General features: G+C 37.5%; 3 protein-coding genes and 1 pseudogene across 3 annotated transcripts in view; all 4 read left to right on the top strand.

Annotated features, from left to right (window-relative positions):
* Positions 1 to 1,803: 1,803 nt before the first annotated feature.
* Positions 1,804 to 14,374, top strand: slc25a11 (solute carrier family 25 member 11). Its single transcript, XM_051692247.1, has 8 exons — positions 1,804 to 1,979; positions 5,582 to 5,734; positions 8,560 to 8,766; positions 10,482 to 10,572; positions 11,082 to 11,172; positions 11,646 to 11,745; positions 12,085 to 12,136; positions 13,734 to 14,374. The coding sequence occupies exons 1-8, from the start codon at positions 1,903 to 1,905 to the stop codon at positions 13,887 to 13,889; spliced, it is 927 nt and encodes a 308-aa protein (XP_051548207.1). The 5' UTR covers positions 1,804 to 1,902; the 3' UTR covers positions 13,890 to 14,374.
* Positions 14,375 to 17,702: 3,328 nt separating this feature from the next.
* Positions 17,703 to 26,499, top strand: LOC127436729 (sperm-associated antigen 7 homolog; annotated as a pseudogene).
* A 1,637-nt stretch (positions 26,500 to 28,136) lies between these two features.
* On the top strand, positions 28,137 to 52,362 carry LOC127437283 (E3 ubiquitin-protein ligase RNF167-like). Its single transcript, XM_051692124.1, has 10 exons — positions 28,137 to 28,389; positions 38,878 to 39,006; positions 39,764 to 39,844; positions 39,935 to 40,075; positions 43,505 to 43,592; positions 44,090 to 44,180; positions 44,567 to 44,672; positions 45,484 to 45,577; positions 45,937 to 46,017; positions 49,150 to 52,362. Exons 2-10 carry the CDS (start codon positions 38,917 to 38,919, stop codon positions 49,611 to 49,613), a joined length of 1,236 nt encoding a protein of 411 aa, XP_051548084.1. The 5' UTR covers positions 28,137 to 28,389; positions 38,878 to 38,916; the 3' UTR covers positions 49,614 to 52,362.
* Positions 52,363 to 56,883: 4,521 nt separating this feature from the next.
* LOC127437257 (actin-binding protein WASF3-like) overlaps positions 56,884 to 60,948 on the top strand; it is a 25,812-nt gene continuing 21,747 nt past the window's right edge. Inside the window, exons 1-2 of the mRNA XM_051692082.1 lie at positions 56,884 to 56,942; positions 60,524 to 60,696. Of these exons, the coding sequence (XP_051548042.1) occupies positions 60,564 to 60,696 (133 nt within the window). The 5' untranslated portion in view covers positions 56,884 to 56,942; positions 60,524 to 60,563. The remainder of the gene's footprint in view (positions 56,943 to 60,523; positions 60,697 to 60,948) is intronic.

Here is a 60,948-nt window from a genome sequence, read left to right as displayed (position 1 = left end):
TAACACTTTCATTTGATATTTTTCTGCTAATAAAAAAACATGAATTAGAATTAAATTGAAATTAATTAACATTTAAATAATAAAAAATTTTGAATGTATTTTTTCTAAAACATTTCTGTTATACACCAATCAACCACAGAATTAAAACCACCTGCCTAATAGTGTGTAGGTCCCCCTTGTGCCGCCAAAACAGTGCCAACCCACATCTCAGAATAGCATTCTGAGATGATATTCTTCTCACAACAATTGTAAAGAGCAATTATCGGAGTTACTGTAGACTTTGTCAGTTCGAACCAGTCTGACCATTCTCTGTTGACCTCTGTTGACAAGGTATTTCCGTCCACAGAACTGCCACTCACTGGATGTTTTTTGTTTTTGGCACTATTCTGAGTAAATTCTAGAGCAGGGGTTGGCAACCTTTTTGACATGGAATACCATTTTTTATTTTTCTGGTCAATGGCTGTACCGACGACCCTTTTCGGTGAATTGGTGAATCGCACCAGCAAAATCCTAAAACTTTATTTCCAGGTTTAATTTATATTTTAAATAGTCTCAGATTTTTTAACCCAACGATATGGGTTTATGTTTTCTCTTTTAATCGTTTAACGTAATTTTGAGTGTGACCATGGTTTTGGGAGTGTGTACCTGTATGCTGGGTTGGGAACCTCATTTTCCTTTTTACACAACGTGTTGTTTTGAAAGTAAAAAGAAACAAATGAAACACGGAATGTAGGCTGTCATCCGCGCAGCCTGACCAAAGCAAAGCGGGCGTGTGTACTCGCGCGATTAACCGAAAGCGAAGCGCTATCGGCTTGTGATGCGCGAATGGCTTGCACGCGCTGCATGAGTCTGTTGGGTATACTGTAGTCTCATCATATTTTAACTTTTTGTTTAGCCTACCGTTCAGCTCATGAAAACACTGTGCGTGATCATGAGGAAGGATTACATCAAGATGTAGATTGGAATGCAGGTGCGGAATGTATATAAATAAAATAGTCTACTCCTCTCTCACTGTTGCTGGCGTGCCAGTGATTACCCCTCCGTGTGCCAATGCTGGCATGCGTGCCATAGGTTGCCGACCCCTGTTCTAGAGACTTGTGCATGAAAATCCCAGGAGATCAGCAGTTACAGAAATACTCAAACCAGCCCAACTGGCATCAACAGTCATGCCACTGTCCAAATCACTGAGATCACATTTTTTCCCCATTCTGATGGTTGATGTGATCATTAACTGAAGCTCCTGACCCATATCTGCTTGATTTTATGCACTGCACTGCTGCCACACGATTGGCTGATTAGATAATCACATGGATGATTGTTGGTGCCACACAGGCTGGTTTGAGTATTTCTGTAACTGCTGATTTGACCTGTCTGGGGATTTTCACACACAACAGTCTCTAGAATTTACTCTGAATGGTGACAAAAAAACATCCAGTGAGCGACAGTTCTGCGGACGGAAACGCCTTGTTAATGAGAGAGGTCAACAGAAAATGGCCAGACTGGTTCGAATGGACAAAGTCCACAGTAACTCAGATAACCACTCTGTACAACTGTGGTGAGAAGAATATCATCTCAGAATGCTGTTCTGAGATGAGGGTTGGTGCTGTTTTGGCAGCACGAGGGGCACCTACACAATATTAGGCAGGTGGTTTTAATGTTGTGGCTGATCGGTGTATTTCGATATCTATTACAGTAAAGGAGAAAAGCCTGCCTCTGTCAAATTAGGCTTCGCTTACGTGCTCGTCACCGCGACTAAACGCTACATGTCATTGATCCAAGCATGTTGTTCCGCTTTGCGTGCGCGTGCTCTGCGTGTTACCTTGCTAAACGCAGCGAGAGTGGTATCTCGGCGGAGTTGAGTGGCAGAAGCGAAGGTGTTCTACAGAAACAACCCCCGCAGCCATGGCAGCCACAGCGGACACGGCCAAGCCCAAGACCTCGCCCAAATCCATTAAATTCCTCTTCGGCGGATTGTCTGGGTACATGCATGCATACATACAAACATACATGCGTGCAGCCGCTCAGTCTGCTGCATGCGCTTGAATTTAATCGGTGAAAGGTTATAGATAACGGGACATTGATTTTCCGCTATACGAGTAATTGATTAGATGATATGTATATGGTGTGTATGCGGTATGTCATGATTTTTTTACGTTTTGTTGCAATTGAAGCTGCAGGCCTGGGGAAGCCTCGTAACCCTGTGTCAATATAAACTTCAGATTTAATGTCACGGACACGCTGGCAAGTGTTTGATATGCTGTCATACATAGTGTTCCTACAGGAATCTTGTTTAATCTTTTATCACAGTGTGAAATCAGTACTAAAGGATCCTAATGGTAATGTTCTTCAAGGTTTCCAACATAACACATAAGTTTAACCTTTTACAACACATGATTTATTATGATGCTCATTATGATTATCAATTGGATTCTACAAAATGCTAATGATCTGATACACCTTACACAAAGTCCAGTTGGAAGGCGTTTTTTGCACTTATATGTTCCAGTGATTGAAACCAGGGATTGTTTTTAATTAAAACTGACCGATTTCAAACTTTTCTTTTTCTCATATGAAGGTCGCATTAAATCTTGCAAACATTTTACCATGTATATATATATATATCCTTTTCATGTCCGTTGGGTGCTATGAGTTCTAAAAGATCTGATTTTCAGATCTGTCATAGTTGTGTTATGTTGGAGTCCTTTAAGAAAACTCCCTGATCTGTTCTAGATTATGATAGAAAATTCAATAGGATTCCTTTAGGGGTTTTGACTAGGCTAACACACACTGTAAAAGAAATCCTGTTTTTACGGTAAAAAACTGGCAGCCGTTGTTGCCAGAAATTCACCATAAACAATACGGTAACCACGTTTCAGGCTTTAAGGGATGTAATATTGATGCCTGTATATTTTACGGTGCATTACCGTCGTTTATACTATTAAATAATAAACTTCATATATTAACCTTTTGAAACTGTAAAAATCTGCTTTTCACTTCATAATGTATTGTTAATCACCGTAGTAATTACAGATGGGCACATGATGACATGAAGTTCATCAATGGTGGCCCTTCCTGGAGCAATGACAAATAAACATGTAGAGACAGTGCTCCGTGTCACTCACACAAACACCATCAGGGTAACACATGTGAAATTTAAATAATTCAAAAAACATTAACTAAACTACATCAAATATACAGTTGTGCTCAAAAGTTTGCATACCCTGGCAGAAATTGTGACATTTTGGCATTGATTTTGAAAATATGACTGATCATGCAAAAAAACCTGTCTTTTATTTAAGGATAGTGATCATATGAAGCCATTTATCATCACATAGTTGTTTGGCTCCTTTTTAAATCATAATGATAACAGAAATCACCCAAATGGCCCTGATCAAAAGTTTACATACCCTTGAATGTTTGGCCTTGTTACAGACACACAAGGTGACACACACAGGTTTAAATGGCAATTAAAGGTTAATTTCCCACATCTGTGGTTTTTTAAATTGCAATTAGTGTCTGTGTATAAATAGTCAGTGAGTTTGTTAGCTCTCACATGGATGCACTGAGCAGGCTAGATACTGAGCCATGGGGAGCAGAAAAGAACTGTCAAAAGACCTGCGTAACAAGGTAATGGAACTGTCTAAAGATGGAAAAGGATATAAACAGATATCCAAAGCCTTGAAAATGCCAGTCAGTACTGTTCAATCACTTATTAAGAAGTGGAAAATTTGGGGATCTCTTGATACCAATCCAAGATCAGGTAGACCAAGAAAGATTTCAGCCACAAATGCCAGAAGAATTGTTCAGTATTCAAGGAAAAACCCACAGGTAACCTCAGGAGAAATACAGGCTGCTCTGGAAAAAGACGGTGTGGTTGTTTCAAGGTCAAAATCAAAAGTAACAGTCAGTATCTGGTGTGGCCACCAGCTGCATTAAGTACTGCAGTGCATCTCCTCCTCATGGACTGCACCAGATTTGCCAGTTCTTGCTCTGAGATGTTACCCCACTCTTCCACCAAGGCACTTGCAATTTCTCGGACATTTCTGGGGGGAATGGCCCTAGCCCTCACCCTCCGATCCAACAGGTCCCAGACGTGCTCAATGGGATTGAGATCCAGGCTCTTCGTTGGCCATGGCAGAACACTGACATTCCTGTCTTGCAGGAAATCACGCACAGAACGAGCAGTATGGCTGGTGGCATTGTCATGCTGGAGGGTCATGTCAGGATGAGCCTGCAGGAAGGGTACCACATTAGGGAGGAGGATGTCTTCCTTGTAATGCACAGCGTTGAGATTGCCTGCAATGACAACAAGCTCAGTCCTATGATGCTGTGACACACCGCCCCAGACCATGACTGACCCTTTACCTCCAAATTGATCCCGCTCCAGAGTGCAGGTCTCGGTGTAACGCTCATTCCTTCGACGATAAACGCGAGTCTGACCATCACCCCTGGTGAGACAAAACCGTGACTCATCAGTGAAGAGCACTTTTTGCCAGTCCTGTCTGGTCCAGCGAAGGTGGGTTTGTGCCCATAGACAGCGTTGTTGCCGGTGATGTCTGGTAAGGACCTGCCTTACAACAGGCCTACAAGCCCTCAGTCTAGCCTCTCTCAGCCTACTGCGGACAGTGTGAGCACTGATGGAGGGATTGTGCGTACCTGGTGTAACTCAGGCAGTTGCTGTTGCCATCCTGTACCTGTCCCGCAGGTGTAATATTCGGATGTACAGATCCTGTGTAGGTGTTGTTACACGTGGTCTGCCACTGCGAGGATGATCAGTTGTTCTTGCTGTCTCCCTGTAACGCTGTCTTAGGCATCTCACAGTACGGACATTGCAATTTATTGCCCTGGCCACATCTGCAGTCCTCATGCCTCCATGCAGCATGCCTAAGGCACGTTCACACAGATGAGCAGGGACCCTGGGCATCTTAGAGTCAGTAGAAAGGTCTCTTTAGTGTCCTGATTTTTATAACTGTGATCTTAATTGCCTTCTGTCTGTATGCTGTTAGTGTCTTAACGACTGTTCCACTGGTGCATGTTCATTATTTGTTTATGGTTCATTGAACAAGCATGGAAAACATTGTTTAAACCCTTTACAATAAATATCTTTAAAGTTATTTGTATTTTTACAAAATTATCTTTAAAATACTGTGTCCTGAAAAAGGGACATTTCTTTTTTTGCTGAGTTTATGATGAAATGTGATGGGTAATGCAGGGAATTCTGGGAATGCTCGATAATTGTGTTTTACCATCATTTTAACAATAATTTACTGTAAAAAGTACATGTACTCTCTTGTTAAACATAATATAATTTTTTACCGTTAATTATATGGGAAAATCATAATTTTTCATGTAAAAAATTACATTTTTACAACATTTTATCGTAAAACTACATGTATTGTCTTTTTAAATATATACATTAAAAAACTGCCTGTATATTTTAAGGTATTTATCCCTTAAACAATTAAGGTTTTTTTACTGTAGCATTTTTACAGTGTTTTACCATTAAATTACAAAAATGTTTTACAGTGGCAGGATTTCGAAGAAACTATATGAGCTAATACACATTCTTTTTGACTTTCAGGATGGGGGCTACAGTGTTTGTGCAGCCGTTGGATCTGGTGAAGAATCGGATGCAGTTGAGCGGTCAGGGCTCCAAGGCTCGCGAGTACAAGACAAGCTTTCATGCCGTGGCCAGCATCCTTCGCAATGAGGGTATCCGCGGTATCTACACTGGGTAAGAAAGGCTTTGTTCTCACTGCACACAAATCCCATTTGGAATTCAAATCCGATGGCCGTCTAGTGCTGAAATCGGATCAGTTTGTTCAGTCAGTGTAGTCGATATCCTGTTTATCTGCATTGGTTTCCATAGTAATGACTTAAGCATTAACACAATGCTGAGAGAGTAGCTGTCAGTCACTATGTTTCCATCCATTTCACAATTTATGTGAAAAATCAGAATAACGCAATAACAATTAGCAAATAAGGCAGCGTTTCCATCCCATGTGTTCAAGTTAACAAAATAATCACTTCCAGGGAGATTGGCACAAAATATAAATGGAAATGTAGTTGTATCCACTAGGGATGCCACTGGGGTTCTTTTGGTCAATGTAATACATTACTTGTGGTTTGAAGCACGCATATAAAATGCTATTGTGAACCTATTGTTTCTTAGGGTTGCCAGCTTTTCACTACACGAATACATGATGCTTGAGCATTTTGATTGCTTTAGTACTGAACAGGGGTCCCCCTCAAGCGTTTTGCTGTCCCAACAGTGGGGCTATAAAATTATATTGACGATATTCTCTGAGCTAATTATGCAGATTATGTATTCACGAAGTCACATGATTTTTTTGATATGCATATATTTCTATAAATTCTGTGGGAATATATTCGGTAAATGAGTTTCCATCGTTGTTTATGCTCGTGTCTTCTTATTAAATAAAAAATGTGTTCACCTCAATCTTGGTGTTTCCGATGTCTGTCTGAATATACAGGTGCATCTCAATAAATTAGAATGTCGTGGAAAAGTTCATTTATTTCAGTAATTCAACTCAAATTGTGAAACTTGTGTATTAAATAAATTCAATGCACACAGACTGAAATAGTTTAAGTCTTTGGTTCTTTTAATTGTGATGATTTTGGCTCACATTTAACAAAAACCCACCAATTCACTATCTCAAAAAATTAGAATATGGTGACATGCCAATCAGCTAATCAGCTCAAAACACCTGCATCAAGGAAAAAGTGTGGAAGAAAAAGATGCACAACCAACCGAGAGAACCGCAGCCTTATGATTGTCAAGCAAAATCGATTCAAGAATTTGGGTGAACTTCACAAGGAATGGACTGAGGCTGGGGTCAAGGCATCAAGAGCCACCACACACAGACATGTCAAGGAATTTGGCTACAGTTGTCGTATTCCTCTTGTTAAACCACTCCTGAACCACAGACAACGTCAGAGGCGTCTTACCTGGGCTAAGGAGAAGAAGAACTGGACTGTTGCCCAGTGTTCCAAAGTCCTCTTTTCAGATGAGAGCAAGTTTTGTATTTCATTTCGAAACCAAAGTCCTAGAGTCTGGAGGAAGGGTGGAGAAGCTCATAGCCCAAGTTGCTTGAAGTTCAGTGTTAAGTTTCCACAGTCTGTGATGATTTGGGGTGCAATGTCATCTGCTGGTGTTGGTCCATTGTGTTTTTTGAAAACCAATGTCACTGCACCCGTTTACCAAGAAATTTTGGAGCACTTCATGCTTCCTTCTGCTGACCAGCTTTTTAAAGATGCTGATTTCATTTTCCAGCAGGATTTGGCACCTGCCCACACTGCCAAAAGCACCAAAAGTTGGTTAAATGACCATGGTGTTGGTGTGCTTGACTGGCCAGCAAACTCACCAGACCTGAACCCCATAGAGAATCTATGGGGTATTGTCAAGAGGAAAATGAGAAACAAGAGACCAAAAAATGCAGATGAGCTGAAGGCCACTGTCAAAGAAACCTGGGCTTCCATACCACCTCAGCAGTGCCACAAACTGATCACCTCCATGCCACGCCGAATTGAGGCAGTAATTAAAGCAAAAGGAGCCCCTACCAAGTATTGAGTACATATACAGTAAATGAACATACTTTCCTGAAGGCCAACAATTCACTAAAAATGTTTTTTTTATTGGTCTTATGATGTATTCTAATTTTTTGAGATAGTGAATTGGTGGGTTTTTGTTAAATGTGAGCCAAAATCATCACAATTAAAAGAATCAAAGACTTAAACTACTTCAGTCTGTGTGCACTGAATTTATTTAATACATGAGTTTTAAAATTTGAGTTGAATTACTGAAATAAATGAACTTTTCCACGACATTCTAATTTATTGAGATGCACCTGTATATGACTGTAGTGGCGTTGCTTTAAAAGGAATTAATTTAAAGACACAATATTGGGGCCTGGGTAGCTCAGCAAGTAAAGACGCAAGTTCGAATCCAGGGCATGCTGAGTGACTCCAGTCAGGCTTCCTAAGCAACCAATTGGGCCGGTTGCTAGGGTGGGTAGAGTCATGTTGGGTTAACCTCCTCATGGTCGCTATAATGTGGTTCTCGCTCTTGGTGGGGCAGTATTGATGCTAAAAAGAAATCAAAATATTGCCTATATAAACTAGCATGCCTCACTAATTTACTAGTGAGTTGCTGGATTTTTGGACTATTTGGTCATTAATTTTGCTGCCTGTCTGAACAAAGCCTTTTAGAGACATGCCAAACTAGCATAAGAGGAGCATTGTAGATAGGGAGATGCACTTCTTCAGAAGGCAAGATGAATGAATTTAAATGTATTTTTGAATGATATACATTTTTTGTGTTTTTAAGATTAATTTTACCAGAGACTGGATGTGAGAATCTAGACAGCACTAGCTGGACATCCATACTGAGTGACTGTAGAAGGAGACCATAGCTTTACACAAGCTGTAAATATCTGATTAGGTTTAATTTATATCTGAATTATATATAACATTCCTTTCTAACTACACATTTATAGTGTTCATGTCTCCATCATTTCGATTCCTCCTTTTCTTTTGTAGACTGTCTGCGGGTCTGTTGAGGCAGGCCACCTACACTACCACCCGTCTGGGCATCTACACAGTGCTGTTCGAGCGCATGTCCAAAGCAGATGGCACACCGCCCAACTTCTTCATGAAGGCTTTGATTGGAATGACTGCTGGGGCCACGGGAGCATTTGTCGGGACTCCGGCTGAGGTGGCGCTTATTCGAATGACGGCTGATGGGCGGTAAGAATGGAACTGCATTCCACAGTATTTCATTTGACAATCTTTGATGTGACATTTTAAAAAAGAAATAGCGATATAATCAGTTTGTAGAGCCACACTCTTGGGACAACAGCCAGCAAATGTGTTCATTTTGTTTCTTTGTTTAGACAGACTTTGTAAGTATTTTTCACATTCATTTTCTCCATTGGGATTTCAAAAACATCTTCATTAAAGAGACTTGAACCAAACCAACCAGCTCTGAGTTGAATCACAACATTATAAAATTTGAAAACAACAACAACAAAAGAAGTATATGAAAATTAAAAAAAAAAGACGAGTGTACAAGACTGTGTTCTTAAATTCATCAATGGGTGAATAAATTATTTATCCCTTGAAGCATTGTGAATTATGTAACTGAATTAGGGATGTTAATGATGAATCGTTGATCGATTAATCAGTGTTTATAATTTAATTGATTATGCTTATCGTTTGCCGATTTAATACATTTCAGCACAAATGCGTTCAGTAATCAACCTGTCTATACAGCCACCCACCACTAGAGCGCGCTCTGCTGCTTGTGCGCTGCGGGTTTTGTCACCTATGCAACAGAGAAGCACATCCTTCACTTACTCACTTGTCAAGATGAAGTGGGCTCAATGTAATCATGGAGCTTTTCTCCATTAATGAACATTACAGTTATTGCAAACACCGTTATAGTGTGTTAAAATACAACATGACAACAAGCACTGTTGATCCACCAATCGACCTGTATTAACCCATCTGACAATCACGTCATTACTCACCAGGAGAGCATGCAGATAAATCTCACCATCACCAGAGTGGTATGTTATGTATATATACTGTATTCATAGTGTCTGTTATTATTTGACTTAATTTTAAATTAAATATAAAGATCCGTAATATCCCACAATCCACAACCATGACGTTTTAATGAACTCAAATCAATGTTCTATATCTCTATGTTCTTAAGTTACTATAAGCAGTAATAAATTAACAGTAAGTTAAACAATTCATAATTTCATACTAAACATAGCCAACATGTACTGAACTGAAAATAATTTGAGGAAAATACGAATTCTCACATTTTCTCAATGTACTTAAAATTATATTTAAACGGTATGCTACATTATTATTATTTGGTGTCCTCCACATGCATTTTGTGGTATTAATGTTAACGATTAATCGATTGATCATTCGTTTTCATAATAGATTATGAAAATTTCTAATAATTGGCATCCCTAAACTTAATTTAAAAGTTATGATACAATATAAACTATAGAATTATAGTCATTGATCAGGTCTTTAATTAAAAATAAAATAGTATAAACTATTTTATGTTCATTGCAGAATATTCAGAGTTTAGGTTAAGTCATTCATGGTCCTTCATGGAAGGGGCCGGTCACTGCGGAGTTCTTTTGTTGCAATTTTAGTTTACGTGATTAGAGCAACTTCTCTGATTGGTGGATTGCTCACCAGGATTGTGGGTAGTGTAGTTGTTCACTGGGAATTTTTTATTATTATTATTATTGCACTGATTTGTGACTTCTCAGAGTTCATGGTGGGTCTGTCTTGAAAGGTTTTTCATTATTGGTAAAAATCTTTGTCTCTATGGTGAAATTAATTGGATTTTAACTTCCAGAACCCTACTGTTGAGCTGTATGTTAGAACTGAAAGTGTATTAAATTGTATCACTCCCTACTGGATCTCTTGCACAGGTTGCCTCCAGACCAAAGGAGGGGTTACACAAATGTCTTCAATGCCCTCATCAGGATCACTAGAGAAGAAGGAATCACCACACTCTGGAGGGTGTGTGTGTGTGTGTGTGTGTGTGTCCATATTCTGAATGGAGGATTAGTGTGCTGTGTACTACGTATTATACACTATTTTTGTAAAATTTTTGGTACAAAATTGCTTGCATATTTTGTAGAAGTTTGCTACATTTTTTGTCACATCACCTCATTATATTGCATGTTTCATTCAGCGAGTGGTGTCAATCATCCACCATTAACATCTGTATACTGTTATTTTTATAATGATGTTAAAATTCACTGTTTTTCACTAATTATCCAGTTTTCCATGCATACAGAATTTTGCACGCTGCTTTTCAAAGTTTACATAATGCATACTGCAATAATAAAATAGTAAAGTAATATTCCTTGTTACATGTTAGTTATACATGTGCTAGCTTATGTTGTGGTGCAATTTATGTGATGACACGTATTTATAGGCATCTGTGACTTATGATGATGCTCCCTGTTACATGTGTGTACTACAGATGGATGCCACTTCCTGTGTGTTTTTTGTTTGTGATGCAGGGCTGTATACCCACGATGGCCAGAGCAGTTGTAGTGAATGCAGCCCAGCTTGCTTCATATTCCCAGTCCAAGCAAGCTCTGCTGGACTCTGGTATGAACCGCCTTTATTTTATGAACTTGCGCTGTCAGTCCTACTAGAAAATCCAGCTCAAACCAGATTCTGATGGTAGCTGGTTTTACATGGCCATATGCAATTTACATACATTTGCCATATGCAATTTCAGCTGGTCCAAGCTGGTCTAGTTTGTTGATACCATCTTTAAGCTGGTATGAGCTGGGAGAAAGAGACATGATTCTATGATGCCCTATAGAGCCAGTTTTGTTGTAAAACGTTTTATATATATATATGTATATATATGTATATATAAGGATATTGTAACTTTTATCATAATGCAATTTTACGTTTTTCGTTGTGCAGCATCATTATTCATTATGAATAAAGATTATGATTTTTATACAGTTTTATACAGTTCAGTATGCTAACCAAGAAATTGTGTACATGCATTCTGAAACTTGTTAAATTGAAATGTACTGAACGGGTTCCCTGTTTTTGTTTTTGCTCAGGATATTTCCGAGATGATATTCTGTGTCATTTCTGTGCCAGTATGATCAGTGGACTGGTCACAACGGCTGCTTCCATGCCCGTAGACATTGTTAAGACCAGGTACCCTCAACCTCACTTCCTGTGATTTCAAGCTAGATAACTGGCTCCTTCCATATATTTTGACAAATATAACATGAACAAAACTTGGGACACACTTAGGGATTCATAGAAATTTGAGCTTATATTTTTGTTATGGCTGATTTGCCATATGCAATTTGAGCAGCATCTTTTTTTCTGTTTCTAATTCTCTGTATTAATGTGCTACTGCATAGAACTGTTAATGTCATCTTATTTTATTATATCTTATTATATATTATGTCTTCTCACTAAAACATACTTGATAATAAAATATGAAACTGTAATTTTTATTGCTTACATATGTCTCTCTCCTTTCAAAAGAATCCAGAACATGAGAATGATTGACGGCAAGCCAGAGTACAAGAATGGATTGGTATGTCCTTTAATCAATCAATCAAGTTTATTTCTATAGCACAATTAAAATCAACACCAAAGTGCTTTACACAAGAAAGGTAAAAATAGAGCCACATGCAAAAACCTGCACAATAAAAATGAATGAATGTAATATCATTACAGTCAGTTTTGGGTGTAATGCGATAAAAGTAACACGCGTTACATAATCAGATTACTTTTTCCAAATAACGAGTAAAGTAACGCAATATTTTTTATTTTAGACCATAATATCTGAGTTACTTTTTAAATAAAGTAACGCGTTGCTTTTGTATACCTCTACTGTAAAAGTGTGCAAACTTCGGGGAGGAGACATAGTGCATAATTCGCATTGTATTTCTATAGAGTGTGAGGCTAGTGACCATTTAGCAGAGAGAGACGAGTCAGTTCTATTTAAATGAACGGGAGAAACTGGAACACCCAATCAAGAAGCTCTAGCACCCAATAGTCAATGGATGTAAAAAGGAAGTCCCACCTTGTAGGTAAAAGAGCCAATCACCTTGCTAGATACAGACATCGCCTATCAATCAACTCGCGAACACGCATGCTCATTTCGTGTTTTTAGTCTGAAATGAGGTCAACGACATTCGGTTGAGTGAAATGCAGTTGATTCTTGTGTTAATACACACTGCATAAAAAATCAGTAAATGCATTTAGGCAGAGGGATTATAAGACTAGCCTCCCACTAGCCATGACATGATACTACTCGATCAATTCACGGACTTATGCAGCCGAACTGCTCCGTTTTACAGCTCCCCATAACTGGGATAATGGGATGTAAAAGACTCTGGATCAGTGACTCCAAGCAACATTGTCTACGCAGAGAAAATGTCTTGGTTTCTAAAAATATTCCACCTCATTGACTATTTATACACAGACACTAATTGCAATTTAAAAAGCCACAGGTGTGGGAAATTAATCTTTAATTGCCATTTAAACCTGTGTGTGTCACCTTGTGTGTCTGTAACAAGGCCAAACATTCAAGGGTATGTAAACTTTTGATCAGGGCCATTTGGGTGATTTCTGTTACCATTATGATTTAAAAATGAGCCAAACAACTATGTGATGATAAATGGCTTCAAATTATCATTATCCTTAAATATAAGACAGGTTTTTTTGCATGATCAGTCATATTTTCAAAATCAATGCCAAAATTTCACAATTTCTGTCAGGGTATGCAAACTTTTGAGCACAACTGTATTTGCAATCATTGAAAATATTTTGCCTTATAACTATTGTCCCTGTATTTACACAATATCACTAAAACCCCCCTGGGGGCTTTTTGTTCTAAGTGTGGGGGCCTTTTGGGGTAAAAGGCTCCCTTTTTTTTTTTTCGATTAAAAAAAAAAAATGCCAATAATCTCAAAATGGCCAAATATCAGATGTCTCTGGCCAAAATGTCGGTCTATCACAAGATTAAAAATCCTTTATTATAATTTCTGTTATAGTTTAAATGATGATCTCCAAGTCAGTGTGTCATCATTACAACTCAATCTCTGTTTTTTTTTTCATGTCTGGTACATCCGTCCTCTCTCTCTCTCTCTCTCTCTCTCTTTCTCTTTCTCTTTCTCTTTCTGTAGGAGGTGTTGGTAAAGGTCATCAGAAACGAGGGATTCTTCAGTCTGTGGAAGGGTTTTACTCCTTATTATGCTCGTCTGGGACCTCACACAGTCCTGACCTTCATCTTCCTGGAGCAGATGAACAAGTTCTACAAGATCTATTTCCTCGACTCATAGATATACCCTTACAACCACCAGGGGACAGCACAGGCCCAATCCATTTCTGATGGGCCAGTGTGTATACTCATCTGCGAATGCTGGTTTTATGCAGATTATGTTTCTCTCTCACATATAGAGTATACTATCTGTATTTGAAGGCTGATAATATGCACTGGCTCAAGGACACTGGATTGTGACCCTTTGCTATGGTGGTATGTGATGGACACATATTACACAAACCATAGTTGACTGACTGACTGTAATACCTAAACTGGCCCTATCTGTTTTTATGTGCGAGCGTGGATCATTCACACCAGATATACCCCCCCTCCCATTTTAAATTATATTTGAGTAATTCCACATCCCTCACCACCACCTTTCTCTTTAAAGCTTTACTTTTCTCCATTTGTATTGATGTGCTAAAAGACTTACCGTAGTTGTGATGAATCAGTGTCAGTACAGACACTGAACCAGAGTTGCAAGTGATAAAAGCTTTTTCTCTTTCTTGCCTCCATAATTCATTTGATTTTAACCAATGTGAACAAAGCCACTTCCTTTGAAGCAGATGTACAGTATTATGTTTTATTTACTGCCAGATGAATGTTTGGGTAAATATTTGAAGGATTTGGATAAAGCAAAATTGGTGAGCCACAAGACTTTTATTACAGTGACAACCTGTGAACAAGTATTGAGCCTTGTAGTCTATTAGCCTCGAATCACCAAGTCCAGTATATGTCCTACCATAAAGGACTGCTTTCCAATGCACATGTGGTAATGTTTTCTAATGTTGAGCACAATTAACGGCCAATTGCGGTTTAATAAAAATAACGAGGTGTGTAAAGCCCAAGACCACACCAGATACAGCTGCTTCTTGTTATGCTGTATTGAAGTTTGAGGTATTTGAGCAGAATTTAGTTTTTGGTCTTGGACAATACACTTTATTAATGGGACAGTGGCATTATTGCCTCATATTTATACATTTCTGTTTATTTCAACGTGATTAAAGACAAATTGATAAGTTTCATACACTCAGTAGCCCAGGTTTTTTTTTTTTTTTAGCTCTCAAAACTAAAGTAACTTTAAGGTTTGGCCATTGTGTAGTTTCTTATTTGCTTGCTAATCGTATACCTGGAAAACAAATGCTTGAATTGTTATTGTATTCACACTTTTTAAATAAACCAACTATTATATATGTGTGTGTGTGTGTGTGTGTGTGTATACACACACACACACACACACACACACACACACACACAGTGGAGTCAGAAGTTTACATACACCTTAGCCAAATACATTTAAACTCAGTTTTTCACAATTCCTGACATTTAATCATAGAAAACATTCCCAGTCTTAGGTCAGTTAGGCTCACTACTTTATTTTAAGAATGTGAAATATCAGGATAATAGAGAGAAAGATGTATTTCAGCTTTTATTCCTTTCATCACATTGCCAGTGGGTGAGAAGTTTACATACACTTTGTTAGTATTTGGTAGCATTGCCTTTAAATTGTTTATCTTGGGTCAAATGTTTTGGTTAGCCTTCCACAAGCTTCTCACAATAAGTTGCCGGGATTTTGGCCCATTCCTCCAGACAGAACTGGTGTAACTGAGTCAGGTTTGTAGGCCTCCTTGCTCACACATGCTTTTTCAGTTCTGCCCTCAAATTTTTGTTCATATTGAGGTCAGGGCTTTGTGATGGCCACTCCAATACCTTGACATTGTTGTCCTAAAGCCATTTTGCCACAACTTTGGAGGTATGCTTGGGGTCATTGTCCATTTGGAAGACCCATTTGCGACCAAGCTTTAACTTCCTGGCTGATGTCTTGAGATGTTGCTTCAATGTATCCACATCATTTTCCTTCCTCATGATGCCATCTATTTTGTGAAGTGCACCAGTCCCTCCTGCAGCAAAGTACCCCCACAACATGATGCTGCCACCCCCATGATTCACAGTTGGGATGGTGTTCTTCGACTTGCAAGCCTCACCCTTTTTCCTCCAAACATAACGATGGTCATTATGGCCAAACAGTTAAATTTTTGTTTCATCAGACCAGAGGACATTTCTCCAAAAAGTAAGATCTTTGTCCCTAAAACGACCAACACCTCCTACAGAAAGAGAGAGAGAGAGAGAGAGGGAGGATGTATGGATCTACCAGACATGGAAAAAGAACAGAGAGAATGAGTTGTAATGATAACACACTGACTTGGAATCCTTTCAAGTTATGCCGATATACGTCTTGTTTTACTGTGGATATAGATACTTGTCTACCTGTTTACTCCAGCATCTTCACAGGGTCCTTTGCTGTTGTTCTGGGATTGATTTGCACTTTTCGCACCCAACTATGTTCATCTCTAGGAGACAGAATACATCTTCCTGAGCTGCTTGGTCCTATGGTGTTTATACTTGTGTACTGTTGTTTGTACAGATTAACGTGGTACCTTCAGTCGTTTGGAAATTGCTCCCAAGGATGAACCAGACTTGTGGAGGTCCACAATTTGTTTTTCTGAGGCTTGGCTGATTTCTTTTGATTTTCCCATGATGTCAAGCAAAGAGGCACTGAGTTTGAAGGTAGGCCTTAAAATATATTCACAGGTACAACATTTTATACTCCATCCGATTGTCTGACAATGGAATGCATCAACAAGTGTGAAGCCCAACCTGTTCTGATATGTCACAGATATAGTGAAAACTCTAGTCCAGTGTTCTCAACCAGGGGGCTGGGACCCACTAGGGGGCCTCAAGATGACTTAAAATAAATGTAAAATAAGAAAATTTTAAATAATCCAACTTAATGAAAATGCAAAAAAAAAAAAAATGCTGACTCCAGCCAGGTCTCCCAAGCAACCAAATTGGCCCGGTTGCTAGAGAGGGTAGAGTCACATGGGGTAACCTCCTCGTGGTCGCTATAATGTGGTTCTCGGTGGGGCGCGTGGTAAGTTGTGCGTGGATGCCGCGGAGAATAGCGTGAAGCCTCCACACGATCTGTCTCCACAGTAACACGCTCATCAAGCCACGTGATAAAATGCGCAGATTGACAGTCTCAGACGCAGCTCAACTGAGATGCGTCCTCCGCCACACGGATTGAGGCGAGTCGCTATGCCACCACGAGGACTTAGAGCGCATTGGGCATTCCAAATTGGGGAGAAAAGGGGATAAAATAAAAAAAATAAAAAATAAAAATTGCTAAAGTATGCCTAGAAATTTTTAAAAATACTCTTTCTGAAACTTCTAGAATCAAAAATTATCCATGATTAATTATTTTAATCAGACAAGTCTAGTTTCGGGCGAGGGGGCCTTCAAATATTGTCTTGGACAGTGGGGGTATTTGGAGTCAAAAAGGTTGCAAACCACTGGTCTAGTCTACACACACTAGACCAGTGTGTGTGTGTGTGTGTGTGTGTGTTTCAAAATTACAAATAATTTCTTTAGGAGTAAAACTTTTTTTATGGGGAAAAATTACTGAGTGCACCTTTAATGTTTATTTTACTTTAGAGCAAACATAATCAGTCCCAATTTTTTTTTTTTTTTTTTTTTTTTTTGGCTAAAATGACGTAGGCCTATTTTGAGAATTACACATGTCCATTACAATAAAAGTGAATGGTCAATTTTTCAGATTTACTTATGCACCACTTTCGTTCTCATGATGAAATAAGCCCAAAGTCGCTAATAATAATCGGACATGGCAACACTCTCTCATATGTTTTTTTTTTTTTTTTTCTCATATGGTGAAAATGTCCCAGCCCCTCCCAGTAACTTCGACGTCATTTTGTAGTCTGACGACATTGCCCATAATGCAAGTACGAGTGTCCGGTCAGAATTACACAGTCCAAAGATGGCGGACCTCCTGAGCTCGATTTTGAGCTCGATGGAAAAACCTCCAACCGTCCACGACAAAGAAAGCCGGCGGAAAGCTAGAAGTAGAAACTCTCAGTTCTACTATCCAACAGATATACTGCATTATCGCGAACAATATAAAACTGAGCATGCTTGTAGATTTCCAAGTGAAACTTGACTGTGGGCGCCCTCTGCTGCGCGCTTAAAAAAAATCCAACCAATCACCGCCCTAGGAATAATATATGCAGGCGCATACGTCATTGCTGAAAATCCCCCTTACGTCACAGTTAGTTTGTGTGTGTGTGTGTGTGTGTGTGTGTATATATATCTCTCTGTGTGTGTGTGTGTGTGTGTGTGTGTTTAATAATTTCAGATATATATTTGTTTATATAACTGAAAAGTATTAAAATGCTCTGTAAAGATACCTTACATTACCCCAATTTTACCATGATTAAACGGGATTTTTAGGCTTTTACCACTTACAGAAACTGTTATATGGCAAAAAATATAAAACACTTATGAAAAAGATGTTCATAGATGTACTAGTGGAATTTGAATATGCACATATATCCTCATATATAACTTTAATTATATATGTCAGATTTCTATATGGGACATTTCTTCATATAGAAAAAGATTTTACGCAAAATGACTTGCAAATGAGAAAAAATAAAATCCAACATAAAAAAGGAGCCAATATTATTAGCAGTTCCACAATTTAAAAAGCTTTTATATCATTTTTATATATTTATATCACGTGTTGGCCATCTTTGGAACACTCCTGGGAAGCTATTTTTCTATGTAGACAAGCAGCATACAAGTACAGCTCCTATCTACTTGAATGGGGAATGACCAAAATCTCCAAAACGGTTGCTCTAGATTCCGATCAAAAAAACACATTTAAAATCAGCAGTAAAATCTGACAAGACTGGTATCATAAATTGTGCATCTTTCCCTCAGATGACCAGAAATCCCAGCTTGTGTAGCTAATGCAAGTTGATTGACGAGTTGATTGACAGACAGTGTCTGTAGCTAAAAGGTGATTGGCTCTATTACCTGTAAGGTGGGACATCCTTTCTACATCTGTTTGCTGTTGGGCATTCCAATTTCTTCCATTCATTTTAGTGACCCGTCCCTAATAAATAGTCTCTGGTGTATATTGTATAAGCAAATTTTTTTTACAAGATCTTAGTTTGAATGGTTCATCCAATAAATGTAACCCAGCAAAGCATGATATATACTATGCATTTTCTAACATTTATTATACTGAAGACATTTCGTGGCTTGACGGATTCAAGCCTCGTGTTCACTGATAATTCACTGCTGTCTCTCTTGCTCTTCCATGCAGAACAAGCAACTAGACTGAAGAAGATTGAGGAGGATGAGAAGAGAAAAAAAGTAGAGTTTAGGAAAAAGGTGATTCATCCTTTCTCACATACAGTGTAATGATGGGAAGTCTGACTCATTTCCATAAAGTGGTTCTTTTGAAGCAATTTGTGGCAGTTTGTGTCCCAGTTTTTTTTCTCCCATGGTTATTGAGATTAGTGTTCATATCACAATATATCCTCAGTGTTACATTCAGTGTTTCCCTGCATGTTGAATATGTTTTGGCTGGAAGATCTGTGCTCATGTAGAGTCTGACATGTCTGTTTAAGTTCAGTAATCTGAGAACTGCACAGCAGAGTGATTCCATATGATTTGTGAATGAATCATTCAGACTTTCTTTGTGAACCAGATCAGCCAAAATGATCTGACTCAGAAGGACAATTCGTTCACAAATCAGAAGTCACTAATACGCAGACAAAATTTAAAGTGCACCTATTATGATTTTTAAACGTGCCTAATTCTGTTTTAAAGGTCTCATACAATAGATTTACATGCATCTAAGGTAAAAAAAAAAAAAACTTTAATTTGCTCATAATTTAAATTGCAGCATTACCTTTTTTCCCCAGTGTCAAAAACGACTCGTTCAACGATCCGTTCTAAAGGATTCATTCTAAACTCCTCCTTTCAGAGAGCCTACTCTGCTCTGATTGGTCAGATGTCCCAGTCTGTTGTGATTGGTCTACCGCTTACAGCGCGTGTCGGAAAGGAAATGCCCACTACCATATCCGAGTTTCAGCTCCATCAGAAAAAATTTCTGTTTTACCTTACCAATTTGAGCCCGAGTCTGATAGCGATACATCGGAAGATCAACCCAAAACACCATCGCAAGCACGACGAGAACAGGACATTTCTCTGTGGTAAGTTTATATGTAGTTCGACAATAATGTGAGTTAGCCAGTTAGCAGAGGCTAACAGCTAACAGGCTAACAGCCTGCACTGGCTGTACATGTAAACAGACCAGAGGCGGGGTTTGTGTTACCAAATTACGTAGGTTAGTACAGGAAGTTAGTCTGGAATTACTAACGACTCGTTTCAGGTGTTCAGAATCGGTTCTTTCTTTTGGGTGTCAATAACTCCATATTTCGTGCACTTTGATTTTTGAAACTTTGCAGACTTTTTTACATTCACAAACAGCTATATAATACACTATATGAAAGGTAATATTTGAAAAACCATAATAGGTGCTCTTTAAATTGAAAATGATGCTTTTCTTCCATTTTTATCTTGTAAGCAGAGCAAAAATGTTTAATACGTACTGTATGTGATGATGATATTCAGTGTTAATGGTAGAACAAAAAAATGTGATGTGTAATTTGTTTTCCACATCTCTAAAACAAACACACCCATGTTCACTTGTTCTGACACCTCCTGGATGAACAAGCCAATTATTAGAAGACTGTCCCATACTTAGCTTTTATTTATAAAAATTTGATTTTTTTTCCTTTATTTTTAGATGGAGAAGGAGGTGTCAGACTTCATTCAGGACAGCACACTGCAGAAGAAGAAATATGACCCAATGGGCAAGATTGAGAGGAGCATACTGTGAGTTCAACATCCTTTATGGATCTCATGTTTTAACAGGGAAACAGAGGGGGTTATCTGAGTTACCGGAGCCTTTCTGTCAGCTCGAACCAGTCTGGCCATTGACCTCTCTCATCAGCAAGGTGTTTCTGTCTGCAGAACTGCCGTTCACTGGATTTTTTTTGTTTTTGGCACCATTTTGAGTAAACTCTAGAGACTGTTGTGTGTGAAAATCCCAGGAGATCAGCGGCTACAGAAATACTCAAACTTGCCCGTCTGGCACCAACAGTCATGCCACAGTTGAAATCAATGCGATCACATTTTTTCTCCATTCTGATGGTTGATGTGAATATTAATGGAGGGCTCCTGACCCGTATCTGCCTGATTTTATGCATTGCACTGCTGCCACATGATTGGCTGATTAGAAAATCGCATGAACAAGTAGGTGTACAGGTGTTCCTAATAAAGTGCTCAATGAGTGTATATGTAAATGCAAAAGATGCGAAAGGTTTTATGTTTGTTGAGTTCAGTGTCCACTTCCATACCAGATCCATATGCAGAGACCATTCGTAAGCTTACTTCCTCAAGAGTGTAAACATTGAGTAATTTCTCAAGCATGATGTGGCCAAGGTGGCTGGTCTGACATCTTTTTCCTTTGGTGAGGATGAAGAGAGCAGATATGTCATGCTGTTTAAAAAGGTAAGCAGCTTCAAAAAAGCATTTCCTGTCAGAAGGTTCTTTGTAAACTTGTTTCCTTGCATTTAGAATGCTGTATTTTTTAGACAGATTTTTTAATCTCTCTTTCCTCAGTATTATTGTTTAGCACATTTGATTGTGTGTGGCTGTTTATGAAGGAGTTTGCACCATCAGATGAGGAACTGGAGGCATATCGTGAAGGGGAGGAGTGGGACCCACAGAAAGCTGAAGAGAGACGCAGATCTAAAGGTACCCTTACTCAGTTCAGAGACAGTCCAGGTGTATGTACATAGATTTTGGCTGTTTTCCAATTCTTTCCTTTATATACTATTGTAACAAGGTTATTGTTGGGAAAGGAGGAAGGGGGAACCAGCTGAACAGTCCAAATGATATTTAATAAGAAATTAAACAAAAAGACATACAGAACACAAACGCACACATGGCAGCTGCATGTGGCTCTCTCTCCCGAACTGCCGCGTTCCGCTGCATTTATCCCTCTCCTCGGCTGATTAGCCCAGTTGGGGGCCGGGCATGCATAGTCAGTGCCTGGCTCCGCCCTCCTCCTCGTCACAACTATCTACACTAAATTGTGTCAGATCAGAATTAAGGCATCCCACATCATAGTACACTGACAATAGTATGCCAAAGTTGCCTGAATAGTATGCTATATCTGTTGGATTTTCAAAGTGTGCGTCAGTGCATGCTTTTGGATAATATTTCCCACTGGCTAATAAACTTTACTTTCCCATCATTAGTATAGTATATACTTTTAGTGCTTGCAAATTGGGATACAGCCACTAGCTATGTTTCCATCCAAGTTGCAAATTGAATTATCACGAAAAGCCATAATATCGCTCAAACAATGTGTGAATAAAACCATTTACACCACAAATGACATTGTCGCTTGGTGTCGCTAGACTCTGCGATCTGTGTTGCTGGTGGGCGTTAGTACTGCTGTCACTTAAATGTGATTGGTGGACTGCACGTCTGGCCATAGGAGCTTTGGAAATTCTGATTACTGATTATACTGCTGGTAAAAAAAAAGATGTCATTCTAATTTGACAAGGAATCAGTTCTATTACTTCTAAAAATGAATATTTTGCAGGAGAGAGTGTTTTTATATAACATGCTGCAGTGCTCAATGCAACATATCATTAAACACGATGGAAGATACAGTGCCTTCAGAAAGAATGCAGGCCCTTTCATTTTTTTCACATTTTGTTATGTTGCAGCCTTATGCTTAAATGCTTTAAATTATTATTTTTTTCACATCAATCCCATACCCCATAATGACAAAGCAAAAACTAGATTTTTGATAACTTTGCAAATGTATTAAAAAGAAAAAATGAAATATCACTTTGACATAAGTATTCAGACCCTTAACTTAGTACTTAGTTGAAGCACCTTTGGCAGCGATTCTGAAGTCTTTTTGGGTATGATGCAACAAGCTTCGCACACCTGGATTTGGAGATTTTCTGTCATTCTTCTCTGCAGATCCTCTCAAGCTCTGTCAGGTTGGATGGGGACCATCGGTGGACAGCCATTTTCAGGTCTCTCCAGAGATGTTTTATTGGGTTCAAGTCCGGGCTCTGGCTTGGCCACTCAAAGACATTCACAGAGTTGTCCCAAAGCCACTCTTTTGTTGTCTTGGCTGTGTGCTTAGGGTCATTGTCCTGTTGGAAGGTGAACCTTCAGCCAAGTCTGAGGTCCTGAGTGCTCTGAACCAGGTTTTCATTAAGGTTATCTCTGTATTTTGCTGTGTTCAGCTTTCTTTCAACCCTGACCAGGTCTGAATACTTTATGAATGCACTGTATATCAATATATGAAACAAACTCACTCAGAATGCCGCCATGGTTTTTAACGCTTAATTTTATTAGCCCATTTCCATGTATGTGGTTACAGACAGTGATGTATAACAGTAAAATCATCTCCAGAAACACTTAACTTCTCCATCTTGCCTGCAATTGACTCCAGTATCTCACTCACGGCCTGGAGACGGATGACGTGAGCTCCTCTGTCTTCACTCTCATTGGTAGTCGTTCGCAAATGTTGCTCGTCATTCGCATAAAAATGAAATTTTCTCAACTTCGTCTTGTCGCACGCCACAGCAATATCTGTTGCCAATGGTCACTGTCGCTCGTGTCGCCGGAAGTCGCTTTGTTCCCATTAAAAATGAATGGGATCGTGTCGCGCGATGCCGCCGGCGGTGTGAATGGGGCTTAAAGCAGCGTTTTCATCTCATGCATATAGAAGAACAAAATCGTCACTTCCGGAAAAATTTAACCACTGTGACTCTTTTATTAATAAAATACTTGAGGTGTAGAACACACAGACAAAACTCTCTAAAGAACTTGTCTCATGTCTGGGAGCAACAGCGCGTCATACAGTTCTGGGAGCGCTACATGTGCGCTTTCCCCCATCCTTATGACTTTACCGTGCGGGTCTATAAGATATTTAAGTATCAATAAACCTGTTCTCCGTCATAGTTCAAAATAGTATTCAACTTATTAGCTCTACAAACTCTGCAGGCTTTGAATTTTCAAGACACCATTATTTCAGAATGACTAGAGCAACATTTCAGATGCGATAATTGGTCCGCCGGCGGGTACAGTTATGAACGAATTATTCAATCACATTACTTTTTTTGATGCACATCTTGTATTCCAAAATAAATTCAGTAGGAGTTTATTTGGTAAATGTGTTTCCATCATAATTTATGTGCGTTTCTTCTTATCGAATAAAAAATGTATCCACCTCAAGGGAGCGTATACGTTTTTGATGCACATTTTATTCGCATCTTAGTGTTTCCATCCAGCAGTTTTTATGCAATTTCCTAAAATGCGCATAAAAATATGTGGATGGAAACCCAGCCATAGTAATGCTTAAACAATATGACAAAATAGGAAATAGCTAGTGCTAAGGCAGTAAACAGAGATCTATGTAAACTCATATCAAGTAAAGAAAGTAGTTTCCTATCCTTGGAGAGCTTTGTTTTGAATTAATATTTCTATTTGTGTTTTGTTAATTGTACAACTTACTGTGCATTCAAGTCATGTCGGAATTATCGTATTAACTAGTTGAGTGCACAGAGTCATAAAAACTCTTTTTTTCTTTGTGAATTTATGAATCATGGGGGAAGCAAATTGTTATTAGTAACAATTTAGTTTTAATTGATGATTTTGACTGTGCAGTATAGTTTGTATGCGTTTTTTGTACTGTTAATCAAGAATAACCATAAAACTTGGAAATAATGATGAAAATGTTACTCATTTAGCTGGTTTATACAGGGACAAGTGTTTCCAACAAAACTACATTTCTCATCATTATATGTGACTGCACTAGTTTGATAAAATAGATCAAGTATTAATTGAACACCTAAAGCGTGGCTTTGCCCCTTTTTTTTTTTCTTTTTTTTTGAATTGGTGCTAAAAAAGCTTCCTGCCTTCACTAGTAAGTGAGAAAGAAATATGAAATTGCAAAACGGGTCCGTTCTTTCCGACTAAAATCATTTGAATGCACATCACATCGTATTTACGATTTCCAACCTCGTATGTACGAACCTCCCAGGAGGACTTGAATGCACCATTAGAACATCATACTGTAGTTAAAAGTGCACTCAGTAATTTTCCATGTATGTCATCTTGGGCTTACACTGACACCTAGGGACGCGGATGCAGCATCATTCAAACGCATTCGTTTTCAGTTACCGATGCCATTGTAGAAATTCACTATTCACAGAGTGAGTGAAAGTGTCCAATATCATGGTGGTTACAGAGACTAAGAGAGCAGTATTTGGCTGGTCATGTGATCATAACATGGCAGCCCCCATGAGGGGACCCTCACCGTGTAGATAAACAGCATTTATAAGGTTACTGATATGACTAGAGTCTCATTTCATGTGAGTGCTCATGGTTTTATACACGTTTCCAAATTACAATTTATTTCTTAAGGAGTAAAATTTTTTAATGAGGAAAAATGACTGAGTACACCTTTAAGTAGGCTAAATGGTTTGAAATGTCTTGCTGTGTTTTCCTCTGCACCCACTGCAGGAACGGGCTGCATCACACTCAAAAGAGACCGGCCTCACCCAATTCAAACTACAGAGACAAATACAGCCATCTGATTGGCACATCTGCTGCTAAAGACGCCGCCCACACGCTTCAAGCCAACCAGACTTATGGCTGTGGTATGTATGCAACTAATTTAAAGGAACTGGGCACTCAGTTAAACACTTACAAATTTTGCATCTAACTTTTAATAAATACAAAAGAAAGAGTTTTGATCATCCAGATCTGTGTTCTCTGAAGAATAAATGATTAAATTCAAACCATTATATGGACTATGTAAATGGCTACATGTTTTAAAGGGCTTGTCAGCCATTTTCTGGACTCAGCAGATGATTGAAATAGATGCTTTCTTTTAAAACAGAATACCACCCTTAAAGGTGCTGTAAGTGATTTTGTTTTTTATGAAATGCCATGCAGAAAATGCCTCTAATACCTGTGAGATATCACTGAAATACTGTAGGTGTCATGAAATATCACACCTGTCTCTGTAACAGCCCTATGCTTGGTAAACAGCAGGGGAAAAATGCTGGTGTAAGTGCTGGTATGGTCAGATGTTATGCTAGAAAACATTTATCCATCAGTCTGACGGATTGAGTTGAGTAAAATTTCCGTCGTGGTCTGTTTTTATCTGTCATACTTGTTTTCATTTCATAAGTATTGGGGCTACATTCAGGGGCTTAGTATCCATTGTAATTGTATACACAGGACAGTGAATATGATTTCTGACTTCCCAAGCGAGTGTGGTGAAACCAAGGAGTTCTATGGTGAAAGTTCTACCTGTCAATCAACCGCTGTGCAAAAACAAGATTTTAAAACAAGATTTTTCATTGTTGCGGTTACGTGCGTTTTTAAAAGGAAATAACTGTCCGATTGGAAAATATGAATAAGAGCAAGTTCATGGAACTTTTTCAGTGTACCTGATATCAACATAAAGTGACACAGTTGAGAAGCACACACATCTGAATGACAGTTAATACATTTACTCCACTAAAATAATTGAGAATTTTGAAGATAATTTTTGCACTTGGATTAAATGCAATTGGCAGTTGGATGTGGCACTTTTTTGCGCTTTCTTTTTGTTCTTATATTGTTTTGTGCGTTATTATCATGCAGTACCAATCTGACATAATGATTGAGACTCTCCACTAGGGATGCAACTAACAATTATTTTGATAATCGATTAAACTAACTATTATTAGAACGGCTATTTGACTATTCTGCAATTATTGCAACGATTAATCATTAGCTCTTAACCGATTATTCAGCTTGTTCCCCAACTTAAAAGGTTGTATTAAGTATGCTTACTAACAGTTAAGAGGACAAAATCATCTTTTAAAAATACCTCTAAATGACATTCACTGAATTAAAGGAAAAAATACTTTTCATTAAGTTTAATTCAGTAAAGAAATTCACTGCAAAAAATTCTATTATCAAGTGTTTTTGTCTTGTTTTCCATTTAAAATGGTCTAAAAATCCTTAAAACAAGATACATTTACTTGAGAAGCAACATATAAGATATTTAGACTTGCTTTAAAAGAATGTATCTTAAATATAAGTGTATTTTGTATATAAGTGTATTTTGTATATAAGTGTATTTGTTCACGTTTGATTATGGGAGACTAAGGGAAGTTGCCATGAGGGCTATATCTCAGAAATTATGTTTTGATTCAAAAGTTCACAATGTGTGTTTTCTCTAGGAGTGGTTTTGTATGTTGGTTTCAAACAACTAGTTAAAACACATTAATTTATTTTGTGAATTCTGTCTTCAAACTACAATTTCAATAAAATTTTTGCTATAGCTATTATATATATATTATATTATATTATATTATATATTTGTCATAAATGTCAGGTTGGAGCAAGTTGTCACATTTTTTAACACAATATGTTTTGGCCAAAAATTCATAATTGTTTTACTTTAAAGGAATATTCCAGGTTCAAGACAAGTCAAGCTCAATCAACAGTATTTGTGGCATATTACCCAAAAAAATTATTTAGACTCATCTTTATTATCTAATTTTCAGAGGGTTTAAAGGCAGTAATGTGAAGCTTATAACTTTATAATAGTGCTTACATTAATTCTTTTGTTAAAACTTGTGGATTATTTGAGCTGTAAATAGTTGTTTTTACAGTCGTTTTAGGGTTATGGCATTACGTCGTCATGGCAATGAAGTTGTAAAATTGGATTTAACTTTACACAGAAAAGGTTAGTAAGTGATTTTATCACACTAATCCCATTTTTACACGCATATTGTTTCTGTTTTAATGTTGTTTAACGTTTACAGATTGGCCCCATTGACTTTCATTGTAAGTGGAACCCATTTTTGCTTTTTTTTTAAGACAAGGAGGAACGAGTCTAAAGAAAATTGTGTGGGAATCATATTTATGCCACAAACGCTGTTGACTGAGCTTAACTTGTTTTGAACCCGGAATATTCCTTTAAGATTCAATGAAAAGCCATCAATGGGCTGTTTAATGGCAGGTTCCTTTGCTACAACTTTGTAGGTTTGTGTCTTGCGCAGAAATTGACTTTAAAAAAATTAACCTACCCTGATAAATATGCACTGACAAATATCCCGGGTCTGAAATGAACTATTTTAGTTAATTTTTAAAAGTTGTTTATTTGCATTTACTTCTTTCTTATTTCATTCGGCACTGGCATGTCCACCAACCCCCTGCAATTCCACCATAAACCGCCAGGTGGTCCGCGGACGCCCCTTTGAGCGGCGCTCTCGCGATAATCGCATGTCTCGTACTCCCCGTTGGCCTTGCAGAATCGTAAACAAACGTGTGATCGTTTTTCCTGGAAGGGCCAAAACACTACAGACAATCTGCACAAGCAACCGATACAGATCGATGAGCGGTTGCGAGAAGGAACATTGTATGAATTAATCGCCGTGTTATAACGACCACATTTGAATTAAAGCGACGACGTGAGTGGGAGACACTGACAGACGCTGTCAGCTGAACAATAAGAGTGATAAGCCAGCTAGCTTCTGGAAGTCGCGTGTTCAGTGAGTAAAAACAATTACAATCTTTTCACTGACAGTGACACCTCGACATTATTACAATATGGCCTTCATATGTACTTTTGTGATGTAATTAGATATTTCAGTATCAGTGTCGCAGTGGACAGTTGGGAACGGGAAGTATATGTCTACAAGTCAAATCAATTAATGTGGGAAGAACTGTAACGAAACTGAGTCGCGACTTTCTGCGATTTTTACTAGCCTTTAGGTGATTTTAATTGTGAATATGGACTGTACAGTTTCCGTACTGTTAATAAAAATAATTTAAAAAAAATAAAGATAAAGCCTTATAGAAAATACAACTTGTTTAGCTGGTTTATGAGGCGATAAACTACATTTCCCATCATCATTATATGCAGCGCTTCATATACATGTATAGAGATATTGTACATATAGCTTTTTGAAACAAAAGCTCAATTTCTTTGTGTTTGAAAAGAGAGAAAGCAATATCAAAAACTACCAAAATAACGCACTCCAAAGTCTTCAGAAGGAAACTTCTATGAGGACTTGAAGACTGCAGAGACCAAGCTTGAAGCAAAAAAAAGTATTTGAAAGTCAGACAAAAAGACAAAGGTACAAGATACTTAAAGGTGCACTCAGTAAAAAAAAAAAAACATTTCCTCATTTGAAATTTTTACTTCTAAAGAAATTAATAGTAATATATTGAAACATATGAATGAAATCATGACCACTCATGAAAGATGAAGTGTTCAACCTTATAAAAGCTGTTTTATTCTACATGGGGCAGGGGCACCTCATGGTGGCAGCCATGTTAGCATCACAAGACCTGCTGGATACTACTCGCTTAATCTCAGTAACTGCCCTTTTATTGAACACTTTCATTCATTGATTAAATGAATCCTGGTTTACTGTGCATAGGTGAATTTCTACAATGGCATTGGGGACTGAAATCTACTATGTTTGAATGATGCAGCTTCCAGGCCACTAGGTGTCAGTGTAAGCCAATGTAAGTCACTTTGACATACTAAAAAATTCCTGAGTGCACCTTTAACGTCAATAATGAGGGAATGCACTACAATCCCATGAAGCATTGCGAATGACAATCAAATAAAAAAAAAAAAACGATGAAAAAATATAAAACTATGGATTTAAAGTTGATTATGAGTAGTTTGAGAGTGTAGGAGTACCGACTCGATTGCTTAACTCACAGAAATGGGCGCCTGCTTCAGTGCTTGTTTGGCATGCATTGTCGGCCGCGATTCTCTGATTGGTGGAGCTTTTCAGGATCATGGGTAATGTAGTTCTTCACCAGGAATTCCGCTATTAAATACAATTTCTAAAAAATGAAGTTGAAATAAAATGGACTGATGGCTTCAATAGAAGCATACACCATCAATTAACAACCTCAGAGCTCATGGCAGATCTGTCTTAAAAGTTTAATAAGTTATCATTGAAAATTAATGAGCCTATGGAAAAAATGTATGGGATTTCTACTTCCATATCCTGACTGTTGCACTCTATAGCTGGTACCGAAACAGATAACTACAGGATGGCTGATATAATGCTGATATGTGTAATAGTCTAATACATATTATTAGTATTATAGTATTAGAGATGTTGGACAACATTTATTTACGTGTAATGGACTAAAAAAAAAAAATTACAAAATTATTTGTGCATTATCCATTGACATCCACGCGCATGATCATAGATCTTGACTGTATTATTTGTTTGTGTGTTTGTTTTTTGAGAGCATTCACAGACTAATAGTTACAGTAGAAGAATTCTAGCTGGAAAATGTCATGCCTCCTTTCTTGTTGTTTCTTGAGCAAACTTCCCTCAAAACAACACAAGTCGGTTGATTAGCATTGTGCTTTGCTGGTTGGTCTTAAAGGCTGTTTCCCAGGCTCGGGTTAAGCCTAGTCCTAGATTAGTTAGAAGTATCAGCATTGATTATCTGTCCAGAATCTATTTTGGTTGACTTATTCTCTGTTCTGTGCTCTTCAATTGGACCATCCTCAGTATTGTAGCTTTTATAATATGTTGGATGACTCTTAGACACACCTTGAGGGCACTGGCAGTGGCATGTCTTATCTATTGGTCTTTTTCAATGAATCTTGAATGCTGCCTGTGTGGTTCCGCAGCCCTACAGACTGACGACACATTACGCTGTGTTTTTAATGGTTATTATGATGCAATGACGAACTGAATAAAAGAGCAGTTTCCTCCCAGAGAGTCTGAAATTTGGCAGATGTGCTCATTCCTTTAATGTTTGGTTTCACTTCCGTGAAAGTTGATGACTCATAAACAGCAGATTCCTTGCAGTTGATTAACACTTTAATTCCCTGGATGTACTCTGTGCTTTTTACAATCATGGTTAATTATTTCTTGGACAGATGAGCAGGGTGGAATGCTTGAAATGGCACTAATTAAGAATGCATGGACATTTGTATTTAAAAAGGTTCTTTTTATGGAGGCGTTAAGATAAATTATGTCATTGAAATACGTTTTCAAGAAAGTGAAAATTGCGTGTCTGTGACAGTTGCTTTTTTAAATAGCTAAAGAGACAAGTCAAGTATTGAAGGTATGTTCCAGGTTCAATACAAGTTAAGCTCAATCAACAGCATTTGTGGCATAATGTTGATTACAACAAAAAATAATACTAGTAAATCCTTGATTTTATGATACTAAAATCATGCTAACACTTAATAATGTTCACGTCTTGTGGCCATGAGAGGTCGACCAATAGTGGATCTGGCCAATATCGATAATTAAGGTGGTGGAAAAGACGGATAATCGGCTGATAATTTTTACTAACATTTCTTAGTCCTTCCATACTGTGATGGGTACAGACATACAGGCTACAAGAGTCCAAAATAAATAAAATCCCAGATGCAGTTTAGTAGTCAACCAAAATCCTAATAATAAACAGATAAAAAATTACGATTTTCTGTGTGACACTTTTAACTATAAACAAGCCAATATACTGGGAACTCTTATTTCACAATGACGGAGACTAGAATGCTCTATATTTAAGTATTTACCAAACAAAGCCATTTATAGCCTATATATTTACCAGATGAAAGGTTTTGTAAACATATTTCCCCAGACGATGTTTATAATGAAGAATACGGTTTATTGTTATTCACAAGATATGAAGTTGGAGACACAAGGTATGTGCTGACGGGGCACTTTTCTAGACACATTTTTCTTTGCATGCCCTCACTTTAATTTAGAACACTTGATTATCTAATCCAAATAACAAAATCTGCATTGAAGTGAGGATAAATATTAGGGATGTGCACGAGTAATCGAGTACTCGTTCTGCACCAGCTGCTTGAATATTAAAAAACATTGCTCGAGTATCGCAAATACATTTTTCCTTTCCGCATTTCCCTGCCGTTAGCAGCGCTGTATTACAATGTTTTCTCTCTGAATCTCTCACCAAATTACACGCAGTTACATTTGAGATGGAGAGAAGAAGATATATTGTAGCGTCGATGCAGCCAAGCTATATTACAAGGCAGTACTTGTAATATTTTAATCCTTATTGAATTCTACTCTATTTGTATTCGGTTCTTATTGGAGTCATGTAAACCAACAGATGAGGGTCTGCTTTTATGGTGGAAAAAAATGCGAAACTCGGAAACTTATCAGACCAGTATATATGAGCGTGAAATCGCTGAAAGGAATATTCCACGCCCTCTATGCTTCTCAGCTTAGAAAACTCCACTCAGCTGAGAAAGCATTTGATAGAGTGGACTGGGTGTTTTTGGAACAGACTCTGAGCTGTATGGGGTTTCATGATAATTTTGTCAAATGGGTAAAGGTTTTCTACAAAAATACCAAACCAAGAGTTAGACTCAATGGCCATTGCTCAGAATTTTTTAATTTGGGTAGGGGAACTCGACAAGGAGATGCTTTGTCCCCAGTTTTATTTGCACTTAGCATCGAGCCAGTAGCGGAAATAATCAGGAGCAACCCTAGAAAACAGGGAATAACAGATGGAGGAGGGAAATGTCATAAAATATACCTATATGCGGATGATGTATTGTTATTTAATGAAAATCCCCTCTCATCAAATCCCCTTTTAGAGTGCCTCAGGGATTATTGTTCAGTGTCTGGATATAAAGTAAATGCTAAGAAGTCTGAGGCAATGATGATTTCAGGAAACTGGCCCACCCAGTTGAATGATGAGGTATCTTTTCGATGGTCCAGTCAGGGTTTTAGATACTTAGGTGTCACTCTTACACCTATGACATCCCATTTGTACTTGGCTAATTACACACGCCTCTTCGAAAATATAAAAAAAGACTTGGCAAGATGGGAAGTACTACCTCTCTCCATGTTTGGTAGTGGAAACGGTGAAAATTTATATATTACCTAGACTTGTTTTCCTATTTCAGTCCCTTCCAGTGTGGGTTCCGGTCTCAGCATTTCATTAATTAGAAAAATTTTACTACTGGGGGTGGTTGAGCCTCCCTAATTTTAAATCCTACTTTTGGGCTGCTCAGCTTAGGGCTATAGTTGCTTGGATTTGTAAGGATAATGATGTAGAATGGGTTCATATTGAACAAAATTCACTTCCTGGAATTTCTTTGACACTTTTGCCATTTTATGGACCAGCAAGCACAGAAAAAAGTTAAGAAAATGAATATATGGATACAGCATACTCTAAAAATTTGGTCCACAATACAAAAAAAGTTAAGAGGAGCAATAACCTTATCACGTGCAATACCCATAAGGGGTAATCCAGATTTTCTCCCTTCTATCTGGGACAATGTCTTTAATAGATGGTTTAAAGGTAATTCATCAACTCTTTGATAGGGAGATTATACAGTCTTTTTCCTCAATTACCTGATAGATTTAAACTGAAGTCTAATGATTTATTTAGGTATTTACAATTGAGACACTATATCACAAACCACAGATATTGGGACATAATTAAAAGAACTCCAATAAATGTTGAACAATATTTTATTAGTATAATTGAACACCATCTGCCTACAAAAAATCATTTTGATCATATCTATAGAAAACTAATGCAGGATCAGTCTGAGGATACATCTCATATCAAGAGAAACTGGGAGTTAGAGTTAGATATTGTAATTGAGGATGAGATGTCGACAAATATATGTGCTGGTTGTCATAAGGGCATTAACAGTCAAATGTGGAGGGAATTTGATTGGAAAATGAAGATAAGTTTTTTCAGAATGCCATTGAAGGTTGCTAATTTTGATAGTGCCTCTCCATTATCACAGTGCTGGAGGGAGTGTGGAAAGGTAGGAGATTACACATATATTTTGGGAATGCCCAAAAATACAGGTGTATTGGCAGGGGGTTAAAAGGGAAATAGACAAAGTTTTAGGGAGTAATTTACCTATGCTCCCATTTTATTTTCTGCTTGACAGATTTCCACCAGATCAGTTGAATAAATCTCAACTATTTATAATACATAAACTCAGCAAAAAAGAAACGTCCCTTTTTCAGGACACTGTATTTTAAAGATACTTTTGTAAAAATCCAAATAACTTTACAGATCTTTATTGTAAAGGGTTTAAACAATGTTTTCCATGCTTGTTCAATGAACCATAAACAAATAATGAACATGCACCTGTGGAACAGTCGTTAAGACACTGACAGCTTACAGACTGTAGGCAATTAAGGTCACAGTTATAAAAATCAGGACACTAAAGAGACCTTTCTACTGAGTCTGAAAAACACTAAAAGAAAGATGCCCAGGGTCCCTGCTCATCTGCGTGAACGTGCCTTAGGCATGAGGACTGCAGATGTGGCCAGGGCAATAAATTGCAATGTCCGTACTGTGAGACACCTAAGACAGCGCTACAGGGAGACAGGAAGGACAGCTGATCATCCTCGCAGTTGCAGACCACGTGTAACAACACCTACACAGGATCGGTACATCCGAATATCACACCTGCGGGACAGGTACATGGCAACAACAACTTCCCGAGTTACACCAGGAACGCACAATCCCTCCATCAGTGCCCAGACTGTCAGCAATAGGCTGAGAGAGGCTGGACTGAGGGCTTGTAGGCCTGTTGTAAGGCAGGTCCTTACCAGACATCACCGGCAACAACGTCGCCTATGGGCACAAACCCACCTTCGCTGGACCAGACAGAATTGGCAAAAAGTGCTCTTCACTGACAAGTCACGGTTTTGTCTCACCAGGGGTGATGGTCGGACTCGCGTTTATCATCGAAGGAATGAGCGTTACACCGAGGCCTGTACTCTGGAGCGGGATCGATTTGGAGGTGGAGGGTCCGTCATGGTCTGGGACGGTGTGTCACAGCATCATCGGACTGAGATTGTTGTCATTGCAGGCAATCTCAACACTGAGTGTTACAGGGAAGACATCCTCCTCCCTCATGTGGTACCCTTCCTGCAGGCTCATCCTGCTATGACCCTCCAGCATGACAATGCCACCAGCCATCCTGCTCATTCTGTGCATGATTTCCTGCAAGACAGGAATGTCAGTGTTCTGCCATGGCCAGTGAAGATCCCGGATCTCAATCCCATTGAGCACGACTGGGACCTGTTGGATCGGAGGGTGAGGGCTAGGGCCATTCCCCCCAGAAATGTCCAGGAACTTGCAAGTGCCTTGGTGGAAGAGTGGGGTAACATCTCACTGCAAGAACTGGCAAATCTGGTGCAGTCCATGAGGAGGAGATGCACTGCAGTACTTAATGCATCTGGTGGCCACACCAGATACTGACTGTTACCCGCCTTTGTTCAGGGCAGAGTATGTGAGTGGAGTGGAGTGGGGCGGCGACAATTTCCCCTCTGTGCTCAAAGCATTCTTTAATCACTCCGCTCCAGCTCCACTCCGGGTTGTCCATTTCCCACTCCTCGCTCGCTCCGCGCTCCTAGATCGGAGAAACCCCACTCCATTTTCACTCCATGGCAAAATTAGCGCCTAACTACCTCTCCACTGTAAAGTTATTTCAGTATGCTTTTTAATACCACAGCCTTCCATGCAGAAGGTGTATTAAATGAAAAATAAATGCACAATACTAGAAGAAAAGCTACAATGTGCTTTATTAGAACACTAACATTAGCCCAAGACTAAATAAAATAATTTTTATAGCTTACTTTTGAAACATATTGGCAGCATTCTCTCGGTTTGATCAATTAAATAAATTGCTAGATGCAAAAAAAAAAACAAAAAAACAACAACAACAAAAAAATTAAATTAAAAATATAAATTACCATTTTTATAAATGACCAGAACAAAAACAAAACATTAAATCAAATTAATAAATTACCCCAAAAAATAAAAACATTATTAGGCCTATGTATTATTGCCTAATTATTGCCTGTTATTTTCTATTATTGCACTTCTTTTAATTAACCTTGCCCTATAATTCTGTGAACGAAAAAATTACATTCTCAAAATGTTCTACACTTTTTTTTTTTTAATCAAAACTAGATAAGACTGTCAAAACTATATGTCTAATTCAGAGTTCACTTTTAGAAATACTAGCGTTTGAATTTAAGATTTTAAATCTTCCTCTATTCGGATTTGATGAGCTTCATCTGCAAATGAATAATGCATAAATTAGCCTAAGGCACCATAATAAATGTAGATGGCAATCGATTAAAGTCAAACTATGCAATATTAACACTGATTAGTTCAGTTGGTGTTTTACGTCGTTAAAAGTTTAATTATTTTTAATGTGGGACATAATGGCCAACAGTTAAGATTGACATGCATTAGATTAGAATGTTAATATGATTATTAAAAATATTTAATAGGGGATATATGTATTACTGACAGATTTTCTCTCCACATGTGAATGGATTATCATCGTGTTTTTTGGACACATCTTTTAGGATTTCACAACAAACCTTTGATCGTGGCAATCACCTCCCCACTCGTGTTCTCCTTCGCCATCCCTTCATTAATTTTCACTGTATGCCAGTTGACATAAGAATAAAGAGACGAGACACAAGCATGTAGTTAAGTCAAGCTTCACCGCAAGCTTAAATCAATAATAGGTAGCGCGAAAACAGAAAGCGAAAGTAACCTTCGCGTTGGAGGTCGAACATTACCAAGTGCCGCTAGATTTGAAATTAGTATTTTTTATTTTGTTTTATCACATTCTTTCTGGTTATATCAGAAATTCCATCTTTCCTTCATGCCAACAGTGTTTAACACTGCTTAACACGTGGTGAATTACTGCATTAAGGGCTGTTAACAGGTGTTGTGCTCGTGATGGAGCATTAGTGGAGCACTCTTGGGGCGAGAGAAAACAATGATGCTCCGATTTTTTACAAACCCACTCCTCGCTCCAGCCGAAATCATGCCACTCCACTCCTCGCTCCACTTCCACTCCGCTCCGCTCACATACTCTGGTTCAGGGACACATTATTCCATTTCTGTTAGTCACATGTCTGTAAAACTTGTCTTAGTTGTTGAATCTTTTTATGTTCCTACAAATATTTACACGTTAAGTTTGCTGAAAATAAAAGCAGTTGAAAGTGAGAGGACATTTCTTTTTTTGCTGAGTTTATATTACTAATGTCTGCTAGGAAGATGAATACTGTGAACTGGATGAAACTGCATGTACCCACCGTAACAGAATGGATGCAAAGATTGAAACAGATACATATGTTTGAGAAGATGACTGCTGAATTGCAGTTGAAATTGGATTTTTTTTAAACAGAAATGGGCACCAATCGAAACACATCTATTTAAAAGACAACAACAACAAGATGCTAATGTCAACACTTGCGGCTAGAGACCGCTCTGTTTTTTATTTTTTTATTTACTATAATTTTTATTATTTATTTTATATATATATATATAAGTAAATGTTGATATGTAATTGTATTTATTCTGTTCTGTTCATGTAAATATATATAATAAAGACAGAGTAAAAAAAAAAAAAGGAATATTTGGGGTTCAATACAAGTTAAGTTCAATCGACAGCATTTGTGGCATAATGTTGATTACCACAAAAAATTATTTCGACTCGTCCCTTTATAAAAAGCAAATATCTGGGTTACAGTTAGGCACTTACAATAGAAGTAAATGGGGGCCAATTTTTGGAGGGTTCAAAAGCAGAAATATGAAGCCTATAATTTTATAAAAGCACTTGCACTGATTCTTCTGTTAAAACTCATGTATTATTTGAGCTGTAATGTTGTTTAAATCATAATTTTTACAGTCATTTTAGTCTTTTGCAAGTCAAAATTAATTTTTGTGGTAATCAATATTATTCCACATATTCTGATGGCTTACCAGACCAGTATGTGCGAATGAGCATGAAATATCTTAACACAGGCAGAGCACATTTTATAAAAGAGTGTATGAACAGAGTTTATGTAGCCTATATGTATTACCTTCATGCCATCAGTGTTGGATTCTGTGTAAGCTCCGGGTGAGTGCAAATATTTTATTTTACTTTTTTATTTATTTATTTATTTTTTTAAATTTTTTATTAATGCATATTGTTCATTTATTTTTTCCCAAAACATAGTTTGTTGAAGTTATCTTATTTTGAAACTGTTCTTGGTAACACAACAATAAATCGAAAGTTTCACATATGTGTGCGTGTTTTTTAAACTTGCATTTTAAGTGATCGGGTAATCGTCTTTTGTGGGTTAGAGTACTCAACTACAAAATTCCTCAAAAATGCCCATCCCTAATAAAAATATCTATGAATATTTTCAATGATGATTTTCGGTACAGCAAATCCCACGTGATTATTTTTATTTCACCTCTAGAGGCCGCTAATCTAGAATCCTTCAGTGCCGGCCACAGGAATAAAAAATAAATAAAAAATACCAGCGACTATCGGCATAGTTTTTTGCCGATAACCGACAGCTCCAAAAAAAAAAAAAAAACCTATCAGCACAGATTAATCGGTAAAGCCGATATATAACAGTCTACCTCTAGTGGCTGTATTTTTGAAACAGTGTGTATTTGAAAGTTTATGGACTGGCCTCTTTTATTTAATTAAGTAAAGTGCCTTACTGTTGCTTTTTTTATTTTTTTATTTACAATAGATCTGTCGAAAAACATTTTGTGGCAGTAAGCATTATGTCACCAATCCTGTCGATTTAGTTTAACTTGTGTTGTACCTGGAACATTCCTTTAATGTGTGATAGATATAGACAGAAAGATATTTCAGGGGTTTTCAGCCTTCTTACAGAATCTAGATTTTCACTTTATAATAACCTTTATTAAAAGCATTTACATTTTAGTGCTTAAAAGAGCTCTTAATTGGTAAGAGGGTTAGAAATGCCATGAAAAACAAAACAAGGAATGATCTTCTCTGTGGACCCCCTGCTAGAAAAACCAGTATTTATCAGAATGAGCTAGGTTTTTTTATTTTATAGGCCTGGTTGTGTCAATTTTGTTGTTTGTTTATTACTTCAGTGAAAAGTTGTCTTTAGAAGTCCCTTTCTTTAGAAATTGTCATACTGAAAACTTTTGTCATTGATGATTAAGTTTGTAAAAACATTTCTTTCAAAATCTGTGTGCAGGTCTTCATCACCCATCATCAGGGCCCAGCCTAATTCAGGATGGGGTATGTGGGGACACGGCTGGGCGTTTTGGGCCTTTTCTTATGCTGCACTCTGGCACCCTTTCCTGGACAGGCATATATATATGCTGTGAGTAACTGTTTTCTTAGTTTTAAAGGTAGCTTTGTGTTAATAGAGACCTCCTGCCTCATCCGTGTTCGTTATTGACATATTGACATATACATTCACCATTTTTGACAGAACTGTAACATCCACCCAAACAGCTGATTCCCTTACAACTGTCAAGATATACCTCTCTTCCATGAGCATTTGACTCAATCCAGTTATTGCACTTACTCTTTCTTTATATATATAACAAATCTTTCACTATTGTCTCTCACTTTCCTCTCTACTTGAGCAATTAGTGAACTTTGTATAGCAGCACTTCTCTTGAGGATGAATCACTGTATTCTTCATGTGCAAGTCGCTTGGGATAAAAGCGTCTAATAAATGAATAAATGATCATGTAAATGAATAAGATTTGAGAACTACGATCTGTTTGTCCCTCACACAAAGCTATCGTATGCTTCTGAAGACTTGGCAAATAGCACAGGTGTAGAGTCGTATGGACTACTTTTATGATACTTTTATACTGCTTTTTGTCTTTTATGGTCACTATATGATTTCATTGTATGGAAGAGCAATGTCTGTCAACTTTTCTTGTGTTTCATTGAAGAAAGTAAGTCGCACATGAGGATTGGTGAATGATAGAATTTTCATTTTTGAGTAAACTAACTGTTTAATGTCAAGAGGGGGAGATATTTTTTACGTTTTGATTTGATTTGAGATTAATGCGCACTGTCCCTCTGTTAGTGGTTGCTGATGACCTTTTTTGTGCTCCATACAGCATTACAGTAACATGACATCTATGCTGTTTGAAGATCTGCCTGCTCTTTTTGGCTCTCCTCTGCCAAAAGATGGACTAACGGTAATTAATCCCTAATGCTAGACTGTTGTTATTTGCCCAAATTCTGAATAAAGTGCAGTTGATCTAATTCTCTTTATCTCCGTCTCTCAGGGTGTGCTGGTTGAAGCTCGTCCTCAGAACGCCTGCATGACTATAGATCCCCCTCCTGTTTCTCCCACCCCCTCCGATCCCAACAGCACGACAAAATATATCGTCCTCATTCGACGCTATGACTGTAACTTTGAAATCAAGGTTAATGTTGCTGTAAAGCTGGAAAATGCCAATAGATTTTTCCAAAATCAAAGTATTTCTGTCTATCGCAAGCCATTTCGACATTTAATTAACATGCAGGATATAAATGATAGATATCTATAATTCAGTTTTCACTTGTTTAAATGCCAATCCTTTTGAACTGTCAAAAAATGAAATGCCTCATGGCAGAAAATTACTTGCACTATTTTTATTAAACATAAATACTAATACTACTGAATCACTACACCAGTGTTTCTCAACTGGTTTTGCTTCGGCACCCAGATTTTATATTGAACATGAACCCAACAGTGAAAAACATAACCCGTGTTTAATGTAGGCTGGGTGGCATTTTCTTTTATCTTACATGGTTTTGTTCATGGTTTTCAAGTGTAAGGGCATGTATCAAGTGCCATTATTTTTGTTGTTGAAGTCAACAACAAAGGATACAGAAAGTTTACTCTTTCCCCTTTTAAAAGTTGATGAGCCTATTTATATGAGCCTATTAGTTTTATTATCAAGTTTGTTTTCTAATATCAAACATCATTCAAACAAAATATGTATTACACAGGAGGAAAACTTTGTCCATATTTTGTCCATAAGTCTTGAAGGTCCAGAGTTTAAACCCCTTTATGAACTTGACCATATATTTACAGTGCATTGCCATATAAGCACAGGAAAGCCCCTCATTGATGGCTCCTCATTTTACTGTGGTTAGATCATTGTAGCTAGTCTTTTTAAAATTAAAATAAAAATAATACAATTAATAATAAATTATAATATTTGTTACGAAAAAAGTGTAGCCGAAACACATTTAGAAAGGTTAACTAAAACTGCCATAGTTAAAAATCAGTTCTAAAAGATTCTACCTAATAGATTATTTAATATTAAACTATAACATTTTCGTCAAAATATTTGACAGTAACTGTTACTACTATAAAATCGTGATACATTTGACCATTTTAAGGATGATGATGTGTAATTTGAAAAACCCTTTATTTTTGATTAGGGGAAAACCCTAACTATTAAATTCTCTCTTAGAATGGGGTCGAATCAGTTTTGTGGTCTGCACTGCGATGTCGAGGAGAGCCCGTGCGCCCATTGCGTGCGCTCCAGAGATGCAGAGCAGATCATTGCCGAGAACAGTTTTGTGATGGCTCGCGACAAACTCGTGTGAAAACCAAGCTTCAGTCGCACCACGAAAAGTCTAGACTCAAGATTATCCTTAAAGGAATAGTTCACCCAAAAATGAAAATTCTCTCATTATTTACTCACCCTCATACCATCCCAGATGTGTATGACTTTCTTTTATCTGCTGAACTCAAATGAAGGTTTTTTTTTTTAATAATTTCTCATCTCTGTAGGTCCATACGATGCAAGTGAATGGGTGCCAAAATTAGGTGTGGGTGAGAAACAGATCAATATTATGTCCTTTTTTACTATAAATTCTTCTCCCTGCTCAGTCAATCTCCAGTTTCACTTTCACATTCTTTTTCTTCTGAATTTATTCAAATTCTTCATGCATACCGCCCCCTACTGGGCAGAGAGGAGAATTTATGATAAAAATGACTTATGTATTGATCTGTTTCTCACCCACACCTATCATATCACTTCTGAAGACATTGATTTAACCACTGGAGTCTTATGGATTACTTTTATGTTGGCCTTATGTGGATTTTGGAGCTTTAGAATTTTGGCACCCATTCACTTGCAGTGTGTGGACTCACAGAGCTGAAATATTCTTTTAAACATCTTCATTTGTGTTCCACAGAAGAAAGACAGTCATACACATCTGGAGGGTGAGTAAATCATGAGAGAATTTTCATTTTTGTGTGAACTATCTCTTTTAATTTGCCATTAGCGGGCCGAAATTTCACTTGGGCAGCCACTGAAATTTTTTTAATAAAGGCATTGTTTATTAAATGGCATTGTTCTATCCCTGGTGTCCACGACCCTATCCGAACAGACCCCGCTAGTGTTTCAATGGGTCAAGAATATTAATGAACCATGTGAAATTTCAGCAGCAGCACTTTAATGTAAACACTGGAATTACTATTAGTGTTTGCACTGGTAAAAACATTACTTTTTGATATAAAAATGTCATTACTCTCCTAAATAGCCATTCTTGATATCAAAAATAGAATTTCAACACGTAGAAGACGTAATTTTTGACTAGTAGAGTAGTAGATTTTCCTGATTCTCTTTCACTCCTGTTCAAAACGCAATAACAGATATCTATAATTAATTTCCTACTTGTTGGAATTCTAAATATACATATCAGCTTTGTATTTTTGGTTTTCTGGAAATTTGTTTTCACTAGTGACAATATTAATTTCAGATATTCTGGAAATGGATATCAGATATCAATTAAAGAGTAGTTAATGATATCTTTGATCAATGAGATTATAGGTATCTGACATTAATGTTACCACTAGTGAGAACCAAACTGCAGTTATCAAAAATTATAATTTTTGGGCATAGCTGATATGTATACTTGGAATTCCAACTAGTATGAAATTAATTAGTAATTGATTAGTTTTGAACAGGAGTTTCAGATAAGGACAGATAATTGTGAAATTTGTAATTGTTAAAATTCAGTTTTTGGGGTATTTAGGTGAGTAGTGTCTTCATTGTTTTAATAAAGCTAACGCTAGTAGTAATTTTCAGCATTAGTAATTCCATTGCTGCTATGAAGAATTCATGAAAGTGATCAACATATCATGGCTGGTTCTAAGGGGCAGCATTGTCCCCGTAGATTTGCCTCGAGCCGCCCCAGAACCCTTTGATGCTCCCACCCTTACTGACAGCGAAAGGATCAAGGGGCAATCCGCTCCCCGGACTGATGATGAAATGATCAATGTTGCCCTCCATAAACATTCAAGTGCCCCACCAAATATCAAATCCTAGTACCGGCCCAGATTTAACTAGTGAAACTTTTGAAAAACCTGCACGTGATTAAATGTCAAAAGGGCTTGCGATACATTGCCTTGTGTTAAAGGAAACATAAGTTAGAATTAAGTGTTATGTTTTATAGTTTAATACGTTTCCATATGAGAGTCAGTGAGTAGAAAATCTCTTGATCTTTTATCTTTCTTTTTGCACTGTTTGCTTGTGGTATTATAATTCTTCTTGAGTGATCCAATCACAAGTGGTCAGCCGAGTCAGATTACTGTTTACAAGATCCATTGGACAATGTTTACCTCTGTATTTAGGGCTGTCCACATCTGATTGGATCATCCAAAAAGAATAGGAATACCAGAAGTAAACAGGATCCTTGATATGCTTGTAATCTTGCTTTTAGCTTCTTTATTGACAGGGTTGTTAGGCTTCAGACTCTTGTTATTTTACTACACTCATAGTTTGAACTGGTGTATGTAGGTTTAGTAGATAATGAATTACAGAAAGAATGTGACATTACTTTTTGTCTAATAGGTGCTGCATGCACAGCAGGCCGGTTTCAGTGCAGCCATAGTGCACAACATGTACTCCAATTCACTTCTCAATATGGGCTACAGCAATGGTGAGAGAGACACACATGTATATTTCTACACATTGTTATTATTGAGCAGTGTTGAAGTATTAGAGACTGTATATTCTGAACTACTTTATGACCACATACACAAAGCAATTTTTTGAGAGTTCTCACTACCTGAATTTTTCAGGAGTAAATTTGGTTGTGTAATGCTCCTGTACATTACCAAATTGAAGAGTTTAGAGAGAAGACAGGCAACTGTATTTAGTGTGCGTGTGTGGCTAATGTGCATTCTGCGCTTGCTACTAATGCAAGATGTGAACTATGCATTATGGAAATGTTCTGTCTGCATGTAAAACTGAGACGACCCACTTTATTTGCCAAAAAGCAGTACACCAGTGTTCCATTTTGAACTTAGCCAGTGATATCTGTTCACCTTTTTTGTTGTATAACAGTAATAGCAAGTCCTTAGCAAAATAATTAGGCTTACACGGAATCTGTGCATTGTCTAATGTCGTTTTTTTTTTTTTCTTTTTGCTGTTCAGACTCGATTGCTGAGGAGATCAAGATTCCCTCTGTGTTTACAAGCTACTATGCCTCTCAAATACTACGCAACTTTATCATACCAGAGAAAGGGTGAGAATAGTTGTGCATTAAAATGGGAAAATATTATAAAACAATACAAGTGATATTTACCATGATTGTTCAATGATACTTTTGTCAGCTTGGTTATTAAGTGCACTTACATTTGAAAATATTTGTTAGGGGCAAAATTGTTTGGTGTGGTGGAAATGATGCCACAACTACTCTATGGGGCAGTCATGTTTTTTGAAAAATGTATTGATATTGAAATGGTTTGTTTATTTTACTCTTTGTTTAGATTATCATAGTTTTAAACATGTAATAATTTGTATTTTTATAATGGATTTTCTTATAATAAATATATAGATTTATTTTTCATATTTAGATCTGAATCTGATTACTATCTTTATTGTGTGAAGTTGATGACACTCTTTGTGCAGGGCTTATGTGATTCTGAAGCCGGAGTTCTCCTTCCCTCTCTTTTATTATCTTATCCCCTTCACCGGCGTGGTGGGCATTATCATCATTGTCATGGTTATCATACTGGTAAGTAAATGTTTATGTGGATTAATCCAATATTCAATTACATGAGTCTTGAGCATTATTTGGATGTCTACGAATATTCTCTGTGTTAATATGCTTATTGGCTTATAATGTTATACAGCAATTTGCTATTTTGATTTTTGTAAGATCACACAGGTTCTTAAAGGGATAGTTCACCCTAAAATGAAAATTCTCTCATCATTCACTCACCCTCATGCCATCCCAGATGTGTATGACTTTATTCTGCAGGACACAAATGAAGATTTTTAGAAGAATATCTCAGCTGTACAGGTCCATACAATGCAAGTGAATGGTGACCAGAACTCAGAAGGTCTAAAAAGCACATAAATGCAGCATAGAAGTAATCTATAAGACTTCAGTGGTTAAATCCATTTCTTCAGGAGCTAAATAATAGATGTGGGTGAGAAAAAGATCAATATTTAAGTCCTTTTCTACAATAAATCTGCACTTTCACTTCCATATTCTGGTGTGGAAGTGACTTTCTCATTCAGCTACACAGTTGTTGGGGCTGGTAAAAGGTGTAGATTTATAGTAAGAAATGACTTAAATATTGATCTATTCCTCACCCACACATGCAATGCCAAAGCTACTTTAGATTTTGGCAAAAAAAATAAAGAATCTTAAAAGACAGCATAATTTTACTGTCTAATGTTTGGAACAGTATTTGCATCAGGAGCACACCTGTGATGCCTGAAAATGCTTTCTAAGTAGGCAGCTCAATAGGGTTTTGAACATAGACAATGATATGTTCAGTGGAGGCGATGATGTATGTAATTTCTTGTGTTTGGTCCAGATCGTGCGGTGTGTGCAGCACAGGAAGAGGCTCCGGAAAAACCGACTCTCCAAAGAACAGCTTAAGAAAATCCCCACTCATAAGTTTGTTAAAGGTGAGCAACAGAAACATATGCTACTTAACATCTGTGGCATTCTGTCAATTATAGGGCTGGGTATCGCCAACCACCTCATGATACGATACGTATATATATATATATGTCACGATTCAATATATCACAATATCATAATTGGATTACAATTGAACTGTATCTGTATCTTAACATGTGCATCATTAGCTATCGGTTAATCTGTCAAAATATTATTTATTTTTGCATATGCTTTGAATATAGTACAGTTAAACCAAGAATACCACCTTCAGTGTCCTTTTTATCACTGTAGTGCCATGTGCAAAATTGTTTGTTATTGTTCTAGTGGAACATCTAACAATTTAGTAATTCAATATTTTTCTCAGGTGATGAGTATGATGTGTGTGCAATTTGCCTGGATGAATATGAAGAGGGAGATAAGCTAAGGGTGCTGCCATGTTCACACGGTAATTAAGCCGCTCAGTCTTCTGTGTGTATATATGCAAGTGTGTTTGTGTTTTGAACCGGTTTTGTTTGCATGTAATGCCTTCACCCTTAATAAGACATTTTCCTGCCATTGGCAGTTATATAAAACTATAAACACTACTTTGAAATTTTTGCAAATCCACAGGAGGCAGTCAGCACAGTCTCACAAAACTACATTTACAGAGAGCAGGCAGAACAAAATGAGTTAGGAGCCTTTCGCACATGGTGCATTCTTGCACAAATGCAAAATGCACGGGTCTTGAGATGTGTTTTTTATAGCTTCAAATTGTGGTTCACCGATCAGGACATTTGAGGCCAATACCGACCACCGATATTTCTTTTAAAAGTGCCCCTTCCCACACTTTTGCAAGTTATATGTTCATGCCCAACACTGTAAATTACATTTAATTTATATTAATTGTGAAATTAATACATTTTATTTGAATTGAAAACAGTTATGAATAGTTCTGTTGTCACTATCAAAGAACATTGCAACATACCGGTAACCAGTAAACACCATGGGCCTCATTCATGAAACACGTGCAGAACGAACTTTAGTGTAAATTGTTCGTAAAGCTGTTCTGACTTAAATTCTCGGATTCATGAACGTTTTTGTTTTTTCAAAATGTTAGTTGGCATGAACAAAATTTACAGCTGCTCCTGACAATGTGTAAATCATGTGGAAGGCATCCGAACGTTTTGTGTTCTTTCAGGCAAACTGGCATTACTACATTTTGATAGAAGTGAAATGAAATAAGTAATGAAGAAATTAAGTAATAATTGATTGAGTGAAATTAAATTAGTAAAACATAAATAATAAAAAGAAACATAAATTAGTTAAAAAGAGTTCTGTTGTTTTCTTTTTGCTTGCATTTATTTCTTCAAAGTATAGTTTATTCCCACCTCTGCTTCATATAATTTCTATTGTTTTTCCAGCAGAAGTGCTTGGCATTGGGGCGAAAAGGTTGAAAATAGGGATGTTAATGATTGATCGAAAATCTATTAATTGTCATTAATTTGGTCGATTCAGCTTGTTGATCGTTGATTTATTAATTTTAGGATAAATGTGTTCTGAAATCAAGCCAGCAGACTGTCTATACAGTCACCCGCCGCTAGAGGGCGCTTGCGGGCTGCATGTCATTGTCTTGTTCACAGAAGAAGACACACAGATGTGAGATGAAGCGGGCTCAGTGTAAACAGTGTTGGAGCGTTTCTCTTTAAATGAACATTAATGTTTTCTGCACACACCATGATAGTATGTTAAAGGGTTAGTTCACCCAAAAATGAAAATTCTCATGATTTACTTACCTTTAAGCCATCCCAGATGTGTATGTCTTTCCTTCTTCAGCAGAACTGAAATGAAGATTTTTATAAGCCCATTACAGCTCTGTTTTATCCATACAATGCAAGTAAATGGGTGTCATCAGGCTTCTGGCTGTTTGACGGTCCAAAAGTCACATTTACGCAGCATAAATGTTATCCACATGACTCCAGTCAATCAATTAATGTCTTCTGAACCGAAGTGATACATTTATGTAAAAAATAAATCAATAATTAAAACGTAATAAAGTTTTAAAAATCGCTTCCCGTCAGCAGTTGACGCATCACATTACATCAGGTCATCTACGAGTCATTTAGCACCGGGTTTTCCACAAATGTGCAGTTTGTGACGGGAGAGGGGCAGCACTCATCCGGCTCGAACAGCTCTCCTTGCCGGGCCCTCGTGGGCCGGCTGTCCCGGGCCAATCGGAGTCCCGCGGTGCTGCGGTATTCTTACGCTTAGGGGGATTCTGACTTAGAGGCGTTCAGTCATAATCCCACAGATGGTAGCTTCGCACGAGTGGCTGCTCAGCCAAGCACACGCACCAAATGTCTGAACCTGCGGTTCCTCTCATACTGAGCAGGATTACTATTGCAACAACACATCATCAGTAGGGTAAAACCTAACCTGTCTCACGACGGTCATTATGCGAGAGTTTATTTCAAAAAGAAATCCAGCGCTGACCAGAAGCAATGATTTAAAGTATAAAACGTTTTAATTATCAATTTGTTTCTTACACAAACCTATCGGTTTGCAACAGAAGACATTAATTGATCAACTGGAGTCATGTGGATTACTTTTATGCTGCCTAAATGTGCCTTTTGGACCGACAAACATCCAGCAGCCTGAAGGCACCCGTTTACTTGCATTGTATGGACAAACAGAGCTGAAATCTGCTTATAAAATTCTTCATTTCGGTTCTACTGAAGAAGGAAAGTCAAACACATCTGGGATGGCTTAAAGGTAAGTAAATCATGCGAGAATTTTCATTTTTGGGTAAAGTAACCCTTTAAAGTACATGACAACAAGCACTGTTGATCTCCTTGTTTCATCCCAACCTACAATTACGTCAGAGATCGCCAGGAAAGCACGAAGGTACATTCAGCTGACATCTCACCATCGGTAAGATGTAAGTTAGAAACGGTATGTTAAGTACTATGTTTATGCAGCGTGTTATGATTTGACTTAATTTCAAATAAAAAAATAAGTCTGAAGATCCGAAATATTCCATGATCCACAACGTGAAGTTTTAATGAACTCAAAAATGCATAAGTGATCTTGCATACAAGTAGACTAATTCATTAACAGTAATTAAATCAATTCACAAATTCGTACTAAGCACAGCCTAAATGTATTAAAATACACTGAACTAAGAATATTTTAAGAGGAAAATGCCAAAACTTGCATTCCTTAAGTTTATTAATGTAAATTATATTATAGGCTGCATGCACATATTGTTTGGAGTCCTCCATGTGCATTTTGCGATCTTAACGTTAACGATTAATTGATTAGTTAAACCAGTAAATTATCACATCACGGGCAGGTGCATACACAATACAAAGGGGGAAAAAAATAGAAAAACTTGTATATTTACGAAAATTTCTTGAATGAGGCCCAATGTGAGCATCACACACAGCAGAGATATGTGTCGCGTCGGGACCCGATCACCTGTAGGTGTTTATTTTGCGATAACAACCGGATACCATATCCCGTAGTTGCCTTCCAAGTTCATTTATCTGTTTTCAAAAGTTTCCAAAATATCATAATTAATTTTTTTGTTCCCATCATTCAGCCTATCACTGCAGGTGTGTGGACCCCTGGCTCACCCAGACTAAGAAAACCTGCCCTGTGTGCAAGCAGCGCGTGACCCGTCGCAACCCAGAGTACTCTGAGTCTTCAGATTCTGATGAAGAGGCGGGGCCACACAGGGCTGACGAGGAAGAGGAAGGAGCAACCAGTGAGGCAGATTCTGAGCGCACCCCTCTGCTCCGCCCCTCTAACCCTGCGTCCCCTTCCTCGTCCAGCCCGCCTCCCAATTACGACTCAACGGTAAAGTCAGCAACAGCCGGCGCTATGGTAACGATCTCCGCGCAGTGCTTGCCACACACACCACAGCACGACTTGTCCGTCCTGGGCTGTGATGAATACTACTCACCTATAGAGGACGTTGATGAAGGTATCGAGGAGGAGGAGGAGGTTCACCCCTCAAATAATGATACCACAGAGCTTATTGGACATGGCACCGTAGGAGTCTAAGTCTTTTTAGAGAGACGTTGATTAAATACAACCCTTTATCTCATCAGTTTGGTAGTCATTGGGTTGTGTTTTCTCACAAAAAAGTTGGAAGTTGTGTCACAGAGACTGGAGTTGAATCAAAGAAATTTACACCCAGTTTTTGAGACACATTTTTAGACATAGCTGCAGTCTGACAGACATGCACACCCATGCCACTTTTAGATAGCTTGTGCAACCAAAATGTGTGCAACATGTTTATAGTTTCTGACATGAATACATGGTAAAAACTTTTCTGATTGGTGTGGTTCTCAAAACTTTTTGTTTTTATCTAGTTTTTCCAAATTTGGGCCTGTGTCCAAATAAGGGTTAAAGGTAACATAAAAACTGTTTGTAGTTAATGAAACTTTTTTTAAAGGAATAGTGCACACAAACATAAACATTCTGTCATTATTTTAATGACTGATTTTTTGTTTTCTGTGGAACACAAAAGGAGACATTTTGAAGAATGTTTATGCTGCTCTTTTTCATAAGTGAAAGCATATAGTGACCAGGGGTTGTCAAGCTTCAAAAAGTACAAAAACACACCATAAAAGTAGTCTATATGGCTCATGCGCTATATTTCAAGCCTTCTGAAGCCATACGATAGTTTTGTGTAAGAAAGTTTGAAAATGCTCATGTTCAAATGAGATTTGAGAGCTGAGAGGTGAAGGTCTTCAATGAATAACGACAAAAATGTCAGTCTGTCCCTTAAAAATGTTGTATGACTTCGTAAAACTTTGAATATGGTACACGATTCATATGGATTATTTTTATGGTAGTTTGTACTTTTTGTGTCTTGACATCACTTGGTCACTGTATGCTTTCGTTGTACGGAAGTTATGAAGGTATGTAACGAGTAAATAATGACAGAATTTTTATTTTTGGGCGAACTGTTCCGTTTAGTTGGTGGTAAATGCCCGTTTACCATTTATGTGCAATACAGACTGGTTGCCAGGTTGTAAATCTAAAATATTATTTATTTAACCCACAGAGGTCACAAAAGATCATTGCAGGCTTCTGAATTACAATATTTGATGACCAACTTCTTTTAATCTTGTTTTTTATTTAGCAACTCGTGCATCCGCTCGTTTAAGTGATAAAAGAATTCAGATTTAGAGCCTGATTATTTAGAATTTATTTTGTTGGTTTTTTTGGTTCACTTAAAGTTAACAAATACATAAACTATATTTCTGAACCAATTCCCTCCAAATCTCTCTCTCTGCATTTAAAATAATTTGCTTCATTCTCTGTCATTCAGATATGCAATGTTGATATTGTGGCAAGATGTATGGCTAAATGGATGAACAGGCTCACTCTCTAAAGACATTTACCATTTAAATGTGAGCCGCTTTTTCAAATTGCAATTTGCTTTGTTCGTGGCAGACAGTGTATAGACTTCATAGCAATATTTATACTCCTATTCAACCTTTTACTGGCCTGTTAGATTACACCTTTCACCTCTAAGTAAGAACCTGTTTTGTATGAACTGATTGAACTTGTGCCTACTTTAGACTCTCATATGTATATTTCATCAACACCATCCATTTCGTCATCTTAATCATTGTTCAGTCAAAGTAATATTCACATTCATATGTCTGGTGTTTTAGTTTTTTAGTTTTAGTTTTATCTTTGTGATGTGATTTTAATTTCAGTTCAAGGTTCAAACTCAGTCTTTGATATCACTGGCATTTATTTCTAGAATTATAGATATATTTGCCTCATTTGTTTCTGTCAGTCTGTAAATTATAAATATAAAGCAAATATAAATAACACTATAACGAATCATAGGGTTTGCATCTGTGGCATCCCGTGTCACAGGAATGGGACCAATACCTTTTAACAAACTATTTTTTTCTACCCGTTATAGCATTTTGGATCAGTGTCTGTGTAATTATTCAGTGCTGCTTACTAATTGACTTTATTAATGATTGATGGATTGATCGATCGATCGATCATTGCTGCATTTTGTGCCATAAAGACAATTGTACCTGTTTACTGAGTCAAGTCTTGTCTTGGTATTGTGAGCTTCATTGACAGATGTAACATTTGAAAATCTGATTCATTTAAAGCTCTTGATTCTTGATAGTAAGGATCAATGTCTGTGATTGGCGATACAAAATCTGAAATTAAAGCAAAATAAAAGTACCAACTTCTGTTTTTCAAAAAACATACATAAAAGGCAGTAGAGGCTATGTTGATGTGTTCATATGCTGCTAAAGTAAATGAATTGAAGGATAACTTATTGACTTGTTTTTAATGTTGAATTGTTTCCTTTATGGTTGATGGGATTTCTGCTGAAAATGTGTTTTGCTGATCTCTGCTGGCCACCAGGCTGGTTTTCGCTGGTCTGGTTTTATGGTTCTAGAGGGGTTTAACACACTTGTAAGCTGGTTGACTAGTTAATCACTGGCTTGGCCAGGCTGTAATGCCATCTAAACCAGCTGAAAACCATTTTGGCCAAGCTGGAGAACCAGCTGAACCAGCAAAGACCAGAAACCCCCTTTAGGCTGGATTAAGATCTCTTGTGGATAATGACATGCTTTTCTGTTTTACAGAAAAATGTATTGAGATAAACACACTTTCATAGCATTCAATACATTGAGTGTAGAGCACGTTTGTAGCATTGTAGAGGTGAGCACAAATATCTGTATGCAGTCTCTGAATGAATGAAAATAATTAATGCGTTTTTTGTTGAACAGATTCTGGTAAATAAAGAACTGGGTTTACACAACAGTGTGTAATATAATTTTTTTCTCTTATTTTTACATTAATTAAAAAAAAAAAAAAAAAACTTGAAAAGAATTAAACAATTAAAGCCTATAGGACCAGTAAACACTTTTTAAAATGTGTCAATGCTGCGTTCTCGTGTCAAGAAAATCTGATGCATTTTGTGCCTCAAAAATGTAAAATTATGTTTACAAACCTACACAAAACAGCCCACAAAGCTGCAATGAGGCCTGGTTATGTTTTCAGTGTTCTATCTTTATTTCTTAAATTGTAAATAATTTCTTATTTTCACTACAAAGTTAAAAGGACTAATTTAATGCAGTGGTTCTCAATCTTGAGCTGCATCTGAATATCCATACCTCACTACTTTATTAGTATGCCAAAAACAGTATGCCAGTGAATTACTATGTCCGAATCATCAGTTATTAACACTTTTATTGATTCATATATAAAAAAACTGAATAAACAGAATATATATATATATATATATATATATATACAGAATCAACTTTAACCCCCCGTTATACAAACCCCACCCTGTACCTTTTTGAGAAAATAAAAGTATAAAAATCAACAAACAAATAGAAGAGAAAGAATTCCGCAAAGAACAGAATCCACAATTACTACCATAATTTGTCTCTCTCCACATGATCCTCACTGAGAGCCTTCCAGAAAGGACAAATACCTGTCCCATTTCTTACCAAATGCATCCAATCTGCCAAACTGTTTTTATGACATCCTTTCAAATGCCGCCACCCTGCCCAATTTGGTGAACCATTTTTGAAATGAGAGCGCGCCAATTGACTTCCATCCTCTAAGAATTATTTGTCTGCCAATCATTACGCTAGTTTGGACTCAACTTTTAGTATATTTGTCACCTAGTTTAATAACCGCCCTATACAGTACATAGTCTGGGGCAAAATTAAATTTGAGTATCTAAACCCTAACAGAAATTTTGAATCCAAGGCAGAACCACAGAGCATGGGCTATGTCTCCATCCTCCAACTGACATCGCCAGCAGGTAGGTGTGTCTTTTAAATCAAGCCTAAACAATCTAGAGGAGGTCCAGTAGAAACGATAATAAGGCGTACCCTTGCATCTCTAGACATAGTTTTAACATTTTAAAAAATTATTTCCCACTCCCCATCCTTTAAAGTTCAAATCTTTTTCCCATAACCTCTAGAGCTGTTAAGGCCCCGTCACCAAGACTCTGCATCAACAAGGAATAATACACTGATGCGTCACGCCCCTTTCCAAAGGCTGTGAGCACCATACAAAGGGTGTCTGCAGCTTTAAGGGGCTGTGTACCACCCCTAAAAATAGTATAAGTGTTTTAATGGCACAACTGTAAATACCTGAAAAATTGAGACCTAGAAATCTCAAATTGCTGTGTTATATTTTCAAATGATCTCAGAGCTCCGTTTTCATAAAGGTCACCAAGTGTTGCAACACCCCTCTCCAACCATTCTTTCCAGCAAAAGGGGGATTTTTTTAATACACAATTTGGGGTTCAGCCATATGCTTGAGGACATATTTAGGTAAATATCAAAACTGAACATACGGGAAACTTTTGTCCATACTGAATGTAAGTGTGAAACAATGGGATGCATTTTTACTTCTCTAGGCAATTTGATAGAAAGACTTTACAATGATGAGATTGGGGCAAGAACCTCTTGTTCAATGTAGTACCAGGGAGGGGCTCTCTCAGGTGGAAAAGACCAATGGGACAGGTGTCTAAGACTAAAAGCATCGTAATAAAACAAAATTTTGTGGAGGCCTACACCTCCTTTGTCAATTGGTCTATGTAACTTACTGAAATGCAACGGTGGTCATTTACCATTCCAAATAAAGGACTTACATATTCTACCAAATTGTTTAAAATAAGAAAGAGGAACTTCTAAAGGGAGATACTGTAGTAGATATTTGAATTTGGGGATACAATTCATTTTTATAACATTGACTCTCCCTGCCATAGACAAATGTAGTGAAGCCCACATCACACGAGAACCTTTTCATTAATGGGTCAAAATTAACTAACTAAATCTCTCAAATTTGCTGGAAATAAAATGCCTAAATACTTGATGCCTTGCTTGGGCCATTGAAAGGTGCCAGGTTGGAAAGCCGTGGAAGGGCAATATGCTGTCAGAGCAAGAGCTTCCAATTTAGACCAATTTACCCTGTATCCTGAAAATTTGGAGAAAGAATTAATAATTTTATGGAGGCTAGGCATAGATCTACTAGGGTCGAAGACAAATAATAATACATCATCTGTGTAAATTAGAAGTTTATGCACCACACCTCCTGCTACAACACCAGGAAAATCATCCTTTTTTATTATTGCGGCTGCTAATTTTTCCAGGGCAAGACAGAACAATAAAGGGGAAAGAGGACAGCCTTGCCAGGTTCCCCTACCAAGAGAAAAATAATCTGGAATTAATCCATTAGTTTGCACTGCCACTAATGGTTGTTTATAAAGTTACTTAATCCACCCAATAAAAGTGTTCCCAAACCTGTAAATATCCACAATCTTAGATAGTCCCATTCCACCCTATCAAACGCCTTTTCGGCGTCAAATGAGATGGCAGCGATCGGGGTCTGATCATTCTCTACTGACCACATAATATTTATAAAATGTCTATTATTATCAGAAGAACTATGACCATGAATAAATCCCACTTGATCTATATGTATAATAGATGTAATTACTCTGCTTAATTGATTAGCCAGAATTTTAGACAATATTTTTACATCTAACTGGATCAGGGAAATCAGGGACGATAACTTTTACACTCATTTGGGTCCTTATCTTTTTTTTAAGAATGAGACTGATCAGGGCTTGTGTCATGGTTGGCGGTAGTTCACCTTTCTTTAATGATTCTGTGTTAACTTCTAACATAAGTGGAGCCAGTTCTGTGACATAAGATCTAAAAAATTCTGCAGCAAAGCCATCTGGCCCATAATCCTTACCTGTTGGCAAGGTTTTAATTACCTCAACAAGCTCCTCTAAAGTAATATCTGAGTCAAGAAAGTCTTTTTGATCACTTTGATCAATTTAGGAAGTTCTAACGGCTCTACGAAGTTGCTAATATCCTTATTGGCAGACAAAGATGTAGAGCTATAAAGATCGAAAAAGAATTCCTTAAAGGCTTTATTAATATCTGTGGCAGAAGTAAATATATTGTCTCCAGAAGACCACTAAAGGAATGGTGGAAAAAACACTCTCTGTTTAATGTATCTAGCAAGCGGATTCCCTGCTTTGTCCCTCAAAACTCAAACTCAAAATATGTCTGTCTTGCCCTGAATAACCAAAACTCAACCTTCTGTGACAGAATAGTATTGTACCTATATTTTAGCTGGGTCAACTCTCTAAGACCACTGGATGACATTCAGCGCTTCAGCTCTGTTTCAGCACATTTAATACTCTTTTCCAATTCTATGAATTCTTGTGCTTTGATCTTTTTAATGAATGAGTCATATTGTATGATCCGCCCCCTAAGAACTGCCTTAAGCACCTCCCATGCCACACCCATAGAGGACACTGAGGACCAGTTGGTTTCTACATAAACATTGACTTCTGTCTTTAACATTTGTTGAAATGCTGGGTCCTGTAGAAGAGATGTATTAAAGCGCCATGTATGTATACTGTATGACTAATGTCTAAAATTCCCCACTGAGCAGTTTCACTGAAAAAAATCATGCCTTAAAATTGTGTCTTTTGGCCCCCAGTGAGCAGGCCAAAGGCGACTGTGGCAAGGAATGAAAAATCTCCCACAACTCTAATTAAATTTCTTTAAATCCACAAAATCACTATTTGTAGGATATCTTTCATTTGTTCATATTAACAGATATAACAGTTATACTGTAGAACTATGAACCGGTTTTCCTGTGCAGCTTGTTTGTACCAACAGCCTATGTAATGTTTAGTTCTGCCCCACATTGGAGTGTCATTGAGATATTGATCTGTAATGTACTGTGTGATTATGGGAATATGAAGAGGAGGAGCCAGAGATTCTCTGTGTGCAAACATCACATATTACTGCAGGGTAGGTCACAGATGATGTATTCTAGGCTACGGTAAAACAATAGAGTGAATCAGAGTGAAACAAGGCCAATATAGAGGAAATATACTACTACTATTAATAATAATATTTAAAACAATAATAAAACGTGTGTTCTAAGTAATTTTAAGGAAATAACCTGTAATACCAGCTAATCTGAAACTTCACTTAAAATCCTTTTTGAAAATTCACAGATTTTTCACAGATGCATAAACAGATAAACTTAAACTTTGTACTTAAATGCTATTCATTTTTATATTCCCTTGTCATTTTTATGATCTGATCCATTTTCATCCTTGATGTCCTGAAACTGCCCCATTACAGCTCTACTTGTCCACACATGGCTGCCTGTCTGCATTTTATTGGTTCTCACAGTTTTAATCTGACAGTAAAATCCCGTATACTCAGAACTGATTTGTGCGCAAGACTGCCCATCAAGATTATAATCCCGCCCTTTTACAGTATGAGGACGCCAGTGTAGACCGAAGCTGCGTTTCATTCTACATCTGCGTAAAAGCGACTTTTGGTAAGCGAAAATGTTGTGAAATATATACTCAAAACTTTGGGAAATGCTTCACTTTTAAAATACAATTTCTCTTTAACGTCTCGAGGGTTGTCTAAATAGCTTTGGTCATGTTTTGGTTATTGGTTGAGGGCTTAACGGTCCTTATAATAAACTCTCGTGCAGTTGTTTTGTCCACGCGCAGCGGCACTCCTGCAGCAGTCATTAATGGTAATTATGGTCTATTTTAAATAATCGTGCTCAACTTCACTTTGACTCAGCGTTTCAGAGTCGGAGGAGTCTTGTGTGGTCCAATTCCCTTGCAAAATGCTACTATGGCTGTCCAATGATTGATATCTGATGGTGATATTAATACAGTGGCACCAAAAAGTCTATGGACAATTAAGTTACACCGAAAACTTTATAAATGTAATTGCATTAGATAAAAAAATATTAAACTATAGACTTTTTCTCAGAACTAACTTTCTCTGAGTCATTTTTGCGATGATTTTTACTGATCTCATTTGTTTTTAGTGAATTTATGAAGTCAGTTCCTCTAGTTTACATACGTGTCCAAGCAGACTAATCCAGGTGGTGTAGATCATAACATTAACATTTCCCAAATATCTGACAACTAGAGAGTATATCTATTATTATATTATTTCATATCTAACAGACTTCTTTTTGTGAAATGTTTTGCTTAAAAAGCCAGTGCGCTTGTGCTATCTTTCTTTAAAATTAATTCTTTAAAATTGCTTTCATATTTTCTCATCTAATGCAATGACAATCATACATTTTTGAACATGGCTTAAATGTCCAAATATTTTAACTTGGTATTGACATGGGGTATTTACATGGTTCTCCAAGGTGCTTCAAAGAATACCATGGTGCTACTGTAACAGTAGCCAGCTGGTGGGTAGCTGTGCAGTGTGTAAACCTCAATCCCCTGGCCTCAAGAGGTGCACTAGCAACTGACATTAGAGGCTGTAGGCTTTAGCCTCCTTGTTAGTGCGCCTGCCTCCCATGCCGGAGACCCTAGTTCAAATTCCGCTTGGAGCAGATCAATTAGGACCTTGTCAGTGGTGCCATGACCCGGATGGGAGTGAGGTTTAGGGGGGTGAGTTTAATAGTAACCAGTTGGTGGATAGCTGTGCAATGTGTAAACCTCAACCCCCTGGCCTCAAGAGGTGCACTAGCAACTGACATTAGAGGCTATAGGCTTTAGCCTTTAGCCAACTCACCTCCCACCCACCTCCCGTGTTGGAGACACTGGTTCGAATCCCGCTCAGAGTAGGTCAAGCAGGACCAGTTACACTACCACGTCCAAAAACATGTTATTTTTTGATATACTTGTTTTGTTAATGAATTCTCTTTGCTTCTGAGCTGGCATTGTTATTATGACGTTTTTTAGTTAGTTTGTTGAATTTCCTGACCTACATCCATCAGCGTGTTGCATTTATATCATAACAGTCGTAATGGTCTTTAATTATTATGTTTCATAATATGGTTCCATACAATGGCGTAGATTTGGCTTGAACAGCAGCGTGAAGCATTTACATGCATCCATTGATCATAAATATTGGGGGGGGGAGGGGGGAATTGTACCCCCCATCCCCCCAGGAATCTACGCCCCTGGTTCCATTTAATTAGCTTGCAATTATCTGAAATGTAAAACATTTTCAAAAACAAATAGGCTAATTGATATCATGTTCTGACAATGTGATACTGTAAGATCTGTGCACTTACTAGTGAAATGGAGCACTGTTGAGTAGTGAAAGCCATTGATTTCCATTCGAGTTAATGGACCTTTCTACAGCCCTGTCTGCTTGTTGATAGGTTGTTGACTGAGAGATGCTGACCATTTACACTTACTCTCAGCTTCTCCTGAAACCTGAAACCTTACCTAAAGTTACTTTAAACATGCTTTAATGCCCATAGAAAACTTGTCCAGTAAATAAAAACCTTTCGTTATAGGTTAAAATAAGCCAACATTTATGACTGTGTACAGTCAGATATGCGCTGTAGGAAGGTGACCTTTTTAAATTAACTAAAAATGTTGTGGATTTAATGGGGGGGGGGGGGGTTTGCAGAAAAAGCTATCATTCCTTTAACTGGGTTTAATGGACCTGCATTCTACCACGTAACACACGCATGATCTATTAAGTTACTTTATAAACAAACTTGTAAAATGTTTTGATGCATCTAGCAGCAGCATTCTCTCTCAGTTATGCAATGGGAGTTTGTGTGACTGAGCGAGCTGCTGTAATCCAGTGTGTGTGTGTGTGCGTGTGTGCATCTAATAACTTAATCCTGAGAGGCTGGGAACGCCAGCATCCCCCCTGTATAATCTTCTGGAGATACTCACCTAGCTTGTTTCTGCATAGCACAGGATAAAACTAACTTAACATGTGGAAATAATATGATTATTGTATAAATAAGATAATAAACTGGGGAGGTCTGGTATAATTGTAACACCCTTTGGCTTTTGCTAACTTCTTTCTAGTTTTTCTAGCAAGTCAGTCCACTGGCGGCCATCTTTGGAAAGCTCCCGGGAGGCTATTTCCAGTCATGACATTGTAGCTCCTATCTACTTGAGTGGGGGAACGCAGAAATCTAAAAAACTGTTTGCCAAGCTTACGTTTAAATGATATACAGTATTTCAAATCAGCAGTAAAAATCAAACAACACTGATATAATAAATGGGGCTTTTTTATTAGAAGGTACATTCTTTAAAAAATGCTATTTTCCCGGCTTGTCGAGCTACCGTGCATGCGCATTCTTGAGTTGATTGACAGGTGATGTCTGTATCTTAAGGGTGATTGGCTCTTTTACCTGGAAGGCGGGACTTCGTTTCTACATCCGTTGACCGTTGGGTGTTTAAAGCTCCTTGGTTGGGTGTTCCAATTTCTCCCATTCATTTTAATAGAAGTGGCAAGTCTCTGCTTAAATAGACTCTGGCCAGACACATGAAAGCAGATGTTGCATTCATAAGTATGGGAATTATTTAGTGGCCAAAAAATGTCTTTTAACTTCTTCAAAGCAGCCACGCTTTGTCTAGATTTCTAAAGGAGTTGCCGTTATGTAGGCCACCAATTTCTTCAGCATACACAACCCACATTGTCACTGGCCTACAGAAAGCTGTTACATTCATGCAGACAGAAATGTTGCAGATTTTTTGTATTTTTATATATTGCTACCAAATCAGCCCAGAAAACAATACAAAACAATATGCAACTTTTGAAAGAGAGATAACTGTTCAAAATGATGTGTGATTTGGATCATTTGAAATAAATATAACTGAAAATGTTTCTCAAAATTTGCTTAAAAAAATGTGCATTAAGTAATCACAGATGTTAAATTTGTTGAACATGAATTTTTAACAAGTGAAATAGTGGGGTGGCCAGACACAAGGTTTGGGCAACTTTGTATACCCTCTCTTCTCAATTGTGTCCATCTGACAGATGAAAACATGATCTTATATTATGATCTTACATATATTAATGTATGATATTCATGGAATATCATACTTTATGTGATAATCGGAATGATGGGGAGTCCGTTGGATATTTTGGTCTAATTCACTGTCTATTTGTGTGCTTTAACAGGTTCTGAGGTTTGTTTGTGTTTATATGGTGAGCTGCAGTTATGCCGCTGGTAAAGAGGAACATTGAGCCGAGGCACATGTGCAGAGGAGCTTTACCTGACACCATCAGCAATGAGCTGGAGTGTGTGGCCAACAACACACTCTCTGCCATCATACGACAACTTAGCAGCCTCAGTAAGACTTTACTTTACCCTAATACAATTTTATTATATCAGTTTGACACAAATGCATTTGTCAAAAGTGTTGACACACCTGATCATTCTTTATTATGGCTTTCTTATATGTTTTAGAATAAGAGTAGTCATCAAAACTTTGAAATAACATAAATGGAAGTAGGGGAATTGCGAAGTGTCATATTTACATATATTTGAGCTTCTTCAAAAGTAGCCACACTTTGTCTATGCTCAAACATTTATGTATATGCCT

Source organism: Myxocyprinus asiaticus, chromosome 4 (assembly GCF_019703515.2).
Source record: "Myxocyprinus asiaticus isolate MX2 ecotype Aquarium Trade chromosome 4, UBuf_Myxa_2, whole genome shotgun sequence".
NCBI lineage: Eukaryota > Metazoa > Chordata > Actinopteri > Cypriniformes > Catostomidae > Myxocyprinus > Myxocyprinus asiaticus.
The sequence above is the reverse complement of the archived record's forward strand: the minus strand, read 5'-3'. Positions and strand labels throughout refer to the sequence as shown.

Coding starts and splice junctions, on each gene's coding strand:
- LOC127437283 (XM_051692124.1), top strand. CDS start 38,917: ATGGGGTATGTGGGGACACGGCTGGGCGTTTTGGGCCTTTTCTTATGC. Junction 39,007..39,763: donor GACAGGCATATATATATGCT/GTGAGTAACTGT, acceptor TGCTCCATACAG/CATTACAGTAACATGACATC. Junction 44,673..45,483: donor TTGTCATGGTTATCATACTG/GTAAGTAAATGT, acceptor TGTTTGGTCCAG/ATCGTGCGGTGTGTGCAGCA.
- slc25a11 (XM_051692247.1), top strand. CDS start 1,903: ATGGCAGCCACAGCGGACACGGCCAAGCCCAAGACCTCGCCCAAATCC. Junction 1,980..5,581: donor CTCTTCGGCGGATTGTCTGG/GTACATGCATGC, acceptor TTTGACTTTCAG/GATGGGGGCTACAGTGTTTG. Junction 8,767..10,481: donor CGAATGACGGCTGATGGGCG/GTAAGAATGGAA, acceptor TCTCTTGCACAG/GTTGCCTCCAGACCAAAGGA.